We start from the raw sequence: 72,089 nt of genomic DNA on the forward strand, positions 1-72,089 counted from the left end.
TGCTGTCTTTTTCAAAAAACTAATTCTGTTTATTATTTAAGAGGAATTACAAGATGTCTTCTAAAATTAAAATGACCCACCCAAAAGTGTTTTTTATTTAAAATAGTTTGCTGTATTTCTGTTTTATATCTGACCTTTCTTCATCTAAAAGAGAAAAATTTAAAATGTTAGACAACTAATTATGAACATTAAAACATTAGAATGCAGATAAACTAATATACACACATGGGAAATTACAAAATTCACAAATTTCATATCCTGCTTAGCATTGATTCTTAGCATCTAATGGGTACTGCTGGAATTTTAGCATAAATAATTAGCCTACTAAGGTTTACGGTTGATGTCCCTCTTTTCACTACTTGTGTGTTTATGGATGTTGCTGAGTGTTTGCCTTTACTGTGTCAGCATCAGAATATACTTTTCTCATAATTTCTTAAAGTCATTCACTGTATTAGGGATTTTATAATTTTTTATCATGCAAAAATAGTTTAATACTTTTAAAATCCAAATTTTCCTTTAAAATCATTTATGAAAAAGATTTTCAAGTCAAAATTAACACCTCAATTAGTCAAGCATCAGGAAACTACATTACACCTACTTAATGTACAAAGAGACATTTTTTTCACCAGTCATTTTCTTCTTTTTTTTTAAAAAAATATTTATTATTTATTTGAAAAGCAGAGTTACAGAGAGGCAGAGAGAGAGAGAGAGAGAGAGAGAGAGAGAGAAGAGTCTTCCATCTGCTGATTCACTCCCCAGATGGCTGCAATCACCAGAACTGGGCTGATCCAAAGCCAGGAGCCAGGAGATTCTTCCAGGTCTCCCACATGGGTGCAGGGGCCCAAGGAGTTGTCCATCTTCTGCTTTCCCAGGCCATAGCAGAGAGTTGGATTGGAAGTGAAGCAGCCAGGAGTTAAACCGGGGCTCATATGGGATGCTGGCACTGCAGGCAGTGTTTTACCTGCTAAGCCAAGCCCCCTGGGTCTTTTTTTTAACTTTTATTTAATAAATATAAATTTCCAAAGTACAACTTTTAGATTATAGCAGCTCCCCACCCCCATAACCAACCTCCCACCTGCAACTATCCCATTCTTCATTAAGCTTCATTTTCAATTATCTTTTTATACAGAAGATCAATTTAGTATATACTAAGTAGAGATTTAAGCTTTGGGGAAGGATGTTTAGGCCTGCAATTTTAATTCTTCAGTGCTTCTCTGCTTTTAAATTGAAGAGTTAAAATTGTATATGTGCGGGTGTCAAAAGTTAAGCTTAAGCTTACAGGTTTAAACCTTCCTGGTGCAGCTGTAAAAATAAGATAGAGTAAAGTAGCACCTTGACAGTGGGGACTCCATTTTGGAGCACTTGAGACTCCATTCTGGGACTGCACCCCCGCACCATGAGACTCTGGTCTGAAACTATGATCTCAAATAGTCGGACAATAGCAGTGCACTACATCACCCTTGGCAATGCACAAAAACCCCCTAGCATGATTGCTCAAGCTTAAAAGTAGAAAGGTTGCACCTGGGTTACCTGGGCTAATAATGAAGATGTGATTTGTCTATGTCTTAAGATCATAATTGCTGATTGTAAGATTTTAGCAACCGCTTAGCAACCGTATATTCTCTCCCTCCTCCTGATTTTGCGGTTTTTGCCTTTATAAACCCTATGCTGTAGTTCCTCACTGCTCCTCTGTCCTTGTCAGAGGGCCCCAACATGTTGGATCAATAAATTTAACCCTTTGCTGGCTGCATGAGAGAAAAAGTCTCTTGGAGTCGTTCCTTGGGTGGTGGGCTTTTTTGGACCCTAACAAAATAAAAATTTTTCATTCACATATCAGGTTGAATAACCCCAGGTTATTTTCAGTGGTTTATTTATTCATTTATTTTGAAAGAGTTAGAGAGGGAGAGAGAGAGAGAGAGAAAGAGGTCTTCATCTGCTGGTTCACTCCCTAGTTGGCCGCAATGGCCCGATCTGAGCTGATCCGAAGCCAGGAGCCAGAAACTCCCTCCAGATCTCCCATGTGGGTGCAGGGGCCCAGAGACTTGGGCAGCATTCTACTGCTTTACCAGGCCATATTGGAGAGCTGGATCAGAAGTGGAGCAGCTGAGACTAGAACAGGCACTCATATGGGATGCCAGCACTGCAGGGGGTGGCTTTACCCGCTGCGCCCCAGTGCCAGCCCATTTTTCCTTAAAAATATTTTGTTCAGAAGTCTGAATGATAGCGTGTGAGGGGGCAGTCTTAAATGTGCAGTTACGCTTGCCCAGTGGGACGCTGATTTTGCAGCAGAAGGAAGCAGCCCAACATGCCATCTGGGCAGGCAGAGGCCCTCCTTAATCTTATTTGTCAGAATCTTTCCTGCAAGCTTTTCCCTTTTCTTGGGGGAATCTCCCTGTGCTCTTTGCAAACTGCTATGAATGAATTAAGTGCTGAGCCTTGAGCCTACTGCTGAGTGTAGAGTACATTGGATTGTGATGCTGAGATAGCCCAGCATTTGGGGAGTGACCCGACAGCAGCAAGATTCATTCTCTCTCTCCCCCCCACAAGCCCGTGTAAATAAATCTTAAAGAAATTTAAAACTCTTTTCTTTTTTGAGGTGGACACTGTACAGTGAGTGAAGCTACCTCTTGTGTGGTGAGGATCTTGTTCCCGTGTGGTGTCTGGAGGCCCCGGGTGCCTGACTTACAGGCATGGCACCAGAAAACATGAAAACTTGTTCCCGGCTGAACTTCCCCTGTACTAGTCCTTTCTGGACAATTCCATATGAGAAGCAGGTGCCTTGTAGATATAGGAGGCAGACGGTAGGAGTTTTCTCTGATTCACAGCTGCATGCAATCTTTAAACAGTAAACTCTCATGTCTGTAGAAATCTACATTTTTTGGCAAACACAAGGTTCCATTCATATTTCTTAGGAAAATATCAATATTTTTGTAGATTCTGTATGCTTGAATTGTTTTTCTTTTGTGTACTGAAAAAGGACATTTTAAATTATCTCAATACAATTCAGGATTGTTAAGTCAGTTGTATAACTTCATTTTTTTTAAACACATTCTAAGGACATTTTGTGTGTTTTAGAATTTGTTATGTGAATTAAAATTTTTTATTTGAAAGCAGAGAAGCACAAAGACAAAAAAAACGTATTTAAATGTTAAACAATTTTCCCACTAAAATTACCTACTCATTCACAAGAAAAGGGGACACATTGGCTGTGGCCATGCATATCGGCCGCAGCACAGTGGAAGCTGAACTCGCTGGGTCTGCTGATATTTCCATGGGTCAGCCACCTTGGAAATCGCATGCCAGAGGGGCCTCGGGCTTCCAGGGATTTGGGGAGCCATCCAGGAAGCTGCCTTTGCTCTGGGATTGGAAGTTGCTCACAAGTGTGGTCAGTGGCAGGGTGTCCCTCACCAGGCTCTTGCTGCTTAAATCTGGCATTTTCCAAAGAAATCGCTGCTCAGGGGCCAGCTATCAGCAGAGCCACACCGAGCATGCGGGCCATCCTAGCCGCCCACTCGATCTCCCGGGCCACAGAGAGCCTCCTATGGTTTGACCTCAAGGTCCTGGAGCCAGAGCAGCTGAGGTCGGTAACACACGTGGCTGCGTCACAGGCGTGCTTCCTGCGTGAGCCCACTCCCCATGGAAGCCTGCCCCTCACTGCTCACCCCTCTGCTAATCCCAATCTGTGCCCATTCATGGTGGCCCTGATAAAACTGAGCTGCTGAGCTGGGTCCTGTCGACCCTCCAGGCGAATCCCTGAGCCTGAGGATGCTTCTGGCGACTTCTGTCCTGGGAAGCCAGGCAGTTGTGTGCTTGGGAATTTGTACAGCTCTGGTCTGGAAGCCAGAAAGGATGGACTTGGCCTAGAAGTCATTTATGAAGCAGCAGACTCAGTTTTATGGGCTTGGGGACTGCTTCAGCTTTCTCTGTGGTTCGCCTAATTCTCATTCTGGGTGAGGACAGTGTTCGTGCACTCTATATAACCAGCTCAATATTTCGTTTTTACTTTTTAATATTTATTTGAAAGGCAGAGTTACAACTGGGAGAGGGAGGGGGAGAGGGAGGGAGGGAAGGAAAGAGAGAGGGGGAGGGAGAGAGGGAGAGAAAGAATATGAGTGAATATGAATGGGAGAGAGAGGTCTTCCACCCAAGTGGCTTCAGCAGCCAGGGTTGTGTCAGGCTGGAGCCAGGAGACAGGACTCCATCCGTGGCTCCCACAGTGGCAGCAGGGGCCCAGGCACTGGGCCACCCTCCGCTGCCTTCCCCAGGAGTAGCAGCAGAGAGTAGAATCAGAAGTGGAGCAGCCAGGACCCTGAACGGTGCCCATGTAGATGAGGGTCACAGGCAGCGACTGAACCACTGCCCCCTCTTTGACTGACTGTATCTGTAATTGTTTTAACTGTTTCCCATAAATTAATTCAGTTAGCATGTACACATTTGGTTACACCTCCAAAACTATAATTCATAGGTGTTATAAAGAAATCTTTAGTGAGTTAACTCGCACCCACAGGTTACAAAGCCAGCAAGTGCAGAGACAGGATCAAGGCTGGCAACAAGCCCCGTCTTTGGATCTCTCTCGTATACCAGGCCCTGTACACTCAACATCCAAAATCCTACTCCTGGTTCCTCAGGGCAGGGGGGCTGCTGGTGGGAAACCTTACCCATGCCCTTGCAGTTCTGCTGCTTGAGTGTTTGCAAGAAAATGAAGAGATTTTAGTGTAAAAAGTGGGTTCAATCTACAAGACAAGGGACTTGTAGGAAAAGAACCCCTGCCCCAAGGCTGTGGGGAAGGCGAAGGGGCAGGGGAAAGTGAGGAGGGCGAGGGGGAAGGGGAGGGGGCTGTGGAAATTGGGGGCTGTGGGGGAGGCGAAGGGGCCATGGGGAAGGGGAGGGGTGGGGCAAGGAAAGGGGCCATGGGGAAGGGGAGGGGATGTGGGGAAGGGAGGGGGCCACGGGAAGGGGAGAGGGCGTGGGGGAAGGGTAGGGGGCATGGGGAAGGCGCGGGGCTGTGAGGAAGGGGAGTGGGCGTGGGGAAGGCCCGGTGGTGTGGGCTGTGTTTCCTGTGGAGACGGAGGCCGCAGCGGCCACCCCGCATGGCCGTGTCCTGACAGGTCAGGTGAGCACATTCAGGGACGGCCCAAGGGTCTTCCTGGGAGTGCGGGAGGGTCAACCGGGCAGGGATTCCGAGTAGAAGGAAAATCCTCAGGGCTCCTTTTACTTTGCGTCACGTGATGTCTTCTGTCACACGTGATGCTCCTGTCACCAGAGTCCCGCCGCCTGCCTGGGCCGCAGTGTGGCCGGTGACAGGCGTCGGAATGGACGGGTCAGCCTGCTGTCGGCTATTCCAACCGGCGACGCATGGACCGGCAAACCCTGTGCCTGCTGCAGAGCAGCTGAGCGAGGCCCGCGAGCGCTCGGGACCCAGCGGTGGAGGAACTGCGGGCAGGATGGAGGTGCGCGCCCGGCGGGGCGGATCTGAGAGGCAGAAGGCGGGAGCGCCGGCTGTCGTTCACTCCCCACCGCTCCCCACCTGTCGTTCACTCCCCACCGCTCCCCACCGCTGCGGGGGCTCAGGCGCAGCCAGGCGCCGACCCCCGAGCCCCCAGGTCCACAGCAGCAGAAGGCGGGGCCGGCCTCTGACAGGGACCCCGGCCGCCCAGCAGGGTCGCCAACGCGGGCGCCAAGGCCTCCCCGGGAATAGGTCCCTGTGCCTGCAGATTAGTACTTGGTGTTCTCAAACATGGAGAATCCCAGGGCTCCTTACAGGAAGCAGGATTCCCTTGGCACAGCCTGTTTCTGAGTGCCTGCTTGCCCAGTGCCCGTGAGGACAAGGAGGAAGGCGAAGCCAAGTCCGTGTCTGTTTCGTCCAGTGTCAGCGTCTTCATCAATTCATGACGATTCTCCCCTCCCCTCCTCGACCCTGCAAACCCGGCGAAGCACAGGGGCAAAGCCTCACCGAAGCTCACAGCGACAGTGACAACTACAATGACATTTCGGTTCTGACTGTCGGGTGTTTCACGATCTCGCTGAGCCCTGAAGCCAGGGAGCATTCCAGATGTCACTGAGGGCCACGTACAATTGTCCGTCCTTACACACACGGCGCCCGCTGTTCCTGGTGCACCCCAGTGGCTCCAGTGTCCGCCTCCACCTGCGTGGCCTTCTGGAAAACGCTGAGGTCTCGGGGTGGAGGGGACTTGGGGGACAGCGCAGCGCCGGCCCAGGCCAGTCGGGATCACCGTCGGCACCCACGTCCCCGTGTGCGTTTCTGGAAACGTGGAGATTCCCGCCCCCAAGACTGCAGGGTTCTGCGGGCTCACCCGGACACCGGTGGTCAGGGGCCCGGCCCTCAGCACCGGGGCAGCCCTAGAGAGCGGGTGCGGGCTGCACGGCGGGTCACGCGCTCTCAGACCCGCGTCCAGCAGGCGGGAGAAGCCCTGGGTCTCTGGTCGGGGCGCAGTCTGACCCGGGATGCCCTGGTCTCCATCCCCACACCAAACACGGGCCCAGAGGTCCCCACAGGACGCGCGACACCCAGCGCTCAGGTCGGAGCTCAGCGGGGGAGCTGTGTGCGGGACCCCAGGGCAGGCCAGGAGGACGCCCGCTCCCCCCATCAGATCCTGGGTTCCATCCCCAGCTCTGCTCCGGACTCCGGCTGCAGGGGTGGCTTGGGCGCTCTGGCCCAGCACGGAGAGACCCGGATGGCGCTGCCGCCCCAGCACTGCAGGCCTGGGGAGTGACCAGGAAGGGAGCTGGGTCTGACTTCCACCCCCAGCACTGTGTCTTCCATGGCACAGCTGTGGACCCCAGTCCCCACCCCCTGCTGTCAGCAACGTGGCTCTGCTGAGGGGTGGGGGACATGGAGCAGCCCACTGTGACCCCCTGGGCCTCTGGCTGTTCACTTCAGTTAAAGGGGAAGAGACCCAGGAAGTGTTAGGAGTCAAGTGTATGGGAGGTGCAATCACAGACGGCTTTCTGGAGGAGGTGGCACTTGAGCCAGGTCCTGTAAAGGGACAGGCAGCCAGGTCGGGAGAATGAAGGCAGCTGTGAGAGGCCGACGCGTCCAGCCCCAGGGGTGCTTCTTCCAGGTGACACCCCGGTAGCCACCGCCAAGAACATGCCTGGGGACAGCGCAGATCTGTTTGGGGACAGCGCGGCAGAGGACAGCGGTGCGGCCAACGGGGCCTGTGGCCCACGGTCATCATCAGGGAGCAGGAGCACAGCATCGACCTGCACATGATCCGGCCGCACATGAAGGTGGTCACCCACAGAGGTGAGGCCCCCCCGTTACCACGTGGTCACCCACGGAGGGGAGATTCCCCCCCCCCCGTACCAGTGCTCACCTACGGAGGTGAGACCCTACCCTAGTACCCGTGGTTGCCCACAGAGTTCAGACCCCCCCCCGGGTACCCGTGGTCACCCACGGAGGTGAGGCCCCCCTGGTTACCTGTGGTCACCCATGGAGGGGAGGCCCCCCAGTTACCACGTGGTCACCCACGGAGGGGAGAGCCCCCCCATACCAGTGCTTACCCACAGAGATCAGACCCCCCCGGGTATCCGTGGTCACCCATGGAGGTTTGGCACCCCCCTGTTACCTGTGGTCACCCATGGAGGGGAGGCCCCCCAGTTACCACGTGGTCACCCACGGAGGGGAGATCCCCCCGTACCCACAGAGGTCAGACACACCCCCCCCGTATCCGTGGTCACCCATGGAGGTGAGACCCCTCCGGTTACCTGTGGTCACCCACGGAGGTGAGACCCCCCTCCCTGGGTACCCGTGATCACCCACGGAGGTGAGACCCCCTCGGGCACCCGTGGTCATCCTGGAGGTCGGACCCCCTGCTGGGTCCGGAAGATCCTCCGTGTCCCTGCGTGGTTCAGAGCCCAGCGATGGCTGCCCTCACAGGCTACCACAGCGAGGGCCTCAACGCCATCATCGTCTATTCCGCCAGCTTCCTCCAGGACAGCAGCTGCCCAGACTACCACTATGTCCTGGAGAACCTCTTCCTGTGAGCGGGCGGGGAGGGGCCAGGACCGGCAGGGCGGGCAGGGGGCGGGGCGGGGAGGGTGGGCGGGAGGCGGGGCGGGCGGGGACCGTCGCTCGCCCAGGCTCCCCCTGCTGGCCCACTCTGGGCCTTCCCTGGGCGCCGGGGCTCCGCAGCCGCCACACCACACACGTCCATCACCAACACCATCAACACCATCATCATCATCATCACCACCAATACCGTGAACACCGTCACCGTCACCATAGCCGTCGCCAGACCGGTCCTGCGGGGGCCCGAGGGGCTGCAACACGGCCCCCGCCCCTCCCCAGAGCCCTGCGGCCCCCTCCCCACAGCCCGCGGCCCCTCCCCAGCGCCCCCGGCCCCCTCTCAGAGCCCCGCGCCCCCTCCAGAACCCTGCGGCCCCTCCCCAGCGCCCCGCGCCCCCTCCCCAGAGCCCCCCGCCCTCCCCACAGCCCGCGGCCCCTCCTCAGAGTCCCCGGCCCCCTCCCCAGAGGCCCCCAGCCCCTCCCCAAAGCCCGCGGACCCTCCCCGGAGCCCCTCCGCCCCTCCCCAGCGCCCGCGGCCCCCTCCCCGAAGCCCCCGCCCCTCACCAGGGCACGCGGACCCCTCCTCGGAGTCCCCAGCCCCCTCCCCAGCGCCCCGCGCCCCCTCCTCAGAGTCCCCGGCCCCCTCCCCAGAGCTCGCGGCCCCCTCCTCAGAGCCCCACAACCCCCTCCCCAGAGCCCCCGCCCCGCCCCAGCGCCCGCGCCCCCTCCCCAGAGCCCGTGGCCCCCTCCTCAGAGACCCCCCAACCCCTCCCCAGCGCCCGCGGCCCCCTCCTCAGAGAACCCCCAACCCCTCCCCAGCGCCCGCGGCCCCTCCCCAGAGCTCCCCGCCCCTCCCCAGCGCCCGCGGCCCCCTCCCCAGAGCTCCCCGCCCCTCCCCAGCGCCCGCGGCCCCTCCCCAGAGCCCCCGCCCCTCCCCAGCGCCCCCTCCTCCGAGCCCCGCGGCTCGCCCGAGCGGGGACCCCCGGATCCCCGAGGCCCGCGAGGGAGGCCCGGGCCGGGCCGGGCGCGGCCGCCCTGACCCCGACCCGCTGCCCCGCGCAGCTCCGTCGTCGGCAGCCTGGAGTCCTGGTGGCCGAGGACTGCGGGATCCTGTACCTGAAGGGCGCCAGCCCAGCGCAGGATGCCGGCCTCGGCGGCTCAGGAAGCTACCAGAGGACAGACAGGAGGCGCGGGCGCGGGCGGCTCTGCGCTCGGCCCGCCCGGCCCCTCAGCTGCCCTTGACTTGTGGACGCGGCCCTCACGCCGCCCCTGCCGCCCTAAAATCTGTTTCTGGCCACCGCCTACCAAATCTGCTTTCTGTTCATCTCTGCCTCCTCAATTTCTAGCAGGTGGAGAAATGGGAGCTGGAAAACCTTCCGGGTCTGTTCTCTCCTGAGTTTTTTCTTTGGCTGTTCCAGCTGTTAGCATGGAGCCTTGCTCACCAACAGAAAACTCCCTTTTATGAAAATGCTAGCATGTAACTAAGTGGTTTATGCATTTTAGGATTTTCTGTCAGTTTTATAATTTTTTTGAAGAACGAATGATCTGTTTAATCATGGGAAACTATTGTTTCATAACTAAACTTTGAAATATGTATTTTGAGAACTTATATTTATACTTAATATATATTATATATTATATTGGCATTGATTAGCATTTTAAGTTTCTTTAGTAAAAGTATTTTTATTCTACCAAATCTGCTTTCTGTTCACCTCTGCCTCAATTTCTATAAATGTATAAATTTATATATATAATTTATAAAAAGTATAAATTTTTATAAATGTATAAATTTTTAAGGAAAAAACCTGTATTATACTTCATTTATTCTTCTTAATAATTACATTGATGGCATTATTATGCAAATTAGGAGTGCTTGTGGCTTCAAGATGAGTATTTTTCCTAAAAGAAGTACAAAAGATAATTTAGGGAAGGGGCAAGGGGACATTTTATTTTTGGCTAATATACTGCATAGAACTGTTACACAGCTGTTCAACTGAAACGTTGCTTTGCAATCTCCATTATTTTAGTGTGTTTTTAAAATTTTTTCCAGGAGATTCTAATAAAAATGGAAGAAGAACCAAGTTCTGCTTTGGACTCTGAAGAGACTTTTAATTCTTGAAGGTAGGTAGTAAATACAGAGATATACAATATTACAGGATAATGTATAAGATCCAATATCTTAGAGGATTCTAATCTTAGAATAAATAGCAAGGAATTAGGACTTGTGCTTTTAAAATGTGATAATATTACTGTGATATGTGATTATCTGCAGAAATAATGAGTATCAGAAAATGTAATAACACAAATTCTTGTAAATGAGCTTACATCAGATATCTGTTGCCCTCCTATCCTACAGCACACTAATTAGAACAAATGTACATGTAGTATTAACCTTTATTATAATTTGTTTTTTGTTTTTCCCATATATCTTTCACAGTACTAAAGACTTCTTTCGGAGTACCTACGAAAGGTTAAAATGCAAATGTGATTGAATTAAGAGCTGTTTGTTAATGCCCTTTTAGGGCTCTTCAGCCAATAGGGCTGTTACAGCTCAAACAGGAAAGGATTCAGTTGGCAGGCCAACACGGCTGTCAAATAGTATTATAGTATTTAAAGTGTGAAATTAATATTTTTCTACCCAGTAGGCAGTAGCTCTTATAATGTAATAAGCTTAATTGTGAATTTGGCACTTGGGTTAAATGTAGCATTCATAGAAGCACAGTGCTGGTGTATATTTTCTTATTAATATTAATAGACAAAACCTAGAAAAATGTAGCAGTGTCACATTAAAATAGCCACAGAATTATTAGTAAAATTTGCTTCAGAAGATTAAAATTATTTTTCTGTTGCCATTATAGCTCTTTTAAACTAGCTAGTAACAGGTTATTAAAAATATATAAATTTTCCAGTGTTCAGAAGTCCTTTTGTGTAACAACTATTTAAACTGCCTCAGAAATCCTAACCTTTCTTCATGATCGGATAGCTCAGGCCTTAAGCCTACCACTGACATACTAGAGCTTATGTCTAGGGTAACGAGCTAGTTTCTCATCTGTAAAAAGGGCATTATATTGTCTGATCTGCTTCCTTCCCACAACTTTTAAATACGGGGTAAAACATGTAAAACAAAGCCTCTTGAAAATCTAAATGCAGGGCCTGTTCCGTGGCTCACTAGGCTAATCCTCCGCCTGTGGCGCTGGCACCACGGGTTCTAGTCCCTGTTGGGGCATCAATTCTGTCCCAGTTATTCCTCTTCCAGCTCTCTGCTGTGGCCCAGGAAGGCAGTGGAGGATGGCCCAAGTGCTTGGGCTCTGCACCCACATAGGAGACCAGGAGGGAGCACCTGGCTCCTGGCTTTGGACTGGCGCAGTGCGCTGGCCTTAGCAGCCATTTTGGGGGGTGAACCAATGGAAGGAAGACCCTAACTCTGCCTGTCAAAAAAAAAAAAAAAAAAAAAAGAAGTGATATCTGGAACTATAACAAATAAATTATGGAACTTAAATCTATGGACACTAACTACAGCTTCATATGTCTAATACTCACAGATTTATTTTTATGGCCTATGAGGTTTTACAATGATTTTTATTTCTTAGTGGTTTTCTTCATTGATTCAGAGAGGTAGAAAACAAATGGATTTAACTCCTGAGATACTTGTATGGGGTTATATGATGCCTGAATGGTTTTAGGCCACATCTTGTTTTGGAAGTGTTGGTTTAAATTTAAGTATTTGGCTTCCAACTAATTTGCAGTGATGTGTTATGAGAATATATTACTAGTTTTATGCAGTACATCTTACAGGTTTTATAGACCAATGTTATATGTTTTTTGTCAAGTTACATGTGAGAGAAAACTGCCAGATGTGAAAGAAGAGAGAGTTTCCTGTGTGTGCTGCAGTGGATATTTAACTTAGGGAATGGAGCACGCATGGCCACATGGTGGAAGGAATGTTGTTTCTCCATCCTCCACCCCCTTCCCAAGGGCAACTGACCTCCTTGCCAAAAGAGGCGAGCCCTTGCCAGCCCATATGACTACAGACTATTACATTAATCTGTCTAGCTGCAGTACCAGCTGCTTGCATGTTTTTAGTTATCTTATTAGATGGTATAACAGTGACCTATGAAATTAATTGAAGGTGAACATTGTTAACTTCTCTTTTATTACCCTATGTTTCCCCAAATCTTTTTGATTAGATTATAACTTTCTACAAAAGTTCCTAGGAAGTCTGTTTGGTTTTTGATTCATGTAATTTTTTTAAGGTCTTTAAAGTATAATGTCATACTGCACAGTATAGAAAATAATTTAATTTTTGTCTCATTTATTGATAGATTTTAGTCTGTTTATATAGTTGAAAATCCATAGTAAACTTACCTTATTAGACAATTAAGTTACATTGAACTCAGACCAATTATTTGGCATTCTCTGAGAAACTCAAAATACTCCTTTATCTTGGCATTGCAGAAATGGCATAGTATAGAATGCAAATTATTGTATCTTGCTTTAAAATAAATTTTAAATCATATTTGTCTCTTCTCTAGATTCATATATATGGTAGTTTATCACCAAGTTTACTCTATTTTTTAATTTAATTTAACTTGGCATCATTGATGAGTATATTTTCCCAAGCTGTGCTGTTAGGAAAAAATGTATTATCCTCTGATTTTTGACAAAGGGATAATTTTGAAGTAATAATCTTTAAATGTGATGTTGACTTTAAGAGACACACAAAATAATAAAAACTAATGATAATCAATTATAAGTCTTAGCCAGTGTTCTATTATAATAATTTAGCTAGGGACCCTGATGCTGAATCTAAGAAAATAAAAAAGTTTCTGAATGCAAGAAAATCACAAAATACTTCTTTGTGTCTTTAGATAATAAATCCTACAATTGATATAGTAGGGTGACTGGAGACTTAATTCTTAAGACATGATGTTTGTGACTCCTGTTTTTTTTTTAATGTATTCATACTTTCTGACAGGTGTTTTACTCTGAAGAAATACTAATTTCATATTCCAAAAGAATTTTAATTGAAGAATAAAAGGAATGTTTCTATATATATATTTTATATATAATATATATTTTTTAAGGAAAGACAGTAAAAGTTACTTGGCTTCAAATAGTGGTGGTCTAATTTCTTATATTGAAGAGAGCTTCCAAAATCACTTCCCTTTCTCAACATGTTATGTTCTCTATATCACTGAGTCAGAGACTACCTTGGTAAAATGTTTTTTATTATTATTCTATTAAAATATTTTTGATTAGCATGCAATACTGTCGCTCCCCCATTCGCGGAGGAACGACACTGGACTCTGCGCTGTTCTTTTGTCTGCTCGGCCCTTCCCAGGTTAGCTGCCGGCCCCTCCACCTCCGTGGAGGGGCGGCACCCCCCTGCCGCTTTCCCCGCTTCCGCGGAGGAGCGGCACACCGCCGGCCCTCTCGGGGGCTGCTCAGATGTTCCTCAGGTGTTCCCTCAGATGTTCCTGGTGCATGTTGTCTCTCTCCTCCTTTATAGTCCTCTTCCACCAATCCCAACTCTGCTACCCACACGCCGAGCACGCTGCTCTCCTCCTCCAATCAGGAGCAGGATAAGCTCCTGCAGCTTATCAGTCAAACCGATGAGGCAGCTGCGTAGTTGTTTGCTCCTCCCCAGTGCCATATTGTGGGAGAGCAGATGCATAGAATTAGTCCTAGTTCCAGTAATTTAGTCTAGTCTCAGTTGCTCCCCACACAATACTTTTATGGTACAGTATTTCACTACATATACAAAGCATACCTGAAACCAGGAAATAGCTTTTCTATGTCCTCAGCTTATCTGTGTTCTGGTAGCTACTAGTTTCTCTCTCCTGGTTCTTTGTGCAGTGTATAATACGTTATTGTGAGCTATAGTGGAACAGGAGCACTGTGCTGTGAACACTGGAACCAGTGCCTTCTGTCTGTGTTTGGTGCCTGTTACCCAGTCTCCTTCCATTCTCTCTCGCCACACCCTTCCCAACCTCATTGTGGTTTTGATTTACATGTCCCTGAAGGCTAGTGATATTGAACATTTCTTCATGCTTTTGTTTTCTTTTGTGTTTCCTCTCCAGAGAAATATCTATTCAGATTCTTTGTCTGTTTGTTAACTGGATTGTTCCGTTTTTGTGGTGTTTGGGGTTCTGTACATGTTCTGAGTCATAGTCCTTTGTTAGATGCACAGCTTGTAACTGTTTTCTGTCAGCTGTGATTTGTTCCTTTTGCTGTACAGAAGCTTCTTAGTTTGGGATGATCACATTTGTCTGTTTCTCCTTTCCTCTCTGTGCTCTTGGGGTCTTTTTAAAAAAAAATAATGTTTGCCAATGTTTTCCCCCAGGGGTTTCATAATTTCAGGTCTTACATTTATGTCTCTTCCATTATGAGTTGATTTTAGATTATGGTGAGAGGCATGGGATGACATTTTGGATTCTGAGTATGCATATTTTATTTTAAAGATTTATTTATTTTTACTTGAAATGCGGAGTTATAGAGAGGCAGAGGCAGAGGGAGAGAGAGGTCTTTCATCTGCTGGTTCACTCCCCAGATGGCCACAATGGCCAGAGCTGCACCGATCCAAAGCCAGGAGCCAGGAGCTTCTTCCAGGTCTCCCACATGGGTGTAGGGGCCCAAGAACTTGGGCCATCTTCTACTGCTTTTCCAGGCCACAAGAGAGAGCTGGATCAGAAGTACAGCAGCCAGGACTGGAACCAGTGCCCATAGGGGATGCCAGCATTGCAGGTGGTGGCACTGCTAAGCCACAGTGCGGCCCCGTGGGTATGGATATTTAGGTTTAGGTTTCCCAGCACCACTTATGTAAGAGACTGTCCTTTCTCTGGTATGAGTTTTATCAGATTTATCAAAGAGCAATTGGCTGTAGGTATGTAGATTAATTTTTGAGATCTCTATTTTGTTCCAATAGTCTGTATGTCTGTTTTTATGCTGATACCATACTCTTTTTATTATAGTAACTCTATAATATGTCTTGAAATCTGATGTTGTGATGCCTCCAACTTTGTTGTTCAAGATATCTTTATCTATTTGAGTTCTTTTAAAGTCCTTCTATATGAATTTTAGGATTGGTTTTTCTAGTTCTGTGAATGATGTCTATCATTTTGGTTGTAATTACATTGAAGCTGTGAATTGCTTCAGGTATCATGGACTTCTACTAGTATTAATTTTTCTAATCTGCATACAGAGAACTTTGTGGGTTTTTTTTTTTTGTCTTCTTCACATTCTTTCATCAGTGCTTTGCAATTTTTATTGTAAATGTCTTTCACGTCCTTGGTTAAATTTTATTCTGGGTGATGGGAGGGCAGATCTTGGCCTCAAAGTTAAACTGTTAAGACACTCGTGTCCCATTTGGAGTGCCTGGGTTCAATACCCGATTTCACTACTTACTCCAGCTTCCTGCTACTCCAGACCCTCAGAGGCAATGGTAATGACTCAAGTAATTTGCCTTCCATTTCTGGGACCTGGGTTGAGTTCTTGGATTTTAGGCCTGACCTAACCCTTTCTGTTGTGGCATTTAGAGATTGAACCAGCAAATGGGAGCTGCCTGTCTCTGTGTCTCTCTCTCAAATAAATTTTTAAAAATTAAAGCTTATTTCAAGATATTTCATTTTTCTATAACTATTGCTAATAGGATTGCTCTTAATTTCTCTCTTAATGAGCCCATTATTGATGATAAAAATACTGCTTATTTTTAGGTCTCAATTTTGTTTCCTGCAGCTTTACTGAATTAATTAATCAGTTCTGATAGTTTCTTGGTGGAGTCTACATTACTCTGTATAAATAGTTACATCATCTGCAAATAGGGATACTTCAACTTCTTTCAACTTCTTCCTTTCTTTCTTTTTTTCTTTTCTTTTTTTTTTTTTTTTTGGACAGGCAGTTAGACAGTGAGAGAGAGAGACAGAGAGAAAGGTCATCCTTCCGTTGGTTCACCCCCCAAAATGGCCACCATGGCTGGCGCACCATGCTGATCCAAAGCCAGGAGCCAGGTGCTTCCTCCTGGTCTCCCGTGTGGGTGCAGGGCCCAAGTACTTGGGCCATCCTCCACTGCCTTCCCGGACCACAGCAAAGAGCTGGACTGGAAGAGGAGCAACCAGGACAGAATCTGGTGCCCCGACTGGGTCTTGAACCTGGGGTGCCAGCGCCGCAGATGGAAGATCTTAGAAAAAAAGATCAGAGGCCGGCGCCGTGGCTCACTAGGCTAATCCTCCTCCTTGCGGCGCCAGCACACCGGGTTCTAGTCCCGGTCGGGGAACTGGATTCTGTCCCGGTTGCCCCTCTTCCAGGCCAGCCCTCTGCTGTGGCCAGGGAGTGCAGTGGAGGATGGCCCAAGTGCTTGGGCCCTGCACCCCATGGGAGACCAGGAGAAGCACCTGGCTCCTGCCATCGGATCAGCACTGTGCGCCCGCCGCAGTGCGCCAGCCGTGGCGGCCATTGGAGGGTGAACCAACGGCAAAGGAAGACCTTTCTCTCTGTCTCTCTCTCTCTCTCTCACTGTCCACTCTGCCTGTCAAAAAAATTAAAGAAATAAAAAATGAAAAAAAAAATGCAGACATCTTTTGAAAAAAAAAAGAAAAGAAAAAAAGATCAGAGCCAAAGCAAATAGAAAATTTTTTTTCTTGTTTTTTCTTTTTTTTTTATTTGAGAGGCTGGTGTTGTGGCATAGCTGGTAAAATGACTACCTGCAATACCAGAATCCTGTATAGGCACTAGTTCAAGTTCTGGCTGTCCCGCTTCCAATCTAGCTCCCTAATGCACCTGGGAGAGCAGTGGAAGGAGTCCAAAGTGCTTGGACCCCAGAATCCATGTGGAAGACCCAGAAGATCCTGGATCCTGACTTCGGTCTGGCCCAACCGTAGTCCTTTATGTTCGGTTCGGGAGTGAACCAGCAGATGAAAGATATCTCTTTCTGTCTCTTCCTCCTCTGTGTACAACTCTGCTGTCCAAATAAATAACACAAATAATAAAATAAAAACAATTAAAAAGTGATTGATTTATTTGAAAGGCAGAGTGACAGGAGGGAGGGGGGGAGGGAGGGAAAGAGAGCTTTCACCTGGTGGTTTCACAAATGGCCACATCCAGGTCTGGGTCAGGCCAAAGCCAGGAGCCAAGAACTCCATCCTGGTTTTACACATGGGTGGCAGAGGCTCAAGTACTTGAGTCATCATCTGCTTCTTCCAAGGTGCATTAGTGTGGAGCTAGATTAAATGTGGAATAACTGGGGCTAGTGCTGTAGCATAGTAGGCTAAGCCTCTGCCTGTGGCATTGCCATCTCATATGGTTGCTCGTTTGTATCCAGGCTCAGCTTTCTGCTATGGCCAGAAAAAGCAGTGGAAGATGGCCTAAGTGCTTGGGCCCATGTATGTGTGTGGGAGACCCAGAAGAAACTCCTGGCTCCTGGCTTCAGAACAGCCTACCATTGGCCATTGTGGCCATTTGGGGAGTGAACCAGCAGATGAAAGAACTTTCTCTCCATCTCCCCCGCTCTGTAACTCTACCTCTCAAATAAATAAATAAATCTTTAAAAAAATGGAATAGCTGAGACTGGAACTTGCAGTCCAATATGTGGTGCAGGCTTCCCAAGCTGTAGCTTAGCCAACTGGATCACAATACCATCCCCAGATCTTTATCAATTCTTCCATTGCACTAACATTTGGTTTGGTTTATTCTTGTTTTTCTAGGTCCTTGATATACATTGTTAGGTTGTATGTTTTATAACTTCTTTTTTTTTCTTGCTCTTCCTTTTTTTTATTGAAAGGCAGAATGACAGAAAAAGAGGGACAGAGAGAAAAAGAGATGTTCCATCTGCTGGTTCATTCCCCAAATGAATGCAACTGCCTGGGCTTGGCCAGGCTGAAGCCAGGAGTCTGGGACTCCATGTGAGTCTCCCACATGAGTTGCAGGGACCTAAATACTTGGGCTGTCTCCTGCTGCTTTCATAGGCACATTAGCAGGGAGCCGGATCATAAGCAGAACAGGCAGAACTCAAACAGGTGCTCAGATATGGAACATCCATGTCATGAGTGGCAGCTTAACCCTGTGTGACACAACACCAGGCACTGATCATTTTTTTAATGTAGGGACTTACTATTTTATATTCATTCTTAGGAATCCCCAGAATTTGTATATTTCTCTTAATATTGGCCTGCACAGTTCAAAGGCTATCTCCATTTTATATCCTTTTTTTTTTTTTGGAGGGGAGAGGGGTCTGGTTTATTCCAACAGATGTCTTGAATTTCAGATAATATTTTTTTCTTAGCTTGGTCTAGTCTGTTATTGAGGCTTTCAGCTGTACTTTTTATTCAACACTGAATTTCTCCATTTTCAAGATTTCTGTTTGACTCTTTTTCAAGATCTCTGTATCTTTGCTGAATTTCTCATTAAAGCCATGAATTGTTTTCTGGCTGTTGTTCATCTCAGAGTGTGTTTTCTCTTGTATCTCTTTGAGCATCCTAGTAATCATTACTTTGAATATCAGGTATTTTTAAGTCTCTTTTCCTTGGAATTTGTTACTCAAGCATTATTTTTTCCTTTGGAGGTGTTATACTGCCTTGCCTTTTCATACTTCAGTGTTCCTACATGGATATTTGTCATCTGGCAGAATAGCTGTTTCTTTCACAAGATTGATTTGTTTATTTGAGGCAAAGTTACAGAGAAAGGGGAAGAGACAGAAAGAAAGATCTTCCATCCAGTGGTCACTCCCCTAAATGGCCACAGTGACTAGAGATGGGCTGATCCAGAGCCAGGAACCAGGAGCTTCTTCCAGGTCTCCCCATGCAGGAGCAGGGGTCCAAGTACTTGGGCCATCTTCTGCTGCTTTTCCAGGCCATACCAGAGAGCTGGATCGGAAGAGGAGCAGCTAGGACACAAACCAGCACCCATCTGGGATGCCGGCACTGCAGGTGGAGGCTTAGCCTACTAAGCCACAGCACTGGACCCTTCTTTCACTTTTAATCAGTTGATTTTGTGTAAAAGACTTTTTCCTAAAAATGTGTATTTGGGTATCTGGTAAGAATTTTGGCTTTATTTTAATTTGGATGCTGTGAAGTCTCCCAGTGTCTTCTTTCATAGCAAAGGATGACAGTGGCATTTGGGACATGGGGTTCTCTTCTCAGTCCTCGAGGAATGCATGGTTCTTGGTAGCAGCTCGTATGGCAGAGTCCAGGGCCACAAGGGTACCACCCTCAGTCCACTGTGCCTGAGGTGCAGGAATGCTGCCCTGAGGTCTGACGTGGTTGCTCAGGTGCTCGCGTTGGCAGGGATGTGTTTGCTGTCACAGAGGCACTAAGTCCAGCAAGGATTCAGGAGTTCCTGGAGTGCCAGCCCCATGCTTCCATACAATGCCTGAATACCCATCTGCCTTTTTTTTTTTTTACCCCAGTTACTCTCTCTGTGTTGTACTGCCTGGAGTTGAGGGTTGAGGGAGGATTGGAATGAGCAGTCTTGTGGCCACCTATGATACAATGCTAGATCAAACCTAAGTCCTTCAGCCTGCAAAAAAAAAAAAAAAGAAAAAAAAAAAGGCCTGCAGACTCGGGTATGGTCAAGCGCAAATTTGTCATGACCTGCCAACTGCTGACATGGACTTGCTACCTGAGACCACTGCAATCAACCACATGTGATGTCGGCCTGGATATAAGTCTAATTCACTGGGGCTGTGGTCTCCACCTGTGACAAGGGCTGGTCCTCTGTCTACAAGCACTGACCGTGGGACTATTAATACCTGCCAAGCGATGGTTTTACCAGATCTGTGATGCAGTTCTGTGCTCACTTTATTGTCCTACTCCCTCATGGCTGGACCTTGTTCCTCGCTTGCCTGTGGTCGGGGAACAGGGATGGGGGAGATCTCTTGGCTGTCCATTTTGAGAGTAAGTTGGCATTATCTTGTAGTTGTGTGCCAAGCCCTTAGGAGGTTGAAGGTGATGCAGGGAGAAAGAGTTGTCTGTTCCTACATGGGTGTAGTTCTTCATCTGGTGTTAGGGCAGGTTTGTCTCTGTCTGCACATGCAGGTCCGGTTATAGGAGCCTTGCTGTCTGTCTGGTGCCACTGTAGTGGGACTGCTACTGATCTCAATTTCCTGCCCTACTCCTTTGTGGTTGGTCTTCTTTGCTGTCTGCTTGAAGGTAAGCAGCTTTAAGGCTAGGTCCTAACTCACTTTACTGCCCTGCTGCCCAGGGACTGGAGTTTGCCCTGCTGTGTGCTGGAGTTTGAGGCAGGAGTACATGGCTGAGGAGGATCCAAAGTCTTAGTCTGTGAGTCCTGTCCAGGAGGCAGAGACCATGGCGTCCTCTCTGAGTCTGGATTTCACAGTCGCAAGCCTGGTCTTGAGTTTCAAGTCTAAGGTCTGGACTTCCCTCTTCCCCAGGAAGTAATTGTTTCTCTCTAGACTGGGCTGCTCGGAGCTTGGGGAAGGGTGATGTAGTAAAAATTTCCTTCTTACCCTTAAAAAACAAGAAAAATGATTGATTGATTTGAAAGGATTAGCATCAGAGACAGAGAGAGAGATCTTTGATCCACTGGTTCACACCTTTGATGGCCTCAATGGCTAGATCTGGGCTAGATCAAAGCCAGGAGTCAGAAACTCCCTCAGTATCTCACAGAGGTGTCAGGGGCCCAAGCATTTGGACCATCATCTGGTGATGTTCCAATTGCATTAACAGGGACTGGATTGGGAAGCAGAGTCACTTGAGACAGGAACCTAAGCTCCCAAATCAGCTGTGATTTAATTCACTGTGCCACAGTGCCCCTTGTTGCCTTCTTCACTACCTTGTTATTTTTTTTATTTTTTATACTTTTTTTTATTTGACAGGTAGAGTTACAGACAGTGAGAGAGAGAGACAGAGAGAAAGGTCTTCCTTCCATTGGTTCACTCCCCAAGGCTGCTATGGCCGGCGCTGTGCCGATCTGAAGCCAGGAGCCAGGTGCTTCTTCCTGGTCTCCCATGCAGGTGCAGGGGCCCAAGCACCTGGGCCATCCTCCACTGCCCTCCTGGGCCACAGCAGAGAGCTGGACTGGAAGAGGAGCAACCGGGACTAGAACCAGCATCCATATGGGATGCCAGCACCACAGGCACTGTGGTCACCTTGCTTTGGCTTTTGTGAAGGTGAATTAGTTTGTGAACAGCTATTCAAATTAATATCTGTGTTGAGAGAAGTTCACCTGAATATCTTACTCAGCAGCGATTTGGTCCTTCCCAGGGAGAAGTTTTGAAAGTTAGTTAATTTAGCTTTTTGAATCTAGAAGTTAAATTATTTCTTGAACAAGAAAAAAGCCACACATCAATTTATACTCTCTTGAACTGCTGAGTGTATTTTAAAAATGATTTGAAGTCTTGATAGTAAAGATTTTTATATATCTTTATAAGTAATCAGCAACTTGAAAGGATGCAGGAAATACCTTCCCATCATTCACATTTTTTGGTTTAGTACCTTTTGCATTCATAGGTAAGATTGTCATACAACTCATTTAAATAATAGACAGCAGTTCAAAGTATTAAAGGAGAGAGTGATAGTGGGACACAATCCTTCTTTGGACAACAAGATTTAAAATTCAGAAATTTGAGTTCTAGTCACACTCATACAATAAAATTTTATTTTATTTAATGATATGAGCTGATTGGAATCAATTAATCTGGCAGTTATACTACAGATAAGGGGGATCAACCTGAATCCTTTCCCCTCCATGCCACCATCTTAAATTTCTAAGGCCTAGATATTTTAATTATTTTTCCACAGATTCATACCTTAGTAGGTAGCAGAGGAGGAAGGAAGGACTAGAATTAAGCTTCCTTTTCTGATAGCATTGTTTTCCTGACTTCATTTCATTGCCTGATTTTTGTTGTGAATTTATAATTATATGATACAAACTTTGTATGTTCTTAAGAATAAATACATGATTTAGGGAAGCAAAATGGAAAAAGCACAAAGAAATAAGACAAAGTTGACATCTTAGCTCTACCACTTACTAAACGTATAACTTGAGGCAAGGTAACTAACCTCTCTGATTGCTAATTACCTCATCTGTAAAATTATATTTTCAATAGCACCTATGTCATACAGTTGTAGTTACCTATAAATTGTGTGGAACCCCTGGCCCCATTACATAACATATAGTTACTAGGTAACAAGTTTTCTTTCTTCACATGTTCTTTCCCTCTCTTTTCTAAAGTTTCCTTTAACTTTCAATCAACTGTTTCACCTGACAAATTTGGCCCTTATCTCAGAAAGTTTTTTTAAAAAATCACTTATAGTTCTAAATTGGTAATAAATGAGTATTTTAAGAATCTGATTTATCTACAATTACTTGTAGCTTATATAGTGTGAATCTTTATGTGACCTGTTCTTATATTTAGTCTAACAATCTCATTATATTTAGTCTAACAATCTCATTATATTTAGTCTAACAATCTCATTATCAGATGTTCTTATTTCTAGTTTCCGTATTTGTTCCAGAAGCACCACAACCTTTATAGTTATGATTTCAGGGAGCACAATATGTGCAACCTTGTTTTTTTTTTTTTTTTTTTTTTTTTTCAGAAACCACAGACAAAACATGACCTTTTGTTGTAATCTCCACAGTGGAGACACTTTTGAGAGGAGAAAGAAATATTTTTGATTGATGAAAATGTCTTCTTGACAAATGATAGTAGAACTGGTCAGTATCTCTTTTTATATATTGTATGAGTATAATTTCTCTGAACTAATTGATTACTTAAGGCTCTGAAATTACTACCTTCCATTAAAAAGGTTAGCTGATTTTTGTGTCTGTAGCCTTACATTAACTTATTTTTGCATTTATAGTCTTGAATTAAGTAACCAAGCTGGTTTGACCCTACTGTTACAGTGTGAGCTCCTTTCCTTTGGAAACCACTTCAAGCCATTTTGATTATCTTCCACCAGGCTGTATGTGTTGTGTGTGTGTGTGTGGGAGGGTTGTTTAAGTTTGCTTATTTACATAGTCAGCCATAAGCCCCATCATCCAAGGCATGTCAGTGTTTATCTTCGAGTAGACAGGCATTCGTTTGAAACATAGGGTAAGCTGCTCTGAATCAGTCCCTTCCCCTACACAGACTTGTTTTTGTTGTTGTTGTTGGCACTGTATTCCAGGTTGAAATGCCTCCGCGTCAGTGCCATGGGTCACTGTTGGTAATATATATTAGTGTGTTGTGCTTTGTAGGTATGGTGGTAAAAATACGTAACATAACCTACATATTTGGTCAATAATACTGAAGTTATTTGAGGAAATATTGCATAAACATTCAAAAGTAGAAACCTTTTTAAAAATTTACAACAACTTCTTATTTGTTTACTTACTAACTTGCTTAGTAGTAATATATTGAACTCTAATTTTCATTATCTGATATTTGACTTCACAGCAGGCTGTTATACTCAACAATATGGTTTAAGGGAGAAATTTTCAAAGAAATTTTATTAGAAATGGAGATTTAAGATTTGTCTATTTTGTAGACACATTGCCTTGATTGTTGGGACACAGTGGCAGCAGTTAATTTTTTTAAGATTTATTTTATTTATTTGAAAGACAGAGTTACAGAGAGAGGTAGAGCCAGAGTGGGGGGATCTTCCATCCTTGGTTCACTTCCCCAGATAACTGCGATGGCCAGAGCTGAACTGATCCGAAGCCAGGAGCCAGGAGCTTCTTCCAGGTCTCCCACATGGGTGCAGTGGCCCAAGGACTTGGGCCATCTTCCACTGCTTTCCCAGACCATAACAGAGAGCTGCATTGGAAATGGAGCAGCTGGGACAGAAACTGGCGCCCATATGGGATGCTGGCACTACAGGCTAGGGTTTTAACCTGCTGTGCCACAATGCCGACTGCTGTAGCAGTTAGTTTTCTCATTTTATTGTTAATTCAGGGCTTTCAAGTACTTTTCAGAGCTCTTTCTCTCCCTACTCAAGAGAATACATCTTCAGTCATTTTGCGTATCTTTCTTGTACTTCCTTTGTAGACAAGCCTATGTGTTAAAACTAATAGACTCAGGGGCCAGCGCTGTGGTCCAGTGGGTTAATGCCCTGGCCTGAAGTGCCCGCATCCCATATGGGTGCTGGTTTGAGACCCAGCTGCTCACATCCTGTCCAGCTCTCTGCTATGGCCTGGGAAAGCAGTAGAAGATGGCCCAAGTCCTTGAGCCCCTGCACCCACACACCCACATGGGAGACCAGGAAGAAGCTCCTGGCTCCTGGCTACAGATTGGCACAGCTTCGGCCTTTGCGGCCATCTGAGGAGTGAACCATTGGATGGAAGATTCTCTCTCTCTCTCTCTCTCTCTCTCTCTCTCTCTGCCTCTTCTCTTTCTGTGTAACTCTGACTTTCAAATAAATAAATCTTTTAAAAAAGAAAAACTAATAGACCCAAAGGAATCCAAACACAAGCTCCTCCTCTTGGAGAACTTGTGCTTTAGTTAAGAGAGAGAAACTTGGAAATAACTAACACAGCTGATAACTGGGGTTACAGTGGAAGCTTTTATCAAGGATCTGGAAAAGACCAAATGGGGTAATTAAAATTAAATGGTACTTAGGAGGAAGATCTGTTTGCTCAGCACTCTAGAGGGGCAGGAGTTTGCAGGGAGATGAGTGATAGGAACACAATCTTCATTTTCTGCTCCTTAGGAATGTATCTTTTTGGTTTCTTCTGCAGTTTGAGAGTGGGTTAGATTTGGTTTTACTTTAGTCAATGACAGAATTGTGCCTTACTGATAAAGATAGCTAATGTGACCCACAATATGGGTAGTCACATAGCTGAGTATCTATTTCATGTGGTGACAGTGTTACTTTGCATGAACTGCTATTTTATTAAAGTTTTAAATTTAGTTATATTTGAATCTTATCAAAATATTTAACTGAGAGTTGAAAATGAGATCACACACTATTTGAAATATTTGATAATGGGTACTATGTGCCTAGAAATATAAGGAACATCAGTAAGATAGCTATGATATTAAAAATAGCTTGTTACTGAGAAAAATGTTGAAAGTTAAAATATGCCCCAGTATCATCTGTGTATAGGGATACAATTTACATTCTAGGGTTATATGTACAGTATTCAGAGATAGAGAAGTGGTTTAGTCTGGTTGACATATTCTCAAACAGCTCCAAAAACTTTATTCTAATCAACCTGTTCAGATTAGGAAACTAATTCAGGTATATGCCCTTTAGAAGCAAAACAGGATAGTTGCACACTCTGAACTCTCACTTCTTTTTAAAATGTCCTTTTAGGTCTTAAAGTTATCTTGAACAGCACAATTCTGCTATCATAGAACTAGACTTAGACTTCCTGTTCTCTGGATTTTCTTTAGAGCACAGTAATAAGTTCACACTCTCCAAGGTAGCTACTGTTTTGCTCCATCCTTTCTCTGTGTTGCCACACCTAGAACCTACTTATCTCCTTTGTACTTTGTAAGTCAGACTTTTTCCCCCATATGAGAGATTTGAGTGAGGGTGGAAGGGCATAAGAGAAATGAATAAAGCCAAAGTGATTTGTTTAGTGATTTTACTACTGCCCCCTTTCTCCTATGCCATCAGAGCTGCTGATAGATTCTAAAGAAGGAACAACCATTTTCCTGCTTCTATATCACTAGATGCCATTTCTAATCATAGTATTTTATGTATTCAACTCAGATGCAGAGATAGAAAGAAACAGAGGCAAACACAGAAAGAGAATTCCCATCTACTGGTTCACTCTCTAAATGACTGTCATGGCTGGAACAAAAGCCAGGAGCTATTAACTGAATTTAGGTCTCTTGCATGTGTGTACGGACCAAGTCACTTTGTCATCACCACCTAATGGGACTACTATAAAGGCTGTATAGAAAAATGAGATTTTGGGGGGTGTTAAACCTCAGTTTTACAGTAATATTTCTGGAAACATCTATTTGGTTCATAAAAAGATATCTGTAGGGCCGGCACCACAGCTCACTTGGCTAATCCTCCACCTGTGGCGCCATTACCCCGGGTTTTAGTCCCTGCTGGGACACCAGATTCTGTCCCAGTTGCCCTTCTTCCAGGCCAGCTCTCTGCTTTGGCCTGGGAGTGCAGTGGAGGATGGCCCAAGTGTTTGGGCCCTGCACCCACATGGGAGACCAGGAGAAGCACCTGGCTCCTGGCTTTGAATCAGCATGGTGCACCGGCTGCAGTGTGCTGGCCGCAGCGGCCATTGGAGGGTGAACCAATGGCAAAAGGAAGACCTTTCTCTCTGTCTCTCTCTCTCTCTCACTGTCCACTCTGCCTGTCAAAAAATAAAATAAAAAAAGTAAAGATATCTGTGGTCATATAATTAAATTTTTATGGCATTTATTGGGGGAATATTCAAATTATTAGGAATATAGATAACACAATAGCAAATTTAATATACCAAAGGGAAAATCAGCACCAGATTTAGGTTCTGTTAAAGTATTTGAACTTTAAAATAGTTTAAAATTTTTGCAATAGGGTCACTTATAGCTAACAGAGTTTTGATGAAAATTTAATTTGGAAAAGGAAATAAAAAGAAAATGGTTAATCTTTCATTGTGATTTGGAGAAACTGTTTTTGAAAAATTAGTAAGAAAAATACTACTCCTGGAGCCAGCACTGTGGTGCAGCTGGTTAAACTGCTGCCTATAGCGCCGGCATCCCATATTGGCACCAGTTCAAATCCCGGCTGCTCCAACTCTGATCCAGCTTCCAGCTAATGTTTCTGGGAAAGATGGTGCAGTAGAAGATGGCTCAAGTGCTCAGGCCCTTGCACCCATGTTGGAGACCCAGATGAAGTTCCTGGATCCTGGCTTTAGCAGTGACCAGCCCCAGCCGATGTAGTCACTTGGAGAGTGAACCAGCATACTCTAACCAACCAGAATATAATCAGAAACTTAGAGGAGAATAATTGAATGGCTGAAAGGTCTGCTGATTAAAGTATATTTCATCACAGGAAGGCTTTACCAATCAATCCTATTTTCTTCCATTTAGTCTTATTTCTCATTTCTCCCTTTATTTAAAATTTAAGAAGATGATGATATCAAAATAGACTGAAATATGCAATAAGTGTAAAGTCTGAGCAAATGACAAAGGTGTATAGATTTGAGATTTCTAAAAGCTAATGTCCAGTAGTCTCCTCTTATTCCCTAGTACATTCTAAGACCTCAGGAGTGTTGTGTACATCCGTAGATGCATGAAACCACAGAAAATTCACGCCTTGGCCCTCCAAACTAAGTCCTTACTATCACACACTATGGCTGAAACTTCTGTAATTTTAGGTACAAGGCTAAAGTAGCCTGACATTCTTTTTCTCCCCTCACAAGATCATTGATAAAAGTTTCATCCCTAATGTAGGTCAACGTCAGGGTATATATTTTTTCTTTAATAAGTCAAACTGTTTTACCTTTTTAGTTTGCTTTTCTGTGAGATACCTGAATTACCACATCACTATTCTTGTGCTTTGGAGTCATTATTAAACAGAATAAAGCTTCCTTGAGCATAAGCATTGTGACTCCCTAACAGCCACTCTGATGACTTGAAATGGCTCCCAAGTGGCTAATGGGTAGTAGTGTGCACAACATGGATACACTGGGCAAGACAGAGCACAATGGCATGAGATTTCATCACGCCACTCATTACCACGTATAGTTTACAACTCTGAAATTGTTTACTTCTGGAATTTTCCATTTAATATATTTGGACCCTCATTGACCAGGCATAACAAGCCGTAAAAAGCGAAACTGCACATAAGTGAGGATTACTGTATGAGCATTAAATGGACTGGTAACAGATAGCCCTGATGGGCATATGAGAAATGCCTCTAAAATAGAAAGGAGAGGTCTACAGACAAAACCATTATTTAATGTAGGGACACATAGCCATGTATTTTTGAACTGTACACCACATATGGGCGAAAACAACTTTAAAGTTTTGGAATGTATTGGTACTCTGCCTGGCGCTGCAGGTGGATAAAGGATGTTCAGCCAGTAAAGTCTATGCAGATCTTCCAAAATCTTAAAAATCTGAAACACTTCTGAATCCTAACCATTTTGGATAAGGATATTCACCTTGTAATGATTTTTAGTGAGTTTTTTAGTAGGCTTAGGTGATGATGTACATCTCCATAAGCCTCTGTGTATTGTTTATTCAAGTACCTTAATCCCAACAAATTTGAAGTACATATTTGACCTTCAACTAAAGTTGATCACATGACCCATTTACTTTCTTTTTAACCTGTCCTTTCTTAGTTCTTTTAGACAATCTGTTGCTGAGTCTGGTTATATCCATATCTAGATCAGGGTCTTTCCAGCAATGCCACCATTGGTACCTAATAGAGCTAACACTGCTGCCACTGAAGATGGACTTTCCTCACTTTCACATGTGTATGTGACAAGAGTTTGGTGAGAGGAGACAGTGGCTGAGGGTGGTGGTGGTGACAGAAATACCATGGGAAAAGGCAATGAGAGGGATGGGAAGGAAAAAGAAACTCTTACATGCTTATCTGATAGTTCTGACTAGTGCCACTATGCATTTAGAATTATGACATACTGTATAAAAGCCTCTTTTAAGGAATTATTTTGATTTATTTGACCACATGTATTAGTTAACAAAGTTTTTTTTAAATTGAATTGTATTTAGTTACACAGAAATGCACAAATACACACACTCTCAGTGAGAAGAAAGAGAAGAGAGAGAGAGAGAGAGGAGAGAGAAAGCTTAGATCCCCTAGTTGGAGAGAGAGAGAGAGAGAGAGGAGAGAGAGAGAGAGAAAGCTTAGACCCCCTAGTTGGCTCTCCAAATGCCACAGTGGCAGTTAGGCCATGCAAACACTGGAGTTGAGAACCAATTCAGGTCCCATCCTAGGTGGCAGAGACCCAAGTACTTGAGCTATCACCTGCTGCCTCCCAGAATGTACATTAGCAGGAAGCTAGAAATGGGGGTAGAACTGAGATTCATTTCAGACACTGATATGGGATGTGGGCATGTTAACTGGCTTTTTAACCACCAGGTCAAATGTCTGAACCTTTTTACTTTTAATGTTTGTTTTCTTTCTCCAGTTATACTACATATGATTATGTATCATGTGTAGATTTATCTTTATATTCCTTGAAACTTTACAGTTTTGCTTTAAAACCAGTGTGTGTGTGTGTGTGTGTGTGTGTGTGTATTATCATTGTTAAAATATTTTGAGCTTCACTGTCCAATATGGGAACCATTAGCCATATAAATTTTGACTTAAATTAGTTAAAATAAAATATGTAATTCTTCAACTGCATTAGCCATATTTCAACTTCTCAGTTACTATGTGTGATGAGTGGTTACCATTTTGGACAGTTAGTTATGGAACATTTCTGTATTTTCAGAAAATTTTGTTGGATAGTGTTGGTGTAGAACTTGTAGAGTGAATGATAGATTCACTTAAAATGTAACTTATTTTCATCTTTAAAAAGAAAATATTTAACAGAAACATCTATTTCTATTTTTATAATATTCCATGAGTCCATCTAGTGTTGGAAAACATGCTTTAAGAGATAAGATGGAGACCAACATCATTGTGCAATGGGTTAAGCCATCACCTTTGACAGCAGCACCCTATACAAGGGCAGGTTTCAGTCCCAGATGCTCTGCTTCCGATCCAGCTCCCTGCTAATGCCTGAAAAAAAAGCAGTGGAGGATGGCCCAAGTACTTGGGCCCCTGCCACTCATGTGGGAGAATGGATGGATTTCCAAGCTCCTGGCTTTGGCCTTGCTCAGCCCTGGGTATTGGGGCCATTTAGGAGGTGAGCTGGTGGAAAGAGGATCTCTCTCTATCTCCTTCTCTGTGACTCTACCTTTCAAATAAATAAATCCATTTTTTGAAAAAAGAGATAAAATGACCTTTTAATTAGAACTTGGGATTTTACTAAATAAATGCCTATTTTTAAATTGTTGGAAAAAAAATTGTTCTTGACTGTATAAGTATTTCCTTTTCAGTACTGCTTACATTACAAACTGTGTGGCCAATTCTTTACCTTGTTATAGAAAGCTAGACATCAAGCTTATGTCAGTTATCCTACATACCAACATAAATGAGGTAGGATGGCAGTAAGAAGAGAGTGGGGGAGATATGCAGAGAAACGTCTCAAAGAAGGGAATTTTTCCTTATGTATTGATGATATCAGAAATGCCTTTAGGGGCAAGTATTTGGCCTATCGGTTAAGATGCCTACATCTCACATTGGAGTACCTAAATTTGATCCCTAGCTCCAGTTCCCGATTTCAGCTTCTAGCCAAGGTGGACCCTGGAAGACAGTGGTGATGCCCAAAGTACTTGAGTCCCTACCACCCATATTGGAGCTGTGGATTGAATTCCTGGCTACCAGCTTTGGGCTGGTCCAGGCCTGGCTGTGCAGCCATTTGGGGAATGGACCAGTGGATGGGACATCTCTTTTTCTATCTCTGTTTCACTCTATATCTCTGTCTCTCAAGCAAATCAAGAAAAAAATCAAAAGAAATCACAGTAGACCACAGAATAGAAAATTTATTCACTTCAGATAATATCACAGAGATTTCCTGGTACAGTGTCCTTTCCTCACCTCATTCCTAAATGTTGATCCTGTTTTTAAAAAATAACAGAGTTACCTATTATATATTACAGTTTTATGAAATTAAAAAATGAGGTAAAAACATTCCATAAAGTTAAACTTATGCACATTTTCTTGATTGCTTTTATGAAAGAATAATTGAATTTCCCTACTTTAATGTGACTTTAGAGACTGCTAAATTTTAGTTTTGAAAGAAAAATATATGTTTTTGTAGAAAATCAGGCATTATATCTGACAGTCCATCAGGTTTTTTTAAATTCAGTTCTTTATGTCCTTGTGGATATTGAGGTGGACTCTCAAGATTTCTCAGTCCAAACCTTAACCTAAAAATCATCGTAACTTTAGCAGTCAGTCCTCATGCAGGGAAGTGTTCTTTGCTTTTGTTTCAGTGGGGCCTCCTCATATGGGAACATGTTTCATCTAGACATATGAAGATATTCGTATTAGGCTGATGATAATTGTGTATTCTGTTTTTATATGTATTTAAAATGTGTCAGTGATGTGCCCTGATGTTTCATTATGGAGGGAAAAAAGCACTCCCAGGTCACAGCAGAGAGCCGGACTGGAAGAGGAGCAACCGGGACAGAATCCGGCACCCAGAGCCGCGGCGCCGGCTGTACATCATTTTTTAAAACAATTAAATTTAGCAGTGAGTGGCCACCGCCTCTGCCGCTGTTGTTGAGGTGGAGGCCATGGAGGCCATGGAGGTGGAGGCCAAGGCCCCAGTGCAGGGGGCGCACCCAGGGCTCAGGCCAGGCCTCAGTCGCCATGGCGCAGCCCCACCATGGCGCAGAGCCTGCAGATGGAGATCCCCAACTTCGGCCACGGCATCTTGGAGTGCCTCAGAGAACAGCAGCTGCAGGGCTGCCCTGTGACGTGTCAGTGGTGGTCAGGGGTCAGGCCGTGCTGGCCGCCAGCAGCTCTTACTCCTGTTCAACAGCAGCCGCAGCACCGTGGTGGAGCTGCCGGCGGCTGTGCAGCCGCAGTCCTTCCAGCAGACCCTGAGCTTCCGCTACACGGGCCGCTGAGCACGAACGTGGGACCAGTTCCTGCTCACGGACATGGCGGGCTTCCTGCAGATCCAGGAGATCCTGGAGAAAGGCGCAGAGTTCTTCCTGAAGGTGAGCTCCTGGAGCGGCGACTCGCAGGGCCTGCACACCTAGGGGCGCCCTAGTCCTAGCCGCAGAGCCCCGTGGCGCAGACTTCCGGCTGGCCCACCTGCAGCTCGCCACTGCCCCTCGTGTCACGGGTCAGGAAGGAGCAGCAGGAGTCGGACTCTGCAGTGCACGCCCAGGGCCAAGCGGCTGTGGGACGGTGGCCCCAAGGAGGCCAGGGGCGGTGGCGGCAGTGGCGGTAGCCGCAAGATGGCCAAGTTCTCCATGCTGGACCTGGCGGCCAACCGGCAGCCCCTGCAGCAGGTCCCTGCCGGGGTGGCCTTGGCTGCGGGGGTGGGGGCAGGGCAGCCGGCCAGCGGGGCGGTGGTGGCCGCTGCGGGCGTGGGAAGCGGGCCCAGCACGTCGGACCGCAGGGGCCCAGGCACCTGGAGCGCCTACACCAGGACAGCCCGACTCCTACCAGGAGGAGGACGACGCGGGGAGGAAGGCTCGGACGAGCAGTGCCGGCAGATCTGCAACAGGTACACCGTGCACAGCGCGATGAACGTGGGCCCGACAGCCGAGAAGGTTGAGGCCCTCCTGGAACCCGCAGTCCGATCCGGGTGCGGCAAGATTGGTGTCGCTCCTGGCTGAGCTACTCGACCAGATCGGCACCCGTTGTCACCCCAAGCTCCAGGAGGAAGGCGGCCCCTCAGAGAAGCCGGAGCTGGTGGCAGGCGCCAAGGTGTGCATCACGAGGGCGCAGCTCAGGAACCCGGCACCAGGTCTTGCCGCGGCCGCTCCTCACCTCCTCCTTTGACCGGAACGCACTGGCCCCCAGCTGTGGCACCGGCAAACCACTAGACAGCCGCGCCCTCCACACCCTCAAGAACCACTGCCGGAACTTCAAGGAGAACGAGAGGAACATCACCGCGGCCGGCGTGTGCCCCAACGCTCGCCGGGTCGTGCGCCAGAGCTGGATGCCCAAGCTGAAGCTGCTCACCCGAGGGCGACCCTACACCGCCTGCATCAGGGATTCGGGCAAGATGGAGCCGGAGGTGGCGGGCGGGGAGTACAGCTTCCAGCCGGCCAGCTATGGGGCGAGGCGGCCCCTTGGCCGAGACCCTGCAGTAACTGCGCCCCCACACCGCACCCAGGAGGGCCGTCACACTCCCCCACTCCACCCGGGAGGGCCGTCACACTTCCCCACCCCACCCGGGGGGCCGTCACACTCCCCCACTCCACCCAGGGGGGCCGTCACACTCCCCCACTCCACCCAGGGGGGTCCATCACACTCCCCCCACCCCACCGGGGGGGCCATCACACTCCCCCACCCCACCCGGGGGGGCCATCACACTCCCCCACCCCACCCGGGGGGGCCGTCACACTCTCCCACCCCACTCGGGAGGGCCATCACACTCCCCTCACCCCACCCGGGGGGTCCGTCACACTCCCCTACCCCCATGTCCTCACACACACCTTGGTCAGGAGCTACTGTCTGTCCCTCCCCAGGCCCCGAGGGGGTCGCTGCATGTTCCTGGGTCCCCTCCCCCATCCCAGTCCCTTCCCCCAGTGTGAGCTGCTGGCCAGGGTGGGCAGGGCCGGCAAGGGCGGTCAAGCAGGGGCGGGGGGCATGCCCGGGTTTCCTTCTTCCACACATGGCTCCCCCTTCCCTCACCCCAAGCTTTGTGCCCCCCCCAACACACACACCAGTCCGGGCACGGGGCAGGGGCCTGCCTGGTGGAAGTCCTTCCTCAGCCTCCGCTGAGACTGGAGGGGTCGCTCAGGACCCCTCCGCACCCCCACCCATCCCCCAAGTGCTTCCAGGCCTCCAAAGCACCTTCCTGCCTCCTCTTCAGTCCCTGCGCCTGGGGGCCGGGGCAGGCGAGGCCGTGGGCACTGCCCGTGGTACAGCTGAGCCAACAGGCTCAGAGCAATGCCACAAGCAGCCTAAGGTGGCTGGGGGTGGCGGCCCAGCACCTGCTCTCACCCCTCCAGCCCGTGTCCCCTGGAGCCCCAGGGAGGGAGATCCTCAGCCAAGGAGCCTCTTGTGTGTGAGTGTGTGTATGTGTGTGCACGCGCACGTGCAACTTGAATGAAGGTAAAAGGCAGAGTAGGACCGGGGTTGGAATGGGGGGTGGGGAGCAGGCTGGGAGGGGTGGGGCTGCTGTCCTCTCCTCTGCTTACCGCCCCCCACCCCTGTCCTGCTGCCCTCACCCACCCGGGACAGGGCCCAGCCCCTACCCGTGTACAGAACATTTTTTTAGCTACTGAAATATTGAAGTATAAGATTTCCTTTTATTTTTCAAACCAACTGGACTGACCCCACCAGCCCACCTGCAGGTCCCCAGTGGGGGTGGGGGCGCACTGTGGAAGGCAGGATATGGGGGGGACGTGTGCTGGGCAGGCAAGCGGAGTACGCGTGCGCGTGTGTGGAGTGTGGCTGCGTGTTCCTGACACGGGCCCCATGGGTCTGACCTGCTTCCCTCCCTCCCTCAACTTCTCTGCCCCCCCCCCCCACTGCTGTATTTCAAGGGAGGTCCCTGGCCTTGGCTGGTTGGGTGGGCCTGGTTCCCCCAGGGGCAGAGCAGGGTCTGCTTGGGCCACTGGCAGTTTTTTCTCACCATTCCTCTCGTTCTCGCCTAGGGCAAGTGTGTGTGTATGCGAGTGTGTGTACGCAAGTGTGTACGCGCATGTGCACACGGAGGCTTCTTCCCCACCCCCACACCTCTCGCCTTCTCCCCACCATTACCAGCCTTTCTGCCCCCTGGCTCTGACTTCTGTGTACACCTTGTGCCCGACGATCTCGCTTTCCAGGTGGAGCATTTTAGGGAGGGTTCCAGTGTGGGGTGGGGAGGACCAAAGGGGGTCGCCCCACACTATACCCTTCCAACAGCGTCACCACCAGCCTGCTTTGGGGGGGAGTCTCAGCCTGATCCCTGCCTTAGCCCCCAGCCACCCCGAGTGTATATGGGGGGTTGGCACCCCCTGCTAAAGCACAAGCTCCTTAGTCCTCACCCCACCCCCACCCAGCACTGACCCCAAAGCACAATATCCTGGTCTCTTGGCAAGCAGCTTGACTCCAGCCAGACCCTCAGAGAACAGTGGGCGTGCCCAGGTGTGTCCAGGCCTCCAAGGCCTGAGTAGGCACACCGGCTCCCTGGAACTGGGGTTCTCCTCCCTCCCCACCTTTTCCCGCGGTGGGGGCGCTCTGCAGTGCCAGGGCCAGGTGGCAGAGCCCAGTGGTCTTCAGGGACCCCAGGAGGTGGCCCCTGGCTTCCGGGCCTGAGGGGGCAGGCCGGGGGGGGGGTGCAGGGGAGGGAACTTCCCACCAGGAGAGCCAGACAGGGCAGTGTCTTAGCCCAGGAGCCCCCCGCCCCCAGGCGGCCAGCTGCTGTCCCTTCCCTGAACTTCTGTAAAGGAGGAGCGGCGTCTGGAAATGTGAACCCCGGAGTATCCGTGATAGAATAAACTAAACGCCTTTGTGACAGAAAAAAAAAAAATTCTAGTCTCATACAAATTTATGTTCATATCTTTGGAAAATATTACTTTAATAGAAATAGATATTCCTCTGTAATCATCAGCTACATGTACTTACTATTTATAAGGATTCATTGCATAGTCTAGTGCATTTCCATGTCAGAGAAAACTATTTCGGGACGAGGCACTATCTAAGCAGGAATTCTTAAGGGGGAGGGCATCAGTTGCTGCTGTGAAAGTTTGATTCCCTGAGAAATGATGATGACACTGATGGCCGTTGTTTTTAGTCAGGCACAGTGTTCCTTTCTGAGGGATAGGTTCAGAGTCCTCAACACAGTGGCTCCATGACAGCCTCTGGTCCATTAACATCAGTATAGAGATGAAACGTACATAGGGTGCCTCTCCCAACTTGGTGCTGATTGTTTTCAGGGACCCAGTGCCTGCAAGGTAGAATAGTTACCACTAGATGGCACTCCAGCCTTTAAAAGGAACCCTTCAATGCCCATGCCTCTAAACTATTCCATTCAAGGCTTTTGTACACCTAAATGACCCAGGTTATGAACCCTCACAACAGCTGTTGTTAACCTACCTTCTGAGTGCAACTGGTGAAAACTCATCTCTATGTCCTTAATTGTGGTACTCAAAAATGAAACATTTGGGGAAGAAATCATGGATTTCAACCTTGCCTTGTTGCTAGAAGCAATTTTGCCCATAATATCTGGAGTATCATGTGTCCTTCTAGTGTCTCTTGTCTTTCATCTTATTCCAGGGAGGTGTGTTTTCTAATTCTCATTCCTTTTTCCTCTCCACCAATTATTTAGTTTTTTTCTGAACCTTAGTTTCCTCATTTGGAAAGGAAGATAAAAAACACTCTCTCCAGAGGGTTATTGCAGAGGTTAGAGGAGATTTATGTAAAATATTTGTTCATAAATAGAATTTTTGACATTTTGATGACATCATTGTTAGAGTTTTGCTATTTATTTGTGCTCTCTCTCTCTCTTCTTCCCTCCCTCTTACCCACACACTCCTTCTCTCCACATACCTCTATTGTGAGTATTCATGAAAAATGTGTCTCAAGATAGAACCATACATGAATTTTGAAATGTTTGCACTGAACTTTTTTTTCCATGAACCTTTTGATGTACTCTTATATATACGTTTTTATATAAGACAAAATTTAGCAATTTCTTTTTACTTCAGTTGCACTTCTGGAGGTCTTTGGGGAAGATGCGTCTTTCCTGTGGTCAGATTTTTGAGCTTCAGGCGTTCAGTCGGTCATATTCATGGCTGTTAGCCTAGTATGTGAGGTTGTCTTCTCCTCAGATGATAGGGTGTGGTGGGTAATGACTGCAAGCACATGTGAATAGGATGACTAGAGCTTTCAGTGGCTTTCTTTTCAGCAAGCCTCTCAAGATATTGTTGCCAGGGTTTCAGCATTGATGATAAATTTTAAATTATAGGTTTATTTGTGACATTATGAAATTTGAGAAAAATTCATAAAGCCAATCTTACTTGCCTCCACTGTTGACATATGATTCTTTTTTTTTTTTAAGATTTATTCATTTATTTGGAAGTCAGAGTTACAAACAGAGAGAGGAGAGTCAGAGGGAGAGAAAGGTCTTCCACCCAATGGTTCACTCCCCAATTGGCTCCAGTGGCTGGAGCTGTGCTGATCTGAAACCAGGAGCCAGGTTATTCTTCCTGGTCTCCCATGTAGATGCAGGGGCCCAAAGACTTGGGCCATCTTCTACTGCTTTCCCAGGCCATTGCAGAGGGCTGGATTAGAAGTGGAGCAGCTGGGTCTTGAACTGGCTCCCATATGGGATGCTGGCACTTCAGGCAAGGGCGTTAACCCGCTGAGCCACAGAGCTGGCCCCGAAAAATGATTGTTAGTGTTTGGTTTGGTACAAAATGCAGGGAATATGGGTCTAATTCCTTTATTCAAACTCAGTAAATGAGTTGGGACAATGAATTTCCAGTTGTTTCCCAAGAGCAGATTTATTTGTATATTAATGAGGCACAGGTGTTAGGCCCCTGGTGCCTGCATGCCTGGGAGGCGTACTTCAGTTGTTTATCTACTCAGCCATAGGTACTGCAAGGTATTCAGGCTTGCCTTTAGCAGTTTTTACAGTGAGGGTTTTTTAATTTTTAATTTTTTTTCAAATTTACCCATACCTGTTAAAATTTTAGAACTGATCATGTAGAGAGAAATTGCAGATTTCAATAGTGAATAGCAATAACAGCTAAAGTAAGTAGTCTCACTATACTTAACTGCCCAGCCTAACATTAAAGAGAAACAGGTTTATCTACACGAATATCTCATGTGATACATTAGTGTAATCAACAATTCACCTTTCTGTGTGTATTTTTTGAAATATGTCTTTGGCAGTCAAGTATGTATTGGAGTCAAGTGTTTATATTAATATTCATTTTTTTGTTTATTCACTGAACTGCACTACCAGCATTTTAGTGGAGATAGAATAGCCTCCTTAAACTTTATGAATTTCAGTCACTGGCATAATTATAGCTATCTACATATCCATTAAATGTACAGAAGAACTGTCTCCCAAAAGACAGCCATGCATTCAGAAACAGTACACAATTAAATATACATGATTTAAAAGTTTTGTTTCTTAGGCTTGTTTAAAATTAATTTCCTGTAGTGTTCCTTTCTAAGCAGACGAATTCTAACAAAGGGATTCCCATGCTTTGGTTTCTTTCCTGTAGGAAAGAATGGGAAGAACAACTTGTAAACAACAATTACTTGGCAATAAGGGCAGAAGGGGATTCATGGGCAGCTGGGAAGCAGCAGGTTCCGCAGCATTTGCTGGAAGGTAAGAAGAAAATATTTATTTATAGTTTGTGATTGCAATAGATCAGCACATGACCTGATGCCCTGGAAGATTACCCATGAAGGGGATCACTGAATTTTCCGAGAGACTTCGCTCCTAGTCATTTGTCCATTCATGTTTATCTTTCACAGGACATTTACTAATGAGATGAACCACCTTAGTCCTGAGTAACTGGTGATGATAAAATAACCATCTTTTCTTCTTTGGATGGTGCAAACATCAGAGCAACACTTTGACATTCTCCAAAAATGTTTGCAGAAACTCTTGAGCTGGGCAGGAAAGGGAGGGGGCAATTAGCTTTCAGGTTCTTACTGCATCAAGTGCCATCATCTAGTCATCCTCTCTTTTCCTTTCATAAATAGAGGATAGGAAGAATTTTTTACAATTCTTTTGCTTAAAATCACAAAGTCAAGGCAACAAGGAGAAATAGAAGGAAATTGGGTTAGTGTCTTTGGAAGGGAAGAAGCTTTGGTTATCAAAACTGGTAATGATAATCAGCAGCCATGTTTTAAGTGCTTTGAAATAGTACCCCCTTTTGTTCTCCAAAAATGAATTAATTGGGATTTAGACTGGTTTCTAAAATGACTTCTACTGAAAGTTTTTAGGATTATCTGTATAAATTGAGCATACTGTGTCTGTGCAAGTAAAGACAGAATGAAATGCTGAGACAGTTTTAGATTTAGTAATTTAGATTCAATAATTCAAATGCATTTTTCTTCTATTAAATACAGGCAGTAAAGGCAGGAAACCTGCTGCTAGACTATTTGTATACAAATATTTGTATACCACCCAGTTCCCTGTTGTTTAACTTTTAATATTCATTTGCAAAAAATAAATGCAAATCCAGATTTATTTTAATGTTTTATTAAATAAATTAAAACAGATTTTTCTTTTCAAGCATTAAATCACAATGTACAGCACATTAAGGACAGAGATCCTACATGAGGAGTAAGTGCACAGTGACTCCTGTTGTTCACTTAACAAATTGACACTCTTGTTTATGGCATCAGGAATCACCCTAGGCTCTTGTCATGAGTTGCCAAGGCTATGGAAGCCTTTTGAGTTCACCGACTCTGATCATATTTAGGCAAGCTCGTAGTCAGAGTGGAAGTTCTCTCCTCCCTTCACAGAAAGGTACCTCCTTCTTTGATGACCTGTTCTTTCCTTCCACTGGGATCTCACTCGTGGAGATCTTTCATTTGGTCATTTTTTTTTTTTTTGCCAGAGTGTCTTGGCTTTCCATGCCTAAAATACTCTCATGGGCTTTTCAGCCAGATCCACATGCCTTAAGGGCTGATTCTGAGTCCAGAGTGCTGTTTAGGACATCTGCCATTCTATGAGTCTGCTGTGTATCTTGCTTCCCAGGTTGGATCGTTCTCTCCCTTTTTTATTCTATCAGCTAGTATTAGCAGACATTAGTCTTGTTTATGTGATCCCTTTGGCTCTTAGTCCTATCATTATGATCAATTGTGAGCAGAAATTGATCACTTGGACTAGTGAGATAGCATTGGTGCATGCCACCTTGATGGGATTGAATTGGAATCCCCTGGTATGTTTCTAACTCTACCGTTTCAGGCAAGTCAGTTTGAGCATGTCCCAAATTGCACATCTCTTCCCTCTCTTATTCCCACTCTTATATTTAACAGCGATCACTTTTCAGTTAAGTTTCAACACTTAAGAATAACTGTGTATTGATTACAGTATTCAACCAAAAGTATTAAGTAGAACAAACAAAAAAATACTAAGAGGGATAATGTATTAAGTTGTTCATCGACAGTCAGGGCAAGGGCTGATCAAGAGTCACCATTTCTCACAGTGTTCATTTCACTTCAACAGGTTTCCTTTTTGGTGCTCAGTTAGTTGTCACCGATCAGGGAGAACATATGATATTTGTCCCTTTGGGACTGGCTTATTTCCCTCAGCATAATGTTTTCCAAATTCCTAACAGGGATCACTTTTCAGTTAAAATTTAAACACCTAAGAATAATTGTGTGTTAATTACAGAGTTCAACCAATAGTACTAGAACAAAAAAATACAAAAATGGATAAAGTATTACATTGTACACTATGAGAAACAGTGACTTGATCAATATATTTTAATCATGTATTTTTCTACTTTTTATTATAATTATAAATTGTAATCATGTATATTTATAGGTTATAAAGTTATGTGGTTTGTGATTACCATATAGATAGATTAAATCAAACTAATTAACCTATTCATCATCTCAAATATTTGACATTTCTTGTGGTGAGAACATCTGAGAATTATTCTCTTAGTGAAGTTGAAATGAATAGTACTCAATGATTACCTCTATCACCATGCTGTATATTAAACCTCAAAAATTAAAATAGCCTTTCTGAGCTTTGTACCCACAGATTATCATCTCCCTGCTTTCCCCTATTCCCCAACCTCTGATAACTACCATTCTACCATCTACTTCTATGACTTCCATTATTTTAGCTTCCACATATTAGTGAGAACTTGATCATTGGTCTTTTTGTGTATGGTTTGTTTTGGTATAATGTTTTCCAGTTCATCCATGTTGCCCTCAATGATAGAATCTCTTCCTTTTTTAAAAGGCTAAATGTTAAAACAAAAAAGGCTAAATGTTATTTCTTTATACACACACACACACACACGCACACTTCACACACTTTTTTTTATCTGTTAATGGACACTTAGGCTGATTTCATATCTTAGCTATTATGAAAAATGTTGAAATGAATATAGGCAGGCAGACATTTATTCCACATACTAAGTTAAAATCTTTCCAGTAAGACACTTTGAAGCAGTATTGATGAATCATATAGTGGTTTTAGTTTTAGTATTTTATCTCAACTTTATGGTGGCTGTACTAATTCATGTTTCCACCAAAGGTGTATGGTGGTTATCTTTTTCTCCACATCCTTGCTAACACTGGGCTATCCTTTGTCTTTCTGAGAAGAGGCACTCTAACAGGTGTGATGTTTTAATTTGCATATCCCTAAAGATTAGTGATGTTGAACCTTTTAAGGTTAGCCTTAGTTTGTCTTCTTTTGAAAAACATCTATTCAAATCCTTCTTTTGAGAACCGTTCATTCAGACCCAATTTTTGAGTTGTTTGAATACTTATATATTTTATATATTAAACCCTATCACATATGTGGATTGTCAGTATTTCCTCCCAATCTGTAGGTTATCTCTTTGCTCTGTTAATTGCTTTCTTTGCTATACAGAAGTTTTTAGTTTTGATGTAATCTCATTGTCTTCGTTTCTATTGTCTGCATTTTGTCAAATCTAAAAAATAAAAATACTGCCTAGACCAACAATGCATAGCTTTTCCTCTGTATTTGCTTTAGTAGTTGCACCATTTCATTTAATTTAATCCACTTTGAGTCAATTTTTATATTTAGTGCAAGATAATGTCCCAGTTCATTGTTGTTTAATTGAATATACAGTTTTCCCAGCATCACATATTGAAGAGACTGTCCATTCACATTGTATATTCTTGTCATGTTTATCGAAGTTCAACTGGTATAGTTGCATGGGTTCTTTTCTTGACCTTCTGTTCTATTGCACTGACCAGTATGTCTAATTTTATGCCAGTACCATGTTATTTTAATTACTATTGCATGTAGTATAGTTAGACATAAGGTAATGCGATGTCCTAGCTTTGTTCTTTTTGCTTATGATTCATTTCACTGGACTATTTGTTTTTCTTGTTCCATATTAATTTTAGGATTTTTTTCTATATATGAAAAATGATGAGGGTGGGAGTGTGGGTCAGAGGGAGGGTGAAAAATATCACTGTGCTCCTAAATATGTATGTAGGCAACACATGAAATTTGTTCACCTTATATAAATAAAAATTATTTACAAAAAGGAAGTTGATGTTGGAAATTTGATGGTTATTGTTTAACAGATTAGTTCAAGTAATATTACTTCATCAATATTCTTGTAATCCATGAACATGGGATATCTTTTCATCTATCTGTGCTCTCTTCAGTTGCTTTTATTAATGTTTATAATTTTGGGGGTATAAGTCTTTCACTTCCTTGGTTAAATTTATCCCTAATTATTTACTTACCTATTATTTATTTATTTATTTTCTTATGGTAATTGCTAAGTGCAGTTGGTCTAAATTTTTTTGTTTGTTTAAGAAAGTTCATCATTTGGTGTAGAGAAATGTTATTGGTTTGGGCTAGTACTATGTATATTTGTTTAAATCAAGTTACTTCACATATTTGAGAGAGAAACTTAGTTATTTTAAGTATTGATCAGTTGCCTTTGGGGGCTACATGGTATAGTGGGTTGTGCCATGGCCTGCAATGCAAGAATCCCTAGGGTTGCTAGTTCTAATCCTGGCTGCACTGTTTCCAATCCAGCTGCCTGCCAATGCATCTGAGAAAGCAGTGGAAGATGGCCCAAGTACCTAGGATCCCTGGATCCAAGTACCATGAGAGACTTGGATGAAGCTCCTGGCTTCAGCCTAGCTCAGCCCTGGGTGTTGCAGCCATTTGGGGAGTGAACCAGCAGACTGAAGATTTCTTTCTCTGTGTCTCTCTCTCTGTAACTCTGCCTTTTAAATAAATAAACCTCTAAAAAAGTGTTAAAGCTGATTATCATTTTTTCTATCAAGTAATTCAAATCTTAGATTATTTAGTCTAAATTTCATTTTGAAATACTTATTTTTCTTTGCTATTCTGTATTTTCAGAGTTTCATCTTTTTTACAATACCATTATCATTTTCTTACCACATGCAGAAGCAGCTTCTCTTATAGTTTTATGGCTTTTTTAAAAAAAAGTTTTATTTACTTATTTGAAAGTCAGAATTACAGAGAGGGAAGAAAGGAGGCAGGGAGAGAGAGACAGAGACAGAGATGGAGAGACACAGAGAGAGAGAGAGGTCTTCCATTTGCTGATATACTCCCCATCTGGCCACAGTAGCCTGAGTTGAACCGAACCAAAGCCAGGAGACTTGAGCTTCTTCCTGCTCTCCCATGTGGGTGCAGGGTCCTGAGCACTTGGGCCATCTTCCACTGCTTTCCTAGGATAAAGCAGAGAGCTAGATCAGAAGTGGAGCAGTAGGGACTCCAACCAGCACCCATATAGGATGCCAGCACTTCAGGCAACAGCTTTATCCGCTACACCACAGTGCCAGGTCCATACTTTCATTTTCTGATAATAAAAATCCATCTCTAGACCCTGCTAATGTGGAGAAAAAGGTACCCTAAATACACTTCTGGTGGGAATGTAAGCTAGTATAACCATTGTGGAAGCCAGTCTAGAGATTCCTCAGAAAATAGATCTATCATATGATCCACCCATCCAATTTCTGGGAAAACGCCCAAAGGAAATGTAATAAGCATATGAAAGAATTATCTGTAGTCCCCTGTTTATAACAGCTCAATTCACAATAGCCAAGGTAGGGAATCAACCCAGATTTCCATCAACTGGTGACTAATTAAAGAAAATATGGTACATATATACATACTCATCTATAAAAAAGAATGAAATTCTCTCTTTTGCAACAAAATGGGTGCAACTGGAGACCATTATGCTAATGAAAGAAGCCAGACCCCTGAAGACATGTGCTTTCTCTGATTGGTTGTAGTTAATATATAGAGTACAAAAAAAAAAAAAAAACTGTGTATATCCAGCTAAACTGACATCTAATGATTTGATTGTTGTCTATATCTTGTCTGATGGACTGTGTCTCCTTGTCTCTAGGCCATTCAAACAAATAGGGCAACTATTTTACAACTTCAAAAAGTGTATGTAAAAGAGGCTCATGGCATAAGTTTGGCCAAGGAATTCAGAGGCTGGTTGAGATGCCCATGTCCCTTATTGGAGGTTCCTGCATTTGCTACCTGGATGTGTCTCACGACTGAAGAACCCTCCTAGAGTAGGCCTTGGGAGTCCACTGGGATGGCTCAAAAATAATATTACTGCCACCCTCCTGAGAGATCTGAATTGTGTTCCTGGCTCCCAGCTTTGGCCTGTGTGCAAGCTGTTGTGGGCATTTTGTAGTGAATCAGTGGGAGTGCTGTCTCTGTCCATTCCTCCCTACCTCCTCTCTGTCACCCTCTCCATCTGTCCCCCTCCCCTTCTCCCCTCTCCATCTCTCTGTCACTCTGCCTCTATAATAATTTTAAGATGCTTACTTAGTACATACACACACATACAGTCTCTCTCTCCCTCCCTCTCTCTCTCTCTCTCTCTCTCTCTCTCTCACACACACACACACACACACACACACCACAGCCTAAAAGGCCATGTTCAGATTGGGGAGCACATGTGATATGGCCAACCATAGAGTCAGGAGCCCTGAGAGGATGAAGGTCAATTCTCTTTAAGACAGGTTTCTGGTGAAAACTTCCTAGGTCCCATGAGAGCTACATTAATCACCTTCAATGACAGCCCACAGTGACCTAATTACTTCACACCTCTTAAAATTTCCTGTTCCTCCCAAAATCGCTGCACTAGGGACCAAGCTTCCAACACAGAAACATTTTGCAACACACTCAGACTATATCACACATAGCACTGTTCCACCTAGCTTTCTAGAATTCATAAATGGGAAATACTGATGTGCAAAAACCTGCATCATCACAGAGGGCGCTGCTTTTTCTTCAGAGGTTACTCAGCAGAGCGGGTGGGTGGACAGGGGAGGGAAGGAAGAGGCAGTATGCTGTTGTTCAAAATGGAGACTTGTAGGGGTCTGCAGCTTGAGAGAAAAGTTTTGTGTGAGGGTGGGAGGGATAGGGCAAGTGTGGACAGAGAGATAAAGAGAGAGATAGAGAAAGAGGCAGTGACTGAGTAGAAGGAATAATTTCTTGTGTGCTCAGCATGGTGTAGTTTGCTGCAGTTCACAATAATCTTCATTTTGTGAGCAAATAGAAAAGCAGAGACCAAAGGTTTCCTCTTCAGAGAAGAAAATTTTACCTTGATTCAATGAGTATCTGTTGTCCACATGTATTGATCTATCATACCATAGTAAGCAAATATAGGCAGTTTTAAGGATTCATCTCAGATTGTTTCAAATGTTTAAAGACAATGTTGAAGGATCTGATTTGTTCATCACACGGTGCATACATGGACAGAGATGGGATAAATGCAGGCCAAGCCCTAGAATGAAGCCCACCACAGTGTCAGTGCTGCCTGGTTTTGGATGGTTCGATATTGAAGGTTATGCAGCAGTGTTACAGAAGTTTCTTCCAGAAGCCAGGCCTCACAGGTTGTGACAGAGGGAAGGAAGGAAAGGCAGATTTCTCATACATGTTTTGTACCTTTTACCTCTACTACACCTATGTTGTTTCTCTTGTTGTTAACATGGAATTTTCTTTCAAACAAAATTTGATAAGATTAAATGCAATAAATATAATAAATTATATATAGTTTAATATAAATATAATACATAAAATTATACATGTGCTTATATAAGTGTAAGCATATATAATGTGTAAATATATATAAATAAAATATATGTAATCATCATGTTATTTTTCTCATGGCCAAAAGGGAGAGAAATTCAAAGGTCACATGGTGATGATGGCCCACATCTGCTTGTTGATGTCTGAGGTCTGAGGGAAGAGTTAGTGGCTGGGACTGAATCCACAGTGGGGAGTTGGAGTTGTCTGGAGATGGCGTCACTCAAGACAAGCAGTGGAGCTTGGATTCAGGCTGAGGGCTACATGAAACTTCCCATGAGACCTAGGTTTCCTACATCAGGGGAGCCCTGGGGCATGCAAAGTGCTGATCTGCTGGTCAAGGGCTCCACAGATGAGTGACACCAGTGACCTGGCAGAGGCTCATGGCATTTCCAGACAGAACTCTGGAAGTCCCACAGAGTGCCTTCCACACCATGTGACAGTGAAGAGCAAACCCAGGAGCAGCTCTGGTTCACAGGGAGGAGAGACACCAATAAACATGTTTAAATCAGCCATGAGCACAGATTCCTTTCTTTTTTCTTTTCTTTAACATGTGTATAATTTAACATTTGTATAATTTATTTGCAATACTGGATGTGAGATGCATAAAACATCTGGCAATGGCATCTTGCCTCTGAACTTGATTTATAAAACTATTACCTCAGTTTTCTCTATTTTGTGGTTTACTTGGGGAATGATGACAAGAGTCTTTTTAAAGATTTATTGTATTTATTTGAAATTGTTGCAGAGAAAGGCAGAGCCAGAGAGAGAGAGGTCTTCCATTCCATTGGTTCACTCCCCAAATGACTGCAATGGCCAGAGCTGAGCTGATCCAAAGCCAGGAGCCAGGAGCCAGGAGCCAGGAGCTTCTTTCAGGTCTGCCACACAGGTGCAGGGACTCAGGACCTTGGGCCATCTTCTACTTCTGCTGTGTCACTGCCAATTAAAACTGAAAATGGGTAGGAGGCATAATGATGCTGAGCAAAGAGCAAATATAATTTCCTTGTCCTCCAAGACACATATCAACAGTCAGTTTTTGCCATTAGGATTACCTGAAAAATGCCTTCCTCTGTGGGTCTCCGTGAATACCACGCAGAGAATCCAAGAACTCAAAGGGGAAAATGTAATGCAGAAACTATCAGTCTGATCTACAAATGAAATACTGGCAAGATGATAAATGGTGCCTTCAGCTTCTAGCTTCCAGATTGTGCAGACTGGGCGTTCATATAGGAGGATCTTCCATAAACTTGAATTTCTTCCCATGACTGTGCTATGCCTGGTTCACTTTTTAGTTGACAAAATAATTGGGGAAAATAATTAAGTCCTTTGCATTTCCATAACCAGAGCATTGCTCAGACTTCACAAACCATAAAAAGTCTGGACACAAATTGGTGTTGATTAAAGGATTCGTGTGTATGGATCTTGAGAGGCTACAAATGTCAGGCTGGTTTATTAAAGTTCATCTGGGCTGCTGATTAAGATCTAGTCCATGAGGCCGGCCCTGTGGCATAGTGGGTAAAGCTGTTGCCTGCAGTGTTGGCATCCCATATGGGCACCGGTTCAATTCCTGGCTGTTCCACTTCTAATCCCACTCTTTGCTATGCCCTGGGAAAGTAGAAAACAGCCCAAACCCTTGGGCCCCTGTACCCACGTGGGAGACCTGCAGGAAGCTCCTGGCTCCTGGCTTCAGATCAGCACAGCTTCAGATGTTGCAGCCATCTGGGGAGTGAACCAGCTGATAGAAGACCTATCTCTCTCTGCCTCTGCCTCTCTGTAACCCTTCCTTCCATATAAATAGAGAAATCTTTGAAAATAAATCTAGTCCACAAAGTTTGCTGTTCCTCCCCAGTACTGTGCCGAGCTCCAGCCATGTGCTCACAGAAGTTTCCCAGCCAAGCCTGCAGGGCCCAACTGGCTGGCCCAGAAGCCCCAGTTGCCTGGGCAAGCAGCATGAACACGGCCAACTTTGGAACAGCACTAGGCCACTTTCAATATAGAGATGCCCCTCAACTTACAATGGAGTGATGTTCCAATGAGCACATCAAAGCTGAAAATGAATATATTTAATATGTCTAACCCAGCAACAACTGGAGCTTCTTCTAGCTTGCCTTAAACATCTGCAGAACTCTCCCATTATCCTATCTGGGCAAAATCATCTTAACCTAAATGTGGTTAGTCCAGACATGCTGACCAGTTCATGTAATTTATTGAAAACTAGACTGAAATGAAAATCAGCTTGGTTGTGTGGTTACACTGTCAGAAACCATCAAGTTGCAAATGCATAAGCCAAATCACAATGCATCAAGGACCATCCATCATTCTGCATGTTAGTCCTTTGTCAGGTAAGGAACTTAGATATTTTCTCCCATTCTGATGGGTGTACATTCACGCTAATGATTGTTTTCTTACTGTGCAGAAGCTCCGGAGTTTGATACAATACCATTTGTCTAGTTTTGCTTCTGTTGCCTGTGATTTTGAGGTCTTGTCTGAAAAATCATCGTCTATATCAATGTCCTGAAGTACTCCCTCTAGGGTTTCTTGTATCCATTTTATAGTTTGACATCTTCCACTTAGGTGCTTGATCTATCTTGAGTTTATTTTGTATATCGTGAGAGGTAGGGATCTAATTTTCATGTCCAGTTTTCCCAGCACCATTTATTGGAAGAAACAACCTTTCACTAATGTATGTTCTTGGCAATTTTGTCAAAAATCAGTTGACTGTATGTACATGGATGAATTTCTGGATTCTCTATTCTGTTCTGTTGATTTATGAGTCCATTTTGATGCCAGTACAATGCTGTCTTAGTTACTATGCCTTTGCAGTGTGCTTTGAAATCAAGTATTGAGATTCCAGCTTGATCTTGGGGGAATCTGGACTTCCTGACGTGTTTGCATTCTGTGGTTCCATAGTGTAGGATACGTTTTTCTAATTCTGTATAAAATGCCATTGATATGCTCATATGGTTCACACTGAACCTATAGATTCATTCAGGTGTGTGTACATTTTAATGCCATTAATGCTTCAATCTCTGAGCAAAGAATATCTTAATTTTTTTGATTCTTTCACCATTTTTTTTCATCATATACTTTTATACTTTTCATTGTAAAGAGCTCTCATTGAATTTCATCCTAAATAAATTTTTGTACATTTTATGAAAGGGATTCTTTCCTTGATTTTTCTTTCAGCAAGATCATTATTGGTGTATAAAAATTCTCTCTTTTATGTTGACTTTGTAGCCTGTGACTTTACGATATTGCTTCTCCAGTTGTAACTGATTTTTGGAATTTTCTACGTACAATACCATGTCATCCACAAACATGGATATTTTGATTCCTCTTTTCTGGTTTTTATGGCCTTTATTTTTTTATATTGAGTAAGAGTGGTGAAAATGAATGGCCTTGTCTTGTTCCGTATTTTAGAGAAATGCGTTCAGGTTTTCCACATTTAATATGAAATTTGCTGCTATACTGTAATCTGTTGCCTTTATCATTTTCAGGGATGTCTCTTGTATACCTAGTTTGTTAAGAATACTTATTATGAAGGGGCGTTGAATCTTATTAAATACTTTCTCTGCATCTCTTTCAGTGGATTGTGCATGGTTTTTGTTCTTCATTCTGTTGGTCTGACTTAGGATGCTTATTGATTTCCAAATGTTGAACCACTCTTTGATCTCTTGGATAATCTCTCTTGAATATGATGTATGATCTTTTTTTAAAAAAGATTTATTTATTTGAAAATCAGAATTACAGAGAGAGAGAGAGGCAGAGAAAGAGAGAGGTCTTCCATGTGCTGGTCCACTCCCCAACTGGCCACAATGGCCGGAGCTGCACTGATCCGAAGCCAGGAGCCAGGAGCTTACCCTGGGTCTCCCAAGCAGGTTCAGGTGCCCAAGGACTGAGCCATCTTCTACTGCTTTTCCAGGCCATAGCACAGAGCTGGATTGAAATTAGAGAAGCTGGGACTCAAACTGGCACCCATATGGGATTCTGGCACTGTAGTCAGCAGCTTTACTTGCTATGCCACAGTGCCAGCCCCATGGATCATCTTTTATATGTACTGCTGGATTTAGTTTGTTAATATGGTGTTGGAATTTATTGCATCTATGTTCATCAAGACTATTGATCTGTAGTTTGCTTTTTATGTTGTGTCTTTGTTTAGATCTGGTATCAGAATAATATTGGCCTCATATAAGGGGTTTGACAGAGTGCCTTTCTTTTCAGTATTTTTGGAATAATATTGTATTGGTCCCTCTTTAAATATTTTGTATATTGTATTGTATTGTTTTGTAAATATATATTGTATTGGTCCCTCTTTAAATATTTTGGAGAATTCAATATTAAAACCTTCAGATCTTGAAAGTTTCACTCATGTAAGTTCTTACATTCCTCCTTCAGCTCATTGCTTGCCATATGTCTGTTCAGATTTTTTATATCTCCTTACTACAATCTTGGTAGGTCATATATATCCAGGGATTTATCCATTTCTTCAAGGTTGTTAGCATTTAGCTGTTCATAGTGGTTGCTTATGATCCTCTGTATTTGTGTAGTGTCAGTTGTAACATCTTTTATCTCTTATTATTTTAGTTTTTCTTTTTGTTAGTTTGTCTAAAGGTTTGCCTATTTTGTTTCTTTAAAAAAAACCTTTTCATTTTGTTGCTCTTTTATTTTTGTTACAGTTTCGTTAATTTCTGCTCTGATGTCATTTCTTGCCTCCTGGTAATTTCGGGTTTGGTTTGTCATTGTTTTCTAAGCCCTTGATTTCCATCATTACATTGTTAATTTGACATTCTTTTGTTTTTCTGGTATAAGCTCTATTGCTATAAACTATGTTCTTAACACTGCTTTTTCTATATTCCACAGATTTCGATATGTTATATTTGCATTCTCATTTCTTTCAAGACACTTCCTGATTTCCTGTTTTATTTTTTTCAATTGGCTAGTGTTCAGTAGCTTGCAATTTAATTTTTATGTTTATAAAATTTCTGTTGTTTTTGTAATTTTATTCCTTTGTTTTCTGAAGAGATAAATGTATATTTTCATTTTTTTAAAGATTTTGTTTATTTGACAGGCAGTGTTAGAGAGAGAAGAGACAGAGAGAAAGATCTTATCCATTGGTTCACTCACCAAATACCCAAAACGGCCAGAGGTAAGCCTACCCACAGCCTGGAGCCAAGAGCTTCTTCTGGTCTCCAGTGCAGCTGCAGGAACCTAAGCACTTCAGTTGTTTTCCACTGCTTTCCCAGCCCTTAAACAGGGAACTGGATTGGAAGAGGATCAGTGGGGCTATGAACTGGCACCATAGGCACAGGCTTAGTCTACAACGCCACTGCTCCAGCCCCTGTAATTTGTACTTTTATTCAACATTGCATGAACAATATTTACCTCACTAAAAATAAGCTGCAAAGTCATAGTAATAAGCTGTACAGATGCATTAGAATTTATTTAATCTGGCTGTTCCTACAGAATGCCTGTTTTTCCTTTGCCTCAGTTTTTGGTTATTATAATATATAATGCTGAAATCAATATACTTTCCTATAAATGTATGGCATGGTGGGTCAAACCGCCAGCTGCAATGCGGACATCCCATATTGGTGCTGGTTAACATCCTTGCTGCTCCACTCCCAATCCAGATTTCTGCTAATGGCCTAAGAAAAGCAGAGCAAGATGGCCCAAATGCTTGGGCCCCTGCCACTCACTTGGGACACTGGATTAAATTCCTGGCTTTGCACTGGCCCAGGCTTGACTTGTAGCAGCCATTTTGGGAGTGAACTGGCAGATAGAAATTCTATCTCACTGTACTGCTTTGTAATTCTGGCTTTCAAGTGAATAAATTTTTAAAAGAAAAAATAAAAACCACATGCAAATTGTACATGTTTATAAGGCAGTATGTAATGGTTAAACAAAATCCTTAATGCCAAGTCATTGGAAGGAATGTTTCTCACATCAATTTTGCTGTCTTTTTATCTTGCCTGTGGATTTTGTTTAAACTTTGTGTAGTCAAGGTTATCAGTCATTTCCTCTCTTCTGAGCTAAAGCCCAAAATACCTTCTGACAGGATCACATCAGTTGTGCGAGTCCCTCTAGGGCTCAGTTCCACAGCCCAGGCCGCCCGCCCACAGGACTTTCTGGTCCATGAGGCTACGCGGCTCTAGGCACCCCTGACAGGCTGCTCTGGTGAGATCCAGCTCAGACCCGGGGACTGGCCCGCATGGCCGAGGTCACGAGGGAGGTGCCCCCTCAGGGAGCCGGCCCTCGTGCAGTTGGGGGCAGTTGCGCTGGAGAGAGCTCCAAGGCAGATGACCAGGGCCTCGCGGGATGTCCCCTACTTGTTGAGCGAGGTGGAGGTGGTCCAGGTCCGTGCACCTTTGAGCTCCTGTCAGTTGGTCAGCTCTGTCCCATGTGCGTTAGCGCCAATTGTCAAGCGCCCCCCATCGTCCACTTTTATATCATCTAATGAGGTTAGCCAAGCGGCGGGTCTGGAGGGGGAGGTGGGGGTGGAGAGTGGGGGACCAACGGACGCTCAGAAGGTTACAGTTGGGGCTGATTAACCGGGTACATGGTCGCAGTTAGCGGTTGGATGGATGATAATGTGCTGCTTGCTTTTGTAAAATAATGCTTACTGTAATTCATTTTCTTTACTTAGAAGTTATAGTGATTAATATACCGATACTAATGTATGTAATCACATATACGAAGATATATTGAATATAAGTAACAAATATACAATGTATAAATGTTAGTATTTATATCAGAATATTAGAATATTATTTTTCTAATATTATAAATATTAGAAACCTACAGAGGCAGAACCTGCAGCTATGGAGAGTTGACTGTATTGTTCAAAACCTGTAGCCCTCATCGAACAGGTAAGCTTAAGTCATTCCTTCTACCACAAACACCATTTAGCTCTAAGTGTTTGATAGAAACCAGTGAGTGTGTATTGCACTGGATGAGAAACAAGCCCACCTGAGCCCTCCCAAAGGATGGACTCAGAAGCATGAAGGAAGCAGAAGACAAGTTGTTTATTGATACATGGTAATTTTTTTTTTAAAAAAGATATACTTATTTATGGCCAGTGCCGTGGCTCAATAGGCTAATCCTCCACCTGCAGCACCGGCATACTGGGTTCTAGTCCCAGTCAGGGCACTGGATTCTGTCCTGGTTGCCCCTCTTCCAGGCCAGCTCTCTGCTATGGCCCGGGGGTGCAGTGGAGGATGGCCCAAGTGCATGGGCCCTGCACCCGCATGGGAGACCAGGAGAAGCACCTGGCTCCTGGCTTCAGATCAGCATGATGCGCTGGCTGCAGCACACGGGCTGCAGCTGCCGTTGGAGGGTGAACCAGCGGCAAAGAAGACCTTTCTCTCTGTCTCTCTCACTGTCCACTCTGCCTGTCAAAAAAAAAATGATTTACTTATTTATTTATTTGAGGGTCAAAGTTACAGAGAGAGGGAGACACAGAGAGAAAGGTCCTCCATCTGCTGGTTGTTTCCCCAAATGGCTGCAATGGCCAGAGCTGGGCCAATCTGTAGCTAAGTGCCAGGAGCTTTTTCTGGATCTCCCATGTGGGTGCAGGGACCCGAAGACTTGGACCATCATCCACTGCTTTCCCAGGTGCCTTAGAAAGGAGCTGGATCAGAAGTGGAACAACTGGGACTTGAACCAGAGCCCATATGGAAAGCCAGGGTGCAGATTAACTGACTGTGCTTCAGTGCTGGCCCTGTGTGAACCAGCACACAGAAGATCTCTTTCTCTATATGTCTCCCTCTCCAGCTCTGTAACTGTGCCTTTGAAATTAGTAAGTCTTTAAAAAGAGTGCAAGGAGAAAAGGAGAATGGAATGAGCGTGATGCCCATGCTCTTGGGGTGCAGAGTGAAGAGTTTCAACACATGTTTAGGAATAGCAAGTAGTTTTTTGCTGTTTTTGTTCTGTCCCCAATCTGTTAGCTGAACTGCTTTTTTCTTTCTCCAAGATTATAAATACATTAAGGGCATCTTAGAAATGTATCAGTTTCCAGGCGTAAGACAAAAGAAGAATTTTATACTAGCATTCTCCTACTTATTCCTACTGACATAAAAGGCAGAGACAAGGAAAAACAATGAGCCCACCTAGAAGATTTAGGATATAACATTCCAGGTCTGGGGCTTTTCCATGTCCCTGGGAAGTCTCCAGATTCCCACCTTGCTGTCCAGCCCCACAGGGCTGCCATCTTACCTGGTGCATATGTGTACTGCCTCCAGGGTAACTTCAGAACCCAGAGTGAAGTCAGCCAGCTCCAGCCACCTGCATTGGCACCCAAGTCTCTGAGCCCCAAGGGTAATTCAAATTATTTTCCCTCTGGTGAACATCTTTGGAATGAATGGCCAGTGGCCAGCTCCTCATTAAGAGTGAGGTTCCTGTAGTCAGGGCAGGTTCAGTGACAAGGTCTTAGTGATTGGTGTTAGCTAAGAGCTGCTTGGGTGTCTATGCCCCAAGCTTGCTAGTAGGGGAGTAGAGGATCCAGTAGCCCAAGGACAAATATATTAAATATGTGTGTGTTAGATTACATGTTTTTTTTGACAGGCAGAGTTAGACAGTGAGAGACAGAGAGAAAGGTCTTCCTTTTTCCGTTGGTTCACCCCCAAAGTGGCTGCTACGGCTGGTGCATTACAGCCAGCGCGCTTCCCCAATCCGAAGCCAGGAGCCAGGTGCTTCTCCTGGTCTCCCATGGGGTGCAGGGCCCAAGCACCTGGGCCATCCTCCACTATACTCCTGGGCCACAGCAGAGAGCTGGACTGGAAGAGGAGTAACTGGGACAGAATCCGGTGCCCCCATAAGGACTAGAACCCGTTGTTCCGGTGCCACAGGCAGAGGATTATCCTAGTGAGCCACGGAATTGGCAGTTTACATGTTTTTAAAGTATTTTTAAATTTTTAAAATTTATATAAATGGAACAAATTTTGTGTATTTCATACACACAGTTTAAGAACATAATGCCACTTCCCAAAGGAAGCCTTGATGCTTATGATGCCATGCTTGTCCCAGTAGACAGTGATTAAGTGTCTCTGTGTTGTGTATATTATTAATTCATTTGTATTTGTACACTTATAAACTTGTGTATTTGGCAGTCATAGGTTTATTCCTGTTTGTATTATTTTTGATATGTCTTTGTATATATAAGTAAATATATTGATACATGTTGTGTGTAAGTAGACATTTCTGCAAATAATGACAGTAACATTTCTTCCCTCTTAGAATGTCGAAGTCTCCCAGATGTGAAATTACAGCTATATAGGTAAAGGAAATTTATTTATATTTTATAGACATATCTAAGTATTTATGCAGTTAAATATATGTCTTTAAGGATTCACTCAATATTTTCTTACATTTCCCTGTGTGGATATAGGTAAGTATTTGTCTAAGATTGTCATTTTTGCTATGGACATAATACAAGCTTTAACCTCCCATTGGTGAACTACGGCCCTACTGAGATTGTAGGGACTTTTGGCTGACTGCAGCCATAGATGTAAAACTGGCTCTTGGCCTTGTGCATGGGTAGTTTGTGTCCATAGTTTCCTCCAGTGGTTGGGACATACCTCAATCCAACAGTGGAAGAGCTCACATTAGTCACACCTCATGCATCCATTTGGAAAGGCCCAACCCTTGACCTCTAACCCAGTGACATTGGTCTGTCTTGGCCCCAGAAGGTCTGGAATTCTAGGTGTATATAAATGTGTCAGTATCAGACAGTTCTGGAGAAATCTGGGGATGCCCTACAGATCTGGTTGAGGTGAAAAGCAGAGATATTTTCAAACTCAGTTTATAGATCATAAAAGCTACCTTGTATTTTGTAGCTTTTTGGAGATATCTTTTGTACATATTTTGCTAGACCTGTGACTATTTTTGTGTGGTCCAGTAAATGGCATTTGGTAACATTTGAATTCCAGTTGTTCTCTGCAGGTGTAAAGCACATCAGGAGGCACTGACACACTAACAGTGTCTTTGCTTCTTTTGGTCTCCATCTGCAATGACGCATGCACAGGTTACTCACTGCTCCCCAACTCCTTGGGTAATTGGGAAGCCAGGACCTGAAATCTGTGACTACTGATGAGCAGCGATTCATCTGGCATCCAGCAGGGGGGCAGCAGGCAAAAAGTCAACAATTGTGAGCGTCCTGCACCATGGGCAAGCGGCCTGGAGGTGGTGCCCAAAAGCCCCTTGGCTGTGCTGTTCCTGCCGCAGGTGCGTCCCTCCTGAAGAGCACACCCTTGGTTCCTTTCCTTGCAACCTGAGGCTCCTGACTGGGCGCTGATGCCTGAGGAGGGAAATAGCAGCAGAGAAGCTCTCGTTTTCCAGGATGTTCTCAGGCGGGTGATTCTTCACTGTCTCACTTCATATTTTAGCCAGATTTACTTGACAAAAGTATCTATCAATGAAGGGTATAATGGGTGAACATCAGGTCAGGCTATGAAGTTGTTATGGAATCAGGACTGTTTCAGGGAAAAATCCTGACAGACTCCAAGGGCCTTTCACCCTGTGTAGCCTTCAGTGAATGGGGCCTTTCCCTGGCTCTGTAAAGTCCCCAAACACCCACTCTCCACTGGCAGCCAGGCTGAGTTCTCCTTTAGACATCTGAGCTCATGCCTACATGCACTGCTGCCATGGTCACCTCAGAACACAGAATGAGGGAATGTTCTCCAGGGAGGGACCCAGCTGCAGCCACCCCTGTGGCACCTGAGAACCTGAACACCTGATAGGTTACTGAGAGGATTCATTCCTTCCAGTGGACAGTTTTGGGAAGAGTAGCCAGTTCCACACTGAGAGTGACAAACCTGCTGTCAGTTGTCTCAGTGATATGGACCTGGTGATTGGTGTCTGGGTCCCTTGTGTCTGGGAGCAGAGGGACTCTCTGGGTGTTTATGCCCCCATGATCTCTATCAGGTGTGTGGTGGGCCCAGTGTTGCCTGACATAAAGATTACTGTGTGTGTGTATGTGTGATGAGTGTGAGATTGTGTGTGTTCCTTGCATTTCATGTGTATTTAGTATATGTGTATAGTTTCTTGTTATAAACTCATATATTTAGGAATTGTAGGTTTATTCCTAGCTATATTATTATATAATGTGTGTACATATTTTGTGTGTATACATTTCTAGAAACTATGGTAGTAATAGATTCCTTCCTCTTAGGATGTTGAAGCATCCTGGACCCAAGGATATATCCATGCAAGTAAAGGGACAACTTTCTCTATATCTAGACTCATGTGAGTATTTATGCAGTTATGTGTGTACCTTAGAGGTTCTTTCAATTTTTCTGCCCATTTACACAAACGCACATAACTAAGTATTACCACAAGAGGGTTGTTTTCACTAGGGGCAACATACGGGTTTTTTCTAAACATTTACTTATTTTATTTGCAAGGCAGTGAGAGTGAGAGAGAAAAAAAGACAGAGAAAAATGGAAAGGCAGTGAGAGAAAGAGAGAGAGAGACCATCTGCTGGTACACTCCCCACATTGCTCCAGCAGCCAGGCCAAGGCCAGGAGCCAGGAGCTTCATCTGGGTCTCCCACATGGATGCAGGGACCATCTTCTTGGGCCATCTTCTGCTTTCCCAGGCACGTTAGCAGGGAACTGGATTGGAAGTGGAACAGCTGGGACTCAAATCAGCACGCATATGATATGCGGGCATTGCAGGTGGCAGCTTAGCCCACTGTATCACAGCACTGGCCCCACCATACAGGTTGTGACCTGTTATTGATGATCCAGGAGACATCTGGAAACCTCAGAAAGGAGCTGCACTGAAGAAGGCTCTGGTTCCTAACCTGTCCTGGCCTTGTACATGGGCAGTGCAGTCCCCAACCACCTCCTTTAGCTGCACTGACACTCTTAACCCTCAAGTGCTGGGACCTAAATTAGCCTCCCTGCTTGTGCATCTACCTGGGTCAGCAGGCCCAACATGCAGCCTCTGTCCAAGTAATTTTAATGCTTTGGGATTTAAGAATATTTTTGTTCATGCAAACATTAGGACAGCTATAAAGAGTATTTTATAGATATGACATCAGTAGAGGGACTAATGTAAAAGTGCTCAGTGATTTAGATGTGTTTGGCAGAGAGAAATGGAGCTTGTTATGATTTTCCTCATAGGGATCCTCTAAGAAGTAAATAGGCTCTATAGTCTGTTTAAGAAATTTAAGATTATAGTGATTCATGTTATACCATGGCCTCCTAGTTTTAACAGTATGACTGCAAGGAATATTGACCTGGCAATAGAGGCCATGGGCTTCTTGTAATCATAGTTGAAGATCGTATAGGGACATTTTTGCTTCTTACTATCAATGTTATTATGCATGGATTTCCATTTAAATGCTATTTAGTTTCCTCATTGGGTAATAATTACTTGGGTTGAAATTACTGTTGACTAAAAAGTATATAGAATATAATTACTTCTGTGCCTGTGAATGTCATAATTAAGAATATCTATAGAAAGATTAGTATTTTATCACTTTCATGGAAGGTGTCCTTTAGAAAGGGGATACTCACTCTGATTTTTAAGGGAAACTGTGAGGTGGTATCAGGAAGGATCAGAGAGGAAGGTGGGTGAGAAACAGCTTATTTTATAATTGGTTTATTTATAATAAATAGGATTATGAAGTAGTCTATAAGTTGTGTGTGTTTATGTTGATTCAGAGTATTGTGGTATTGAGTACATTGTTATGGGAATAAGTGTAATTGTAAGTTACATAATTTTTATCTTAGGAGAAGGGTTAAGTTTATACATTATCTAGACCATAAGTGTTGGATGCCATTATTAATTTTGTTTAGCCCACAGTGGTTTCATAGGCTACAAATACTAGTAGGCAATGAATATTATACATGATACGATAAAATGAGCATTTAGGATTACAAGGGTTCCTAAAATGAATGCATATAATATTGTACCTTATAAAGGCAAAAGTGATGATATATCAGTATACTGATGATAGTATTTGTAAGGATGCAACATATGCTAAAATAATATTCCTATAGGTTTGAAGGCATATTGGTGATAATAGAATACCTTAACCTAATGTGTTGAAAAAATTAATTTTAATGATTACACTCATTCTAGTCTTTTTTGAATTCATTCATAGGCTAGACCTAGGGCCAAAATGGAAACTATAATTAGTTCTATGGTAAGAGCAAGTGTTAGGTTTTTCTGCAGTACCCATGGCAGGGGAAGTAAGATGGTAGTATCTAGGCTGAATAGAAAGACTGTAATGCCTAAAAGAGAATTTTATGGATAATGGCAGCTGGGCAGAGGCTATAGGATCAAATCTAAATATTGTATGGACTTTATTTTTTATGTAAATATTTAATTGCTACGACCAGATTATGGTGGTTCCAAGAAATAGCACTACAGATATATGGATTGTCAGGGAGAGAGTAAGTTTCATTATTCTTTTTCAGGTTAAAACTGAAGCTAATACATTGGAAGCCAGTAGCAGTAGTTAATATTAAAAGAATAACATATATAACATACTTATGATCCTCATAAGTAAAGAGAGATGTGTAAGAATAATCAGACTGTGTCCACAAAGTGCATCAGGCATCAGTTTCAATGGCAAAATGATGGTTTCATATCAAATGAAATTTTAATTGTTATGAGAAAGTAAGATCTAAATTACAAATAGGCCATGGAATCCTGTGGTTGTAAAGAATGTTGAACCATACACAACCTCAGAGATGGTAAAAGATATATTTAAATATTCTGGGGCTGGCGTTGCGGTGTAGCGAGTAAAGCTGCCACCTGCAATGACGACATCTCATATGGTCACCAGTTTGAATCCTGGCTGCTCCACTTCTGATCTAGCTCTCTGCTATGGCCTGGGAAATCAGTAGAAGATGGCCCAAGTTCTTGGGCCCCTGTACCCACGTGGGAGACCCAGAAGAAGCTCCTCTCTCCTGGCTTCTGATTGGCACATCTCTGGCCATTGCGGCCAACTGCGGAGTGAACCACCTTTGGAAGGCCTTTCTCTCTCTGCCTCTTCTTCTCTTTCTCTGTAACTCTGACTTTCAAATAAATAAATAAATCTTTAAAAAAAGAAATATTCTGTATTTTGTAGATGTAACATCAGCTCCAAGTTTGATTATAGTTAGTGTAGTTTGTATGTTATTTTTGTTTTCTTCTATGAAACTTTAGTGAGCTCGGGTAATTGGTACTCCTGAGGTTAGTGTGTTTAGTAAAGATAATTCTAGTAGATTAGGGCACAGATGCTTGTTGGTAGGTTGTAGCTTTAGGACTAGGCATAATGGATAGAAGGCTCAGAATAATCTTGTAAGGGCAAAAAACTGCTGATAGAATGAAAAATTTCATATCTTAATCCTTTTTTGAAAATGGGATTATGATGGCCCTTAATTGTATTGCTCTCAGACTATATCATCATCCTTGGTATATTGTTATTATTTTAGTTCCTAGGCTAGGAATGGTAGAATAGAAGAATTAAAATGGAAACCTATCATGAAGCTGTATGATAGAAACAGAGCTAACAAGGGGCTGGTTTTGTCATGCAGCAGGCTAAGCCTCTACCTGCAGTGCTGGCTGGCATCCCATACGGGTGCCAGTTCATGCTTCCAATCCTGCTCTCTGATTCTGAAATGGGGAAGCAATGGAAGGAGGGCCAAATCCTTTGTTCTCTACACCCATGTGGGAGATCCAGAAGAAGCTCCTGGCTCCTGACTTTGGTTCGGCCCAGCTCTGGCCATTGCCATTTGGGGAGTGAACCAGCAGATGGAAGAACTTTCTCTCTGTCTCTCTCTCTCTCAATTGGTAATTCTACCTCTCAAGTTAATAAATAAATAAATAAAAATTTTAAAAAAAGCAACAGACCTGGCAATGCCCTCTTTTGTAGTTGGAGCTGGTGCTAATTATATGATAGGCATGAGTTTGATGGGTCATTAACCATGAGAGTGGAAATACGGGTGCTTGGATTGGGGTTTCAGTGAGTTCAAGAACATCTAGAATTAGAATAAATGTGATTGTAGCAGTTGCAGAACTGATGCATGTCAAGATTAGAGGCCCCACCAATACAATGTAAGTGAAGAGCTATAATGCTAGCTGTTAATTGGATGGCTAGAGGTGTGGATTAATAGATAGGCTAGTAGTTTCAATAACTACTATCAAAGGAATAAATGAGACAGGTGCATCTTAAGGGAGGAAGTGGATGAAATGCTTTGGTTTTATGGCAGAGGCCAGTAATTACTGCTTCTGCTAAAAGAATGATAGCTAGTAGTGACAACTGATATTTGGGTTGTTTGTGAGCATGTACATGGTAACTGTCCTGGTTGATTTGTAGAATCACAGAATATGAGTGAGGTTAGTGTTAGAGGTTCATACTTCAGTGCTGTCATTCACTATTTAAGAATGAGTTGCACCCATCACTGTTAAAGGTAGATGAATTGATTGTTGGCTGGGCAGCTGGGAGATGGGAATAAAATGTTAGGGGATAAGATGATAATTACGATGTGGAATCCTGTTACTGTAAGGGCAACAACAAAGGTGACTGCACTTTCATTCAGTTTCTCATGGAATTTCATCGTTGGTGATCCAGTATATGTCGATATGGGTTTGAGGGTTAAATATATTTAGAGAATTTTAGTTGGAGAAATAAATGTTGCTAATTTTATTGAGATCATATTAATTAATTACATTTGTGTGTCTAATTGTGGCATTTCATTACTGAAATATTTTTGCTTTCAATATTGAAGTATTAGATTCATAATGATGTAACACAGATATCTGTCAGTTTTCAAAGTGTTTTAGTAGTACTGGTTTGAAGACATGGAGATATGGTTGGACCCATACATGTCAGAGCATTTTCATAGTATAGGCCAAGTCGGGTAGATGTGAAGGTTGCCTCATGAAAGCATCCTGGGATGAGAATTTTTTTTGAAGATTTATTATTTTTATTTGAAAATCAGAGTTCCACAGAGAGAGAAGGAGAGGCAGAGAGAAAGAGACGTCCTCCATCCACTGGTTCACTCCCCAATTGACTGCAATGGCCAGAGATGTGCCAATCCAAAGCCAGGATCCAGGAGCTTCTTCTGGGTCTTTCCACAGTGAAGCAGGAGCCCAAGTACTTGGGACATCTTCTATTGCTTTCCCAGGTAATAGCAGAGAGCTGGATTGGAAGTGGAGCAGCTGGGACTCGCAGTGCTGCCTACATGGGGGGCTGGCACTGTGGGTAGCAGCTTTCCCTGCTGTGCCACAGCCCTGGCCCCGGGATTTGTTTTGAGATGAAATGGTGGATCTGGTTGTGAGTGTAAGACATCTTCAGATAAAAGTAATATATCGATTGGTATTTCTATAGGTATGAGGACTCTATTATCTACTGTGTGCAGTAATAATCCTTCTGGTTTTAAATCTTCTAAGGGAGTATATAAGAGCCAAAGTTTAAGTCCCAATTTCTGTGCATTCAGAGCTTCAATATTTTTGGTGTCCTGTATCTTTTATGGTTAAGAAGGGTAGTTAATTTCATCTTTCCTATGTATATAATTTGTAAATATGAATGTGCAAATAAGATTTGAGTAATAATAAATAAATAATAAAAGACAATAAATAGTGTTTCTTGGGGATCTGCAGTTCTTTTTATGGGTTAATTTGGTTGTTAGCATGGGTGAAATAATGTAAAGAATTCAATAGCTAGTTAAAAATAAGATTAGGGTGTAGTCATGAAAGTATAGTAGTTTTTCTATAATGGATGATGTAGCATCTTGGAATGCTAGTTGACACAGATATGCCATAAGGATATGAAAAATGTTAAACTAAATTAACCTTGACAAAGTTATGTAATATTTTTACTTATAGTTTTATCAAGGAAGAGTTTTAAGGGATTTGATTCATTCCTTTTTTAAAAATATTTTTTACAAGATTTTATTCATTTGAGAGGCAGAGTTATGGACAAAGAGAGGGAGAAACAGAGAAAAACATCTTCCGTCCTCTGATTCACTCCCCAAATGGCCACAACAGTAGGAGCTGCACCAGACTGAAGCCACTTGTCATGAGCCTCTTCTGGGTCTCCAGTGCAGGTGAAAGGGTCCAAGATTTCAGCCAACTTCCACTGCCATCCCAGGCCATAGCAGTGACTTGAATCAGATTTGGAGCAGCTGGGACTCAAATCGGCACCCGTATGGGATACTGGCACTGCAGGTGGCAGCTTTACTGGCTCACCACAATGCTTGCCCCTATGTATTTTTTTTAATTTTACAGATAGAGTTAGTGAGAGAAGGAGACAGAGAGAAAGGTCTTCCTTCCATTGGTTCACCCCCCAAATGGCCACTATGGCCGGAGCTATGCCAATATGAAGCCAGGAGCCCAGCGCTTCCTCCTGGTCTCCCATGTGGTTGCAGGGGCCCAACCACTTGAGCCATTTTCCACTGCCTCCCCATCCACAGCAGAGAGCTGGACTGGAAGAAGAGCACCTGGGACTAGAGCCCGGTGCCCATATGGGATGCCAGCGCTGCAAGTGGAGGATTAACCAAGTGAGCCACAGTGCCGGCCCCCTCTATTTTTTTTTAATATTTATTTTATTTATCTGAAATGCAGAGTTACAGAGAGAAGTAGTGACTGAGAGGGTGATAAGTTTTCTATCCTCTGGTTCAATTGACAATTGGCTGAAGTGGCCAAAGCTGAGATGATCCAAATCCAGGACTCAGGAATTTCTTCTGGGTTTCCCATGGAGTACAGGGGCCTAAGGATTTGGGCTATCTTCTTCTGCCTTCTCAGGTGCATTAGCAGGGAGCTGGATCAGAAGTGGAGCATATGGGACTCAAACTGGCTCCCATATGGGATTCTGGTGCTGCAAGCCAGGGCTTTAAGCTGCTGTGCCACAATGCCAGTCCCAGGAGAATTATAACTATAAATAATAATTATCATACAAATGGTGGTGCTGGGTATTTGAATATAGTAAGTGATTTAATATTAACTATTATGAAGATGAAATTAGTGGCTCTAAAATTTGTTGAGACACCTGCCAGGTGAAGTGCAAAGATAGTAAATTTACCAAAGCTCCTATATGTGCTAGATTATTGGCTGCAGGTGGCTAAACTGTCTATCCTGTTCCCATATCAGCTTCTACTATAGAGAAAACAAGTAGTGATGAAAATATGGGAGTAATAATACAGAGCAGATTGTTTACTTGAGAAAATGTTATATATCTGGGGCTCTGGGCATTGTAAATTTGGACAGGGTGGGCGTATTTGATTGAGTCAAATGTGAAGCCATGACTTAGATGGCATATAGTGTTTATATTCTCATGTGCTTTCTAGTGGAATAAGGTGTATTTTGCCACATGTCCATGTCCTTTGAAAGTGATTTTGGATTATAGTGGGCTTGTACATCATATGTGACTTTGGGGATATGCCATTCTCAGTACAGGTTTGTGGTTATGTGAGCAGATTATAGGTGGAAATGTGTAGTCGTATTTGGTTGGGTGTCTGTTCTTCATTGACCAATGTGTCTATCTGACAATACTACATGGACTTAATTGGTTAACAGAAAAGTGTTGACATGGAAGGCACTTAATTCCCATTTTTTGAAATTGTTTCAGTTAGTGTCTTTGCTTGTCCACATTTGATTTTATTTTAAAAAATGTGCATACCATTTTTAAACCGGGGAAGTTATGTAGCTTGCTTTTTCCATTAAATATTTCATCACCTGTGATTTCCCCATTAAAACACAAATGAACTACAGATCCAGAGTACTGTGGGCATGGACATATTGGAATTTATGTAGGGTACCTTCTCTCACTGAATGCCTGAAATCTCCACTGCTCAGAATTCCTTATTATAATGGATAATGCTAAACTAGAATCCTTTAAACATTTCTTTAAAGAAACACAGAATTTGTATGTGTTTCTAGGGCACTGTGTAATGGGCTGGCAGCATCCTTTGCACACACTCACTCACAGAGATAATCTCATAGCATTGGCTGTTTTCATGTTGCTTGTTTGTTATGTTTAAATTTCATGTGGTCATGTTCATCCATCATTATCTTTTTTGTCCTCTGGGCTTTGTTTTATGCCTGAAAGCCCCTCTTCAGTCTGTAATGCCAGGATTTGTTGTTGCTGGGAGTGCTAGGGTTTCAATGTGGGTGGCCTAAGACACATGGTTTCTAGTTGTTTCTCAGTCAGTGAGCCAGTCCTCCATGTAGCTACATTGGCCTCTCTAGGCAAGGGAGTTTTAGGCAGAGCAAACTTTGTAATAGGACATAGTGTTCAGGGTCTGGGGCTTTCCCTGGCTTTTGTAAGTCTGGAACATCCTCCTTGAAGTCTCATCCTGGAGGGTTGTCCATCTAGTCTGGTGCCATGCTATACCATACCTATGTGTACTGTCTCCATGGTGAAGTGAGAACACAATGTGAGAGAATGTTCTTAGAGTAGAGATCCAGTTCCTGCCAGACCTATCGGCACTAGAGATTCTAAGCTCTTTGACTTAACCAAAAGGTGGTTTTCCTTCTACTGAACATCTTTGGAAAGAATGGTGAGCTCCCTAATGAGCTACCTGCTGCCATAGGTAGTTCAGTGACATGTCCCTGGTGATTGGTGTGGCCATGAATCCATGGCCATTTCAGTGAAGGGATTCCTTGGATGTGTACCCTCAATATTGCCAATACTGGAGGGAAGGGCCAAATGGACAGTAGACAAAGGAAGTAAATGTGTGTGTGTGTGTGTGTGTGTCAGACTGTGTGTTTTAATGTGCTGTGTGTCTTATTTGTATATGTATAATTTCTTATACATGTGGGATAAGATGTCTTTCTTTTTACTTGTTCCTGTGGTGTACATGTTGTATGTATTTGTGTTTGTATACATTTGCAGAAATGATGGCATTAATGTATTATTTTCTGCTAAGGAGTTGAAGCATCCTGGATGCAGGAATACAATTCAACAGGCAAAGGAACCATTTTTGCTATGTTTATAGAGTGGTACAAGTAGTCAGATAGTGAAGCATGTATCTTTAGGAGTTTGTTCAATGTTTATGTACATTTTAAGGTGTATTTTTGCCAGGATTTCTCCAAGAGCACTATTTTAGCTATGAATAGCATACAGAGCAGAGCCTGCCAATCATGGGCCAGGAGAAGTGTGGAACGCTGTCTGGACTGAAGTCATATGAGCCTTTGGCTAACCATTGTCCTTCCTGTCCTGGAAAGCATGGGGGCCATAAACAACCAAAGAGAGCCTTGGAAGTTCCAAGTTATCATCAGGGCACTCTCACGTGGCAGACCTGTACCACCAGCCTTATGTCATCAGAACTGAGGCCTACATAGACTACCTCCAAGTCAGCCTCAGAACATAGCTCTCTTCATGGGAAAATTCTCCACAAAGAGGCACAACTTCAGTTCGTTTGACATCTGAGTCGCTCAGGCTCATAGCTGATTCAAAGGATGTATTTTACTTTGGTGGACAGAGTGGCCATCTTCCCACCAAGATTCAGATTCCTGTTGTCAGGGCTGTTTTAGTGAAAAGGCCCTGGTTATTGGTGTGCACTAAGGGCCCCTGGAATGGACAGTGAAGGGCCTCCAGGTGTGTTATGCTCTAAGGTTGCCAGTGAGGTGTGGAGGGCCCCATGCCTCCTGGACAAATAGTCTAGATACACTACATGTGTGTCTGTATGTGTGTTCCCTGGTATTTTGTGTGTAGTTATTTGTATATGTACATTGTCTTGTTTCAGAAACATGGATTTAAGACTAATGGAATTATTTCTCTGCTACTCACTTTGAAGAGATGTATGTTTGCATGTATTTTTGAGTGTGTAAGCTCTAGAAAAAATGGCAGAAGTAAATTCCTTCCTTCTGCAATGTCAGATTATCGCATACAGCTCCACAGTTAAAGGAACCATTACCTGTGTTTTGTAGACCAATACGAGTATATATACAATATATACAGTTCCTCAGAGGTTTGTTTAATACATATATACATTTACAGATGTGTGTAATGTGTATTTGTCTAAGAGTTTTAACTTTTGTTGTGGCCATCATATGAGTCTCCATCTGTCAATGTTGAAGCAGGGGACTCCTGGAAAGACTGATGGACAGGGGTCTGGTGCTGACCCATGGCCTTGGTCCTGACTCCTGGCTCTGTGCATGGGCAATTTACACATGCACACACCTCCAACAGTTTTGCCAAGTGACTTGGCCTAGAACTGATGGTCCCTAAGTTAGCACTCTTCTTATGCATCCTCCTGGGCTTTCAGACCAGACATCCAGCCTCTACCTGGTGAAGAATAGCTTTCACATGGGATGTTGTCAGAAAGGGGTGGTAACCAGCCATGGGTCCTGTCTGCCTCTCCAAAGTGGGGGGAGGGTGAACAGCATGTGGACCCCAGTTGTTTCCAAGAGAGTCAGTGAGCTGGCCCTGCAGTTCCCCTGGGCGGTCTTTCTAGGACATGCTGTTTTGGCCAGAGCTGGCTTCCCCAGAGTGTGTAACCTTCAGGCCTGTTCCAATTTCTTGGCCTGAGGAGTCTGCACACATCCCCATTTTGGTTGTGGCAGGACCATCCCTCCAGCCTCATGCCATATGACCTGGTACCCAGGTTTAGTGCCTACAAAATAACCTCCCCCAAAACACTGAGTTTCTGAATAGATTGGGGGGAGAGGCCAGGCTTCACCTACCCTTGTCAACCCCTAAGTCTTTGAGTACCATGAGTATTTCAAAATGTGGGTTTTCTTTCTGGAAAAGAGTGGCCATGGTTTTCTTTCTTAGGAAAGAATGGCCAACAACCCACTGATGTTGAGGTCCCTGGTGTCAAGGCTGATGCACTTACATGTCCATGGTGATTGGTGTCATCCCATGGTCAATGGAAATATCAGCAAAAGGTCTCTCTAGGTGTTTCTGACCCCCATGCTTTCCAGCACAGAAGAGGAGGACTCATTCGCCCCTATGTAAAGAGCTTGAGTGTGTATGTCCAATTTTATGTGAGCTCTTTGGGGGCTGTGTGTATTACTTTTGTAAGCCCAATGTGTTGTGAATGTCATGTCCATGGGTGTTATGGATTGGTTTCTATCTGTATTTATTTCTAGGATACATATGTTTTCATGGTTTTGTGGTGTGCACATTTGTCAATTAAAGGTAGTCCTGACTTCCTACTTCCTTTGAGAGGGAAACATCCTGGAAGGAAGGATACAGCTTCACAAGTAAGAAATGATATTTTCTTTTTTTATTTTTTTTACAAAAGATTTCATAATTTTTTGAAAGGCAGTGCTACAGAGAGGGAGAGGCAGAGAGAGAGAAGAGAGAGGGAGAGAGGGAGGAGGGGAGAGAGAGAGAGATCTTCATCCACTGTTTCAATCCCCAGGTGACCATAACAGCCAGGGCCATGTAGAAGCCAGGAGCAAGGGGTCTCATCCAAATCTCCCATGAGGGTGCAGGAGCCCAAGCACTAGGGCCATCTGCTGCTTTCCCAAGCACATTAGCCAGGAGATGCATCAGAAGTGGAGCAGTCACCAATGCTGTGGCAAAGCAGTTACAGCTACCACCAGCAGTTCCTCCATCCCATATGCACTCCCATTCAAGACCTGGCTGCTTCACTTCTGATCCAGATCCCTGCTATGGCCTGGGAAAGTAGTGGGAGATGGCCCAAGTCCTTGGGACCCTGCACCCGCATGGCAGACCCAGAAGAAGCTCCTGGCTCCTGGCTTTGGATTGGCACAGCTCCATTGTAGCCATTTGGGAGTGAATCGGCAGATGGAAAAATCTCTCTCTCTCTCTCTCTCTGTGCCTCTCCTTTTCCTTCTCCTTCTCCTTCTCCTTCTCCTTCTCCTTCTCCTTCTCCTTCTCCTTCTCCTTCTCCTTCTCCTTCTCCTTCTCCTTCTCCTTCTCCTTCTCCTTCTGCCTCTCTGTAACCCTGCCTTTCAAATGAATAAATAAGTCTTAAAAAAAAAAAAAACTGGAGCAGCGGATACTTGATCCAGCATCCATATAGGATGCCGGCCCTACGGGCGACAACTTTACCCACCACACCACAGTACAGTCCCTCAACATTATTTTTCAAAGTATAGAGGTATTTAAGGTATTTGCAAAGTTATATATGTGTGTCTTTAAACATTCATTCAGCATTTTCACACATTTTCTTAAATACATCAAGGGGAGAATGTGTCCCAAGAGGATAACTTTTGATACCTATCCCTTGCAGCACTCAAATTCCCATTGATGAACTGGTAGTTGTCCAGGAATCTAGTTAGCATGAGGTCCAGGGGCTCATGGCTAATCTAGATGCTCAGTGTCTCTCTCTTCTGATCTTAGATTATGCATAGACAGTTCACATTCCTGTGCCCTCCAACAAGGGAGATAACCCACTCACCAACAGAAGGTCCTTTATTGGACTCATTCTTGTGCTTCTATGTGGTTTTTCATGCTTTATTCTCAACCTCTGATGTGGGGATTTGTTGTCTCCTACATGTCCCATTTGAATAGCCAGTAAACAAGTCACAGGTCTATAATGCCCCTCCAAGAATATGTGAGGCTTAACATGAGTGGTTTCCAGGTATTTCCAAGGAAGTTACTTCTCTGGCCCTCCTGCGCACTGTGTCTAAGGCTGTAGCTCATGTTCCATCTACTTTTTAAAATATTTATTTACTTAAAGTCAGAGTTACAAAGATACAGAAGAAGAGGCATAGAGAGAGGTCTTCCATCTGCTAGCTCACTCTCCAGATGGCTGCAATAGCAGAAGCTGTGCTGATCCAAAGCCAGGAGCCAAGAGCTTCTTCTGGGCCTCCCACATGGGTGCAAGGGGCCAAGGACTTGGGCCATATTCTACTGCTCCCCCAGGCCATAGCAGAGAGCTGGATCAGAAGAGGAGCAGCTGGGACTAGACCCAGCACCCAAATGGGATGCTGGGGTTTCATGCCTGGGCTTTAACCCACTGCACAACAGCACTGGCCTTCCATCCACTGTTATCATCACTTCTGGACCTACTGCCTCTGAACTATCCACATCATACGCAACTGCATCAGGAGGCCAGACCAATGCATCCACTGCATGCCATGCATGTGTTTCTGAAGTCACAGGTACGCACCGTGCCATCCATGAATCCTGCCAATGAATGCCTGGACTGTTTGGAGACAGATCACCTATGTATGCTTGCAGGGTATCAGAGGCTTGAAGAGCTTGTATGATATGAATCTTGTCTTTTGTTCACAATTGATGCCATGAGTGTGTATGTGTGTGGGGTGGAGTTGTGATACAGCTCTGAAGGCCAGCATGGTGGTCCCAGTTTATGACCAGGCTGCTCCACCTCTGATCCAGTACCTTGCCAATGCACCTGGGAAAGCAGTGGGAGATGGCCCAAGTGCCTGGGCCCCTGCACCCATTCGGGAGATCTGGATGAAGCTACTGGCTTCAGCCTTTGTCCTGGCTCAGCCCTAGATGTTGTGACATTTGGAGAGTAAACCGCCAGTGGATGGAATTCTCTCTCTCTCTTTCTCTCTCTCTCTGTCTCTCTCTCTCTTTCTCTGTGTGTGTGTGGGTGTGTGTATGTATGTATGCATGTATGTGTCTCCTTCTCTCTCTAACTCTGCCTTTCAAATAACTAACTAAATCTTGAAAAAGAAAGAAGCAGCTGGCGGGGGTGGGGGAAGTTCAGCCATTCCACCAATGGGAATCCATGGAGAGTGAGCAGGAGAACATCCCAGGATACCAGAAGCCAGAAAGATGTTCATTCATGAACTCCTGGTATGTGAGTATAAGATCATCATTTTATTTTCCAGGCTGTAGTGTGTATATGTGTGTAATTCTTTAATTGCTCAGGAATGGGATTCATGACATTTTATGGATGAGAGTTTTTTCTTCTTTCATATTAAGTTTTTTATGTCAGCAAAGAAATGTCAAAGAATATTTTTGCTTTAACCATATATTTCCAAGATAGTGCATGTAAGGACAACAAGGGTGAATCAGTAAGGATGATTCTTTGCCACTCTGTGTCAACAAAAGAGACCATGGTAAGCCTGATGTATATGCTTGAACTTGGCAAAACTCATTTCCGCTGGAGTTATGGGCCTAGGTGGACCTGACCTTTTCTGTACCTCTTTGATAATCTAAGGGGTTAAAAATGCATAGCAATCACTAATTAACTTAAAATTTTTGGTATCCAAAATCAAATTTTTCTGAAATAAGATTGACGTTAAAGTAAATGAAAATTTTTAGTTCTAAACTTAAATGACACAAATGTAAATAAGAAAAAAAAGCTCCAGATTTTGTGACTCAAAGAAACCAAAATATTTGAAAACTTAATAATCCTATGAATAAAATGGTGACCAATAAAAACAGGCTAATCAGTCACTCAGAGAAAATAATTTTGTAGACATAATAGAAATTAACTCCATAATCTCAAGATTCTGATACCCCCAATATAAAGGAAAATAAATGCAGATTTGCAAAATTGGGGCCTATTGTTTTCTTATATAAGTGGCCTTCCTAAATAGTATCGATAATAAGGTTAAGTGGAAAGAGGGGTTTTCAGAGGGAAAACTCACATGAAATAAGGATAAAATACAGAGCCAAGAAATTAGGTGTCATTTTTTTCAGCATTGCAAATACAATTGAGACAAATATTTCTGAATCCTATATTCATTGACAATTCCCAAAGCCAAATTTTCTATTAAAAGGAACAAAACCAAAATCTTGGTGACATTATGCACAACTACATACAAAAGTACTAAAGGGAGAAATCAGTAATGAAAAGACAGAAAGGACTCTCTGATACATGCAAATACTTCCATCTTTGTGTAATTTGTGTTCTCAGCAGGGTAGTTGACAGGATGAGGGAAAATAGCTCAGACAATGATACCAAGCATGAAAGGACATCAATACTGAGAATCAGGGAAACTCAGAAATGAATGTACAGAACTCAGGAAAAAAGGAAAACGGGAAAAAATAACATCACTCATGAAATGCAAACCAGAAGAAACACAGAGACAGATGGTGCCTTTCAAGAAACAGAAGGTGAAAGGGGAAATATAAAGAATAGGTGCTTGACCAAAGATTTCAGAAAATGAGAGAGAAATACTAGAAGTTGAATACAAGCATATGTATGAATGAGATTCCTGGAAGAGGAATACCAATGCAATGATCTAAAGCTAATAATTTTAATTCAAACTATTTCAGAAAATGACAATATGCTCTTAAAGTCCATCTTCACAGAAAACTTGGTCGTACTTAGAGTGATTGAAGTCATTTCTATTCTAGTAAAATCTGGGAATTAAATAAAAAGTACTCAGGCATCTAGAATACACGGATGAGTAACATAGAAGGGAATGAAAAGGATCCAGCTTATCTGGGTTAGGAGGGAAAAGAATATATTTAAGATGCTCAAGAAGAAAAGGTTAAGCCAGGAACTGTGTGCTGTGCAAGCTGACATTAGTTAAAAAATGCAATGGCATCCAAGTCTTTGAGAAAGATCTTGGGTGAGATGGACCCCATGATCCCTTCCAGAGGAAGGAACAGACGTGAGACAAAATCCCTAGAAAGTCATTCCTGTAAGGACAGATTGAAGGAACCAACTTGGCAGTGACTTTCTTCAAGTGAAGACCAAACGAGATTCCTCTTGAGGGAGAGAATGGTGGTGGTACTCACTAGGGTGACTGCTCTCTGATCATTTTAAGTCCTACATTTGCTAAAGGTGTTTTCTTTCCATGTATTTTCTTTGACAGA

General features: G+C 43.8%; 1 pseudogene; it reads left to right on the forward strand.

Annotated features, from left to right (window-relative positions):
• The first annotated feature begins 6,546 nt into the window (after positions 1-6,546).
• On the forward strand, positions 6,547-32,825 carry LOC127489401 (nucleus accumbens-associated protein 1 pseudogene; annotated as a pseudogene).
• The last annotated feature ends 39,264 nt before the right edge of the window (positions 32,826-72,089 follow it).

This window comes from Oryctolagus cuniculus, assembly GCF_964237555.1.
Source record: "Oryctolagus cuniculus chromosome 17 unlocalized genomic scaffold, mOryCun1.1 SUPER_17_unloc_1, whole genome shotgun sequence".
NCBI classification, from domain to species: Eukaryota; Metazoa; Chordata; class Mammalia; order Lagomorpha; family Leporidae; genus Oryctolagus; species Oryctolagus cuniculus.